The sequence below is a fragment of the Meriones unguiculatus genome, chromosome X (genome assembly GCF_030254825.1).
Source record: "Meriones unguiculatus strain TT.TT164.6M chromosome X, Bangor_MerUng_6.1, whole genome shotgun sequence".
Classification (NCBI taxonomy): Eukaryota; Metazoa; Chordata; class Mammalia; order Rodentia; family Muridae; genus Meriones; species Meriones unguiculatus.
The window spans coordinates 23,130,025-23,202,113 of NC_083369.1; positions in this window are offsets into that span (position 1 = coordinate 23,130,025).

The following is a 72,089-nucleotide window of genomic DNA, read 5'->3' on the forward strand; positions in this document are numbered from 1 at the left end:
TGTCTCAATATGAGTTTTGGGAAGAACAAACCATATTCAGAGCTTAAAAGTCTGTACAAGTGACAGCGCTTTAATTCTGAAAATAAATGTTAAGAAATACTTTTGTGGCCAGGCAGTGGTGGCACATGCCTTTAATCCCAGCACTGGGGAGGCAGAGGCAGGAAAATTTCTGTATCAGGCCAGCCTGATCTACAGAGTGAGTTCCAGGACTTCCAAGGCTACACAAAAAAACTTTGTCTCAAAACCAAACAAACAAACAAAACCAAAAGGAAAAAAAAAAAGACAAGAAAAAAACAAAAACAAGTTTACTGTGTACATTTTCACCACTGTAGCCAATCAAAGAAACCCTAGCTAAGCAGCACCTCAGCTGATTTTCAGACTTACATGGCATTGAAATTGTGTGGTTCTTCTCATTCTTATCTGTTCTACTTACTTAGTTAAAATGCTCTAAGTAGTCTCTCAGTTTCTAGCACTACTATCTTTTAGCCAGTCCAACACTATAAATAACTATATAAATATATGATATGTAAGTATATCAATATAAATAACTTAAAACAAACAACAAAATATGTTTACACTACTCTCCTATTTTAAACTATCAAGTGATTCTCTGTCATTCTCACTTAAAAGTTAAATGTCTAACATCTGGCCTACTTTCCATGCCCATCTTACCTATGCATTCACATCTCAGTTCTTTCTGGTATGCTCTAATCACAAGGCTATGATGTGTTCTGTGATTTTAGGTCCCTGGCCTTTTAATTTTTCTTTTCCTTTCTTTATTTTGTTCCTTTGGATAAAATCATTTTCACCTTTCTGGAAATGTATCCAATACATGCTCTTCTCTGCCTTCTTCCCTGATTGTCTCAATATCCTCCAAGCTCTACCACTTTATGCCTTTCTTTTTGCTGTAAGCTGTTTAGCCCATTTTTTTCAGCATTGTGATAAAATTAGTTCCATAAGAAAAGGTCTGTAGAGTAAGACAGCTCACAACTACCGGTAACTCCATCTTCAGAGGATGCAAGGCCCTTTCTGGACTCCATGGGAACCTGCACTTGCATACACACACACACACACACACACACACACACACACACAGAGAGAGAGAGAGAGAGAGAGAGAGAGAGAGAGAGAGAGAGAGAGAGAGAGAGAGGTGGTTGTTTTCTCAAGACAGGTTTTCTCTGTGTAGCTTTGGCTGTCCTGGATTTGGTTTGTAGATCAGGCTCACCTTGAACTCACAGTGATCCACCTGCCTCTGCCTCCGTGAATGCTGGGATTAAAGTCGTGTACCATGCCCAGCTGAGACAGAGATATTTTACAAAGAACTTATACACTCTACTCCCTGTAAACTTCCTGGTACAATTTTTCTAGCCCCTTCTCATGTTCATGCTTGCCCCATACTTAACAAAGAACCTGGAACAAAGTAGATGCTCATTAAAATGTTGCATTAAAAGAATTCAAGCATCACATTCTGAATGACAAACTTGATAGGTGTCATATCAGGGGCAGTTGTATCTTCCAAATTACCTCATTTTCTCCTACTTCACATTTATAACCCTCATCCTCCATCAATTAAAAAGTAACTGAAGTTAATGATTTCTCTCTTTAACAGAGATTTAATACCAGTAGGAAGGGAGCATAACTTTTATGTTGTCTATGCAACCCTTCAAGACAAGATAATAATTATTTTGAATAAGGGTAGAACAGAAATGTTGTGTTGTGGCATACAAGGTGCACAATACAGCTTTAACAGGTGGCACTGAGCCAGGCTGAATATAGACACATTTAACATCACCAGATTGGGCAACACACACACACTCACACACACACACACACACACACACACACACACACACACTCACAGCCTAAAGATATTGTGATGATGTGTGGCACTGTTCCTAAGAGATAGAAACAAACTCATACTTAGCTCAGATAGGGACTCAAAAAGGACCAAAGCAATGATACCACTAAAGTCCAATTTGGTGAGTCAAAAGTTTTATTGGGATTTCTTACACAAATATTGGAAGGAGGTTACTAATGGGAGCAAAAAAGACTTAAAATCAGCCCTCTGAACCCACAAAAGCTGGAATCTGAAAGCTCACTGAATGACTTTAAGGCAAATTGACAGGTTTTCTCTTCCAAGTAGATCTGAGCCTTTTCTAGGTTGCTCAACCTGATATGAGCCTCTTCCAAGAAACTCAGCTGCTCTGAAAGTGTCTTAACTGATATTAGAGGATCTTTCAGCAGTCCTTACTGTTTATATAAGTTTTAAGAGGAAGGGGCCTGATACATCCAGTCCATTTCAGGGATTTCCCTAGGCTTCTGAATTGGTTACCTCCTTAGTCCTAAGGAGCATCCCTTCAGAACATCCTTAGTCATAATGAATTTCCCTTCCGGATTGAACGTTTCACCTTGTTTTAGAACATCCTATGTTCTTAATATATTATTTTATTTACATATTGCCTATGTATACATGTGCCTGTTTGTGTATGTGTATACCACATGCATGCAGAGCCTATGGAGGTCAGAAGGGAAAATCAAATCCCTTTTGATCTGGAGTTACAGGCAGTTGTGAAATGCACACAATGGGTAGTGGAAGCTGAAAACAGGTATTCTGCAAGAGCAACACGTTCTCTTAAGTACTGAGCCATTCATATAGTCTCAAAATCCTGGGTCATTTTTTTTTCCTTTTCATTTTGTTGAAAATAGTTTTTCTCATATAATACATTCTGGTTATGGTTTCTCCTCCCTCTACTTCTTCTGATTCCTCCTTCCCTCCCTTCACCTCCTCTTCCACCTCTAAATCCACCCTCTTTCTCTCTTTCATGAGAAACAAAAAGACTTCTAAGGGATAATATATAAAACACCACATAAAATTATAAAACAGAAACTAATACTTCTGAGTATGCCCAAGCAAGCAAACCAAAAGAAAGCCCAAGAAAAATCATGAGAAACAGGTAGATGCAGAGACCCACTCATTTGGATACCCTGGAATCACATACAAACATTAAACTGGAAGTCATAATATATGACCTGTAAGGTAAAAAAAGAGAAAAAAAATTAAAATGTAAATAAAATAAAACAAAAATAAGGCAAAACAAGCAAAAACAACAACAACAACAAAAAGAAAACAAAACAAAACCCAGGAAAAGCCCTGACACAATGTTATGAGACAAAGAACATCTAAAGATGCCATTTATGAGTTCATTTCTGTTGGCCATCTACTGCTGGTGTTGAAGCCTGCCCTTAAGAGTAGTTTGTTGGCTAACAGTACTGCTCCTCCCTTGGGAGGTGGGGAGGTCAAAGAGCCAGTTATTGAGTTCATGTTAGAAATAGTCCTTGTTCCCCTTACTATGGGAAACCAATTGATTACTGAGCTATCACGGGTCACATCCGAGCAGAGGTTCTAGGTTTTATCCTCTCATGGACTTTGGTTGAGTGTCCATCTCAGAAAAGACCCTGTGCCCAGATACGTTTGGTCCTTGTGGAGATCCTATCCTTTCCACTTCAAACTCCCCTTCTTTCATATGATTCCCTGCACTCTGCCGAAGGACTGCCGGAGGACTTTGCAGCCAGTCCGGAAAATACTTGACAAAAGCGAGTCATATGAAAGGGGAGGAGGTCCTCCCCTATTAGTGGACTTGGAACGGGGCAGGGAGGAAATGAGGGAGGGCGGGTGGGATTGGGGAGGGAATGAGGGATACAGCTGGGATACAGAATTAACAAAATGTAACTAATGAGAAAAATAAAATTATGGAAAAAAAAAAGAGTAGTTTTTTTCCCCAGTGAGACTCCTTTGGAGAAAACTAAAGTTTTTCTCTATTCTCTTTTTGTTTAATTTGTTTTGCTTTTTTTTTTTTTTTTTTTTTTTTTTTTTTTTTTTTTTTTAGTTTTTCTCTGTAGCCTTGGCTGTCCTGGACACTCACTTTGTAGACCAGGCTGGCCTCAAGCTCACAGAAATTTGCCTGCCTCTGCCTCCCCCAAGTGTGGGGACTATAGGCACGCACCACTGAGCCCAGCTTTGGGAATTATCTTTTATCATTCTCAGGGTCTCTCAATAAAGTCCATAGAAGAGCATCAATATGACTTCTCTTCTTAGCCCACTTGCTCTGGTGTACCTTGTCTTCACCTTTCTAGGCTTGAGCTATAGACAAGCCATCATTCCACTCAGGTATTTATGACAGTTCTGGGAATCAGGCCTCCACTGTTCAAAGTTTCCCAGCAAGCATTTTAACCACTAAAATACCTTTTCATTCTATATTTTTAAAGTAATGTTTTTATTTATTCTTTGAAATTGCCATACATATATATTTTTTTTGTTCATATTCATGCCCACTGCCTCTTTCCAACACCCTGCAGTGGTTCCTAATCCTTTCCTATATAACATCAGCTCCTCCTTTGTTGTTGTTGGTAATAATATCTGAGTCCAGTTAGCACTGTCCATATGTTCATTGGTAAGGAAAGACATCCATCTGGGCATGAGCAACCTACCAGTGGCCACTGCCCCAAAAGAGAGTGACTTTGCTTTCTCATCAGCTATCAAGTACCAATACATCTATTCTAAATGTGAGGTTTTAAGGGCCTCTTGTTCCACCCACTCTGGAATTTTAGCTGGCCTGGTGTTTGAGTTAATGTGTCCAGCAACCATGCCATGATTTTCATCCTCATCTGCCAGATCTTACATTCTTTTTTATTAATTATTATTATTTATTACAATTTACTCACCTTAGATCCCAGCTGTGGCTCCTTCTCTTACTTCCTCCAAATCCCACTCTCCCTCCCGCTTCTCTTCTTATGCTCCTCCCTTAGTCCATTAATAGGGCAGGACCTCCTCCCCTTCTATCTGACCCTAGCCTATTAGGTCTCATGAGGTCTGGTTGGATTATTAGACATATAATATAGGATAAACATACTAAAATCTATACCCTTATAAAAGCTAAACAACAAGAAAGACCCGAGGGAAGATGCTCAGTCTTCATTCAGAAGGGCAAACGAGATAGACACAGGAAGCAGGAGAGACAGGGAACAGGACAGGAGTCTAAAACAGAGGGCTTCTGAAAGACTTCACTGATCAATGTATTAAAGCAGAGGCTGAGGCCCATAGTCAAACGTTGGGCAGAGTGCATGGAATTTTATGAAAGAAGGGAGAGATAGTAAGACCTAGAGGGGACAAGAGCTCCAAACGGATACCAAAAGAGCTAAACAAACAAACAAACAAACAAACCTGGGCCCTAGGGACCCTGCAGAGACTGATACCCCAACCAATGACCATGCATGGAGAGAACTTAAAACCTCTGTTGAGATAGAGCCCATAGACTCAGTCTCCAAGATTCTCCAAGTGGGTTTCCTAGTAAGGGGAACAGGGGCTGTCTCTGACATGAACTCAGTGGCAGGCTCTCTGATCCTGGGTGCAGCCTTGCCAGGCCACAGAGGAAGACAATGCAGCCAGTCCTGATGAGACCTGATAGGCTAGGATCAGAAAACTAAATTTTTATTTGCAAGTATTCATCTATTTGAAATGGTTTCTGAATCAGAGATTGGGTCACCAGTCCACTTCTCTTTTTAGCTCTAGAATTCCATCAGTGAACACCCATGCAAGTCCTGTGCATGCTGTCTCAGTCTCTGTGAGTTCATATGTGTGTTGATCATGTTCATTTATAGGACCTTGTTTTCTTTGTGTCCTTCATCCCTCTAGTTATTACACCCTGCCTCCTCTTTTAAGGGTCCCTTATATCCCGAGGAGAGGGATTTCATGAAGACTTGCCATTTAGAACGGACTGTTTCAGGGTCTTTTACTCTCTGCCATCTGCTGCAGAGGAACCCATATTTTACACTGCTTGTGTAACCAATAACCTGATACTAGATAGCCCAAGGATGTAAGATAAAACCAAATGCTACTGATACCAAAACAAAACAAAATGTAGCAATAAAATGTCTCTTAATGACATTCTGCTATACTCATAGATCAGTGCCTTGCTCAGCCAACATCCTGAGTCTTAATTGTCTTCCATTCCAGATGGATGCATCAACATGAAGGAAATTGCTACACAACTAGTTGTTCTAAAACATAAAGTATAGGACAAAAAGCAACTAGAGGTGGTACCAAGGAAGTCAAGAAAGTTCAGTAAAAGTTAAGAGAAATCTTAAAAGTTATCAGGGGACTTAGAGAGGGGCAGGGAGGAAATGATGGAGGGAGGGTGGGATTGGTAAGGAATGAGGGAGGGGCTACAGCTGGGATACAAAGTAAATAAACTGTAATTAATATAAAAAATAAAAAATAATCAAAAAGAAGTTAAAAGCAAAAAATCAAGTAATCCAATTAAAAATGAAGGCAGAATTTTTAAAAAGACAAAAAAAAAAATCCAAGGGCAGAAGCTATAAAAAATATTAGCCTTCATTTTGTAGCCATGTTAATTTAAATAGAGTACAATATGGGACAGAGTTGCCTCAGAGAGAGGAAATGCGTACTTCATGGATAGAGTACCTGCTAAGCCTCAAGTGTTGTTTCCTTAGCCTTTACTTTCATCTCCAACTTCATTCATCAGTGAGTTTCCAAATACCTATTGCTCTACATCTTAGTTCTCTGTATGATCCTTGGTTAAAACGTCCTCTTCATCTGTACTATAGGTATTTCACAACTGCTAAAATATTTTACAATAGACTAGATCTATGATTCTGCATGTTACTCTTCCATCATTGCAACCTTAGTTCGAATATGAGTATGTGAACCTGAATATATCGCTCCCTTTCAGGCTTAAGTTTATTCTTGTATATACAATGTTAATGCTTGAGTCATGTGGTTTTTAAAGGCTTTTCCTAGTATTTAAATCACACAAATCCATAACCTATAATATAATTGCTTCCAACTTTTCTCCCGTGGTTATATGTTCCAAGACCCTTTCTTGAATCATTATGTTTCTTTATTATCATCGTATCCACTTATCTATAGCTCAAAGATTCTTACCCCCCTTTAACGCCTAGAAAGAAACATGAATATTCTCAGGCCCTGCTCCAAAGGTAAGGAGCCATGTTCCCCCTGGTCACATTATTCTCAGCTACAAAATGCTATAAAAATGCCAGCTGCTTGGAACAGTCTTCCACTGGTAATAGCTATTTTTTACAGTTGTCTTAATAAACTGAATTATTCTCCAAGTAAACCCCATTTAAGTTTATGACAAATGTGATTAAAGTGAGAAATTATCACCCTCTTGGGCCAGGAAAAGACTCCAAACTCTCTAGGGAAAAATGCCTTCTTTAGCCAGGGTCTCTTGTAGACTTGTCAAGCTCAGGGCTTCGCCTTTGGGGGTGGCACATAGAGAAATATAAAGGTAACAGGTTTAGTGATATCACAATTTGTATAATCTCTCCTGAGTGTCACAAATACTCAAGGATCATTTTGCTGCCATGGGAATCATCCTAGACAGCCCCTTGCCCTCACACTGGGCAGCTTCTATTTCACGCAGACACATGAGAACTCTTCTGGTCACAGAGGTCTTTGGATGTCTCATCCTGCTATTTATGGCAAAATTGATAGAGCTATAAGAGTTCATAGAAATCAAAAGGTCTAGATGCTTTGATGAAAATGTAAGGAGACTGACATCTACAAAAGAAAAAGCTTACCAAAGGTGACATGGTGAATCAGTAGCAAATTCAGAATCTTAAAATTCAGAAAATCAACAACCACATTGAGGTTTGATTTTGCAAATTCTTCATATCTTTTCTTTCACCCTTTGACACCCAGTTTTTATCCTTTCACTGAATTTGAAGACCAAGTTTTAGATATAGTATCACTATCAGAAAAAGAAGCCTACCGTTTCCTTCAATGTGGTTCAAAACACTTGATAGTTATTCCAGATTCTTCTTAAAAGCTTGCTAATCTCACAGCATAGTTTTATTATCAGCCTCTGGTATTTACTGATGAGTTCTTAGGTATTTTCTCCTTCACTAGGTGTAGGCATCATCACTCTTTCCTCAGAAAATAACTGCTATGAGTCATGAAATTGGTACATTTACTCCAAGAAAAAGTACTTAGGGAATATGTCCCATTTGCAAAGAATGTCTTGGTGGCTTACCCTTCCTATATATAATTCATGTCTTCTCTAAGACATACCCTTTCTTATTGGATACATCTGTTGATGTTCAATGCATTCTAACATCTTTAAGTATTCCTAAATGAAACATGGGTTATAATGATACATTCTAGGACATGATCCAAAAGTTTTACATTAACTGATAGGTATATGGAAGAACTTGTGTTTTCACTGGGAAATCTAGAGTAAGAAGAATATGATGATCTATTTTGTGTTGTGCATTCATTCATCATTTCATCATTACAGAAAACAAGTTTCTACTATGAGTCATATCTTCTGCAAGATGATTAGGAAAAAAAAAAAACACAGTCAATGACTCTCAAGGAGTTCCCAGAATAGTACAAACAGCAGATATGGTAAAGTATATAATGATCATGGTTAGATCAGAACTATGTACAATGTCTTGAGTAAATAAAAGGAGATGTTTTAAATTTCTTCAGGCACTCAAGCAACTCTTCACAAGGAAGATAATTTGGAGTGGTTTATGTAAGCAAATGAATATCGTCAATCGATTTAGTAAGGGTGTTATAACTAACAGGATTATAAACTAGCACATCAAAACCAATGGCTAAATTATAATGGCTAACATTTTATTGAGAACTTACTCAAGCCAGATACTGTATGAGTTAACATATTGAATCTTACAACAATCAGTAAGAAGATGGCATTTTTACTTCATTGGAAAGTTAAGTAACTAAAAACCAGAAGAGTCAAAGGTTGCCGAACTTCAGACCTGGAAATTTTCAACATCACATTAGTATTATTACTTCCATATACCAATGAGAAATACTGTGATTGGTTTGTGGGTTACAAAGGATAAGAATGCTGAGGGTTAGCATGGGAAAAAGCAGATTAGAGATGTCAGGATTAAAGGATTATGCAATAGAACATGGAGGAGCTATACAAACAAGGAAGACATTTCCATTAGGTATAACTTTCAGACACAAATTCATCTCTACAGAGAATGATCCATTTTCTCACTTACAGGTAATCCATGTACCACCTCCCAAGTAGGCATCAGAATCCAGGAAGCTAATGCAGTATCAAAGGCAATGGAGGAAGCATCTTTGATCCTCCAGTTTCTATACCTACTACTGATGTCTTTGTTAACTGGACTCAGACAATAAACTATGAATGAGGCCAGCTGGAAATTCTAACCAGGTAGGTAGGATCATAGGCATCCTTTGTCTTTGTCTTTGTCTTGGAAAGTGCTGTAAGATGAGTGGTACTGACAATCTGGAAGAAAGCCGGGAATTCAGAGGTAGGTATTGTGTCTTCATTTGTGCTATAATTGGGGCATGAGTGAACTGATGGGGGTACCTGGGTAGTTGTCTTCCGACTTAAAAAGTCCACTTTTTAAATATAACTCCTGCAACTTGTCCTATGACCTTCATAGTCCTCTGTCACAGATGAGTGCACATACAGATATACATACCATAAACAAAAATAAATATAACAAAATGCTTATTAATATGTTTAAAATACTTCCTTAATAAAAGATAAGGGGTATTCTTGCCTCATTTGTTCTATTTTAATATTCAATGAAAGTATGTGTGAGATTCTGATCACTTTCAGCTGTGCTGAAGATACAGAAAAATGTATATGACAAGCACTTCTTTATAATCCACCATTCTTTCTTCTTTTTGTTTTGGGTTTTTTTGTTGTTTGTTTGTTGTTGTTGTTTTTTGTTTGTTTGTTTGTTTGTTTTTTTACTTGGTTAGTTTGGTTTAACTGCTTTTGAGAGAGTGTGTCACTATGTAGCTCAGGATAGCCTTGAACCTGTGACCCTGTTGCTTTCATCTTTAAGTGCTAAAATTATAGGCATGCACCACCATTCCTAGCTTCCATTTTCCATTCTCCCCTTCTTTCTCCCAGAAGTTTGTGGATGAAGTGAACCCAACCAGAGAAATAACTCCTTGTTCTGGAGAAGTAGACAGTGCTGACCCATGAAATGGAAGCAGAAGTAATTGTGTAAGGATTCCAAAAAAGGTAATTTTTAAGGGAGGAGACAAGATGGGTGCTCCTTTGCCTCTTTTTTCTCATTCTTATTTGTGTACACATGATGCCTGGAACTGCAATATGTGTATTGCAGAGACATACCCCTTACATGTCTGTACAGTGGTAACGAAGGTATAGCACAGACACCTGAGGGAATGGATTTCCAATGAGCCCTAGAATCCTTAAACCTAGACTTCCTGTCTAGTAAGAAACACAAGCTGCTTATTCAAACCTGTGGAATTTTTGTTTGTTAGCTTCCACTATTTGCAGCCAAATGGAAAGTCAATTTGATACAGTTTGCATACCTACTTGAACCAGTTTAAAGAGCAGTGCTGTCAGACTACATGGAGAAAGAGTTGATCCCCAGCGGGTGAGTTGAGGGCAACCTTGCCTTCTCTTCAGCAGACCTTTCTCCCTAAACTCCTCTTTATCCAAACCTGGGAATTTCTGTGTGCTGATTAAATCGGGAAGGCTTTTCCTTACAAGGGTGGCAGTGAGAAGCACAGCCTTCAAGGGAAAGTGAAACACAGAAGATAAAATATGGGCATTTGATACAAGATGTACCTTCCCTCCCACACCCTACTCTTTTAGAACTCTTCTCTGGCAAAATCTAAAATGTTCCCAGTTCTGTTTTTAAATATGCAAATGTAGTGATTTAATGATGATAAGCAAGATAGAGTGAAAGAATCATGTTTCTTTTACAGCTGGGAGCAATAAGATGTTTAGCTACATATTTCTTTTAAAAATTTGAAACAATGCATGAAATAAACACCCTCATGTATAACTACTGGGTAATAAACATATAAAAAGTTTACTTAAACAAAACATTAAAAATTGATGGAGTTTTTAATATTTTAACTTCATAATTTGGGTTATTAGAAGTTAATTAATAACATTTGTCTGTCAGAGACTACACTGATTTATTCCATTGTTCATCATAATAGTCAAATAAGAAAATAATGGTATACCACATATTATTTTTTAATTAATATTTTATTTAAATGTTTTCATACAATATATTTTGACCATATCCCTTTGTCTCCAGCACTTCCTCGCAGATCCTCTCCATTATTTTACCCACCCAACTTCATGTTCTTCCCCCCCCAAAAAAAAAGAAAAAGGTAAGACAAAAGGCAAAAAAGGCATTTATAAAGGCATCCCTATTTAGGGCTGAGTATTTTAATGTATCTCATTGTCTGCACATGGGCCATTTGTGGGTATGTGTGTAAATTACCATCTTCTGCCAAAAGAAGGTTCTCTTATGACTGGAGAGACATATTGATCCATAGGTATAGCAGTATGCTCTAAGGAGTCATTTTATTTCTATATAGCTTTAGCAAAATAATATTAGTATATGTTACCCACTCCCCAGAGACCTTGACCTATCTGGTCTTCCATGAGCTGTAACCCATACTTGACACTGTATGGGTTATAGCTCATGGAATGAGCCTTAAATCTGGTAAAACATTTTTTGGTACTAATGTAACATTCGTGCCACTATTGCACCAGTATATCCTGTAAGCAGGTCACTGATATAGGTTGGAGGGTTTGTAGCTGGATGATCTGATTATTACATTTCTCTTCTGGTATTGTGCAGAGTACCATGAACTCTAGTTAAGTACCAGCTCAACTTCTCCATGTTCAGTGATATCTCCAGCAATAGTGCCTTATCATCACATTGTGGGGAATAACCAATAGCTTTGCTAGTAGACTATAATGCTTGGAGAAGGGATCTATTGGTACCCTTTGGGCAAGTAATCAACAAGATACAACCCATTCCTGGCACTGGAGGCTTTACTTGATGGCATAAACTGGGGCACTCCCCCTTACATGGAGCCTCTATTTATTTATTTAGTTTTATATTTGTATCTATTTTAGAAAACTACAACAGTAGTATATTTCCATATGGCTTTTCAAAAGGCCTTTAGTGTTAGTTATCCCTCCCAATATTCTCCTGCACACTACCCTTCAATACTTATCTCCATTGAATCCTCCCATTCTAATTTCTTGTCTCTTTATAACACTACCTCTAATACCCATTCCTTGGAAGAGTTGCCCTCCCCAACCTAAAGTACCCTTTTAGCTACCTAACAGTTGTCCTTATTCTAATTGAACTATACATATCTAAAGCTTAAAAACTAATATCCACATATTACAGAAAACAGATTATTTTTCTTTGGGGGCCTGAGATCTCGAGATGATTGCTTCTGATGCCATCCATTTACCTGTAAATTTCATAAGTTCATTTTTCTTACCAGCTGAGTAATGTTCCATTGTGTAACTGCATCACATTTGCCTTACCTAATTATCAGCTGATGGACAAATAGATAGTTTCTACTTTCTGACTATTATTAACAGATCAGCAATAGACATGGATAAGGAAGTTTCTTTCTTGTAAGATGGAGAGTCCTCTGGATATATGCCCAAGAATGAATAGCTAGATCTTGTGGTAGCTCAATTATCATCTTTTTGAGGGACCTTCCATCGATTTTCTATAGTAGCTTTACCAATTTCCACTCCCATCAGCAATGAATATGTTCCCCATGTCCTTTCTACCACGTGATATCATTTGTTTTGTTGATTTTGCCTATTCTGACTTGGGGTATGATGGCACAAGACAGTTTTAAGTAGCATTATAGTGATAACTAAGGATGTTGAAATTTTTTGTGTTTCTTTTTTTTTAGAGCTCTGTTTTGTTCTGTATATCCCATTTTAAGAGTTATGTGTTTTCTCAATGTTCATGTTTTTTTTAGTTCTTTTTTAGTTAACTACTAGCCCTATCAGATGCTATCCCTCTTTCAAATGTACAATTTAATAAAGACATTTGTCCCATTCTGTAGGCTGCCAATTTGCCTAAATGATAATGTTCTTTCCAGACCCAGAAGCTCTTTTACTTTTTGAGGCCCCATTTTTTAATTGTTAATCTTACTGACTGTGCTATCAGTGTCCATTTCAGAAAGTCCTTTCCTATGACAGAGAGTCTAAGCTTATTTGCTCTTTTCTCTTCTATTCAATTCACTGTATCTGGTTTTATCTCGATCCATTCAGAGTTGAGTTTTGAGCAAGGTGCTCAATGTGGATATATTTTCATTCTTCTACAGTTTGGCCAGCACTATTTTTCCATTTGTTGAAGATGCTGTCTCTTCATCAGTGTATATCTTTCAATTCTTTTTAAAAAATAAGGTGACTGTAGGTGTGTGGAATTATGTCTAGGTCTTCAATTCTATTCCATTCACCAGTTTGTCTGGTTTTATTCCAATGCCATATTGATTTATCTCAGTAATTCAGTTTGAAATAATGGGAGATGATGTCTCCAAAAGCTTTTTTATTGTTGAGGATTATTTTAGGTGTCCTGAGTTCTTTGTGTTTCTATGTAAATTTAAAGATTTCTTTCCCAATTTTTGTGAAGAACTGTGTTGTAATTTTGACGGATATTGCATTGAATTTATTATTTCCTTTGGAAGAATAACCATTTTCATAATTACTATATTTCATAATACTAATCCTACTGATCCATGTCTAGAGTTATCCAAGATATATTCCTGAGGACACTGTGAAAGGTATTAGTTTTCTGATTTATTTATCAGTATGTTTGTGATTTTTATTTTATAGGAAGACTACTCTCTTTTGTATCCCATTATTTTACTGAAGATATTCATCAGTTCTAGAAGTTTCCTGGTGGAATCTTTAGGGTCTTTTATGCTTAAAATCATATCATCTGCCAATAAGCATACTTTGACTTCTTCTTTTCCTAATTGTATCCTTTTGATCTCCTTCAGTTGTCTTATTGCTCTGGGTAAGGCCTCAAGTACTTTATTGAGTAAGTATCTTATTCCTGATTTTAGTGGAAATGCTATGAATTTCTCTCCATTTATGTTGTTTATGGACTTGGTGTAAACTGCCTTTATTATGTTGGGGATATGTAATGGAAGTTTTGGTTTCTTTTAAAAAAAACTCAATTATGTTATGTAAATATGTTTTTCTTTTAATCCCAAGTATGGGATTTTAGTTTGTCCACAGCTGATAATTGCTTCCTGCATGACATGGTCTTTGTCAGCTGGTAACAGCCTACCTCCAACAGCAAGGAGAAAGGTGTGGTCTAGGACTCTGAGGGATATAACTACAAGAGCACAGAAGAGAAAGGGTGGCAGTTTAGAGAGAACAGCGATGGTGTGGCAACTTGGAGGAGACAGAGAGAAATGTTTCAACGCAGTGGCCTGGAGGAGATTGCTTGCTGCATTTGTTGTTGACAGAGAACTCATTGAATAAATAGCCAGGAGAAGTAAAGGGGCCTGTGTCCCCTCTCCCCACTAACCTTCTCTCTCTTACCTAAGGGCTATTGGAAGGGAACTAGAGGCTTAAAACCCCCAAATAAAATAAAGTTTACAAACCAGTGCAACAGAGGTATGCCCCATTTTAAATTTTTACAAAGGTTTCTTCAGCATCTAAAGAGATGATGATTTGTTTTTTTGTTTGTTTGTTTGTTTTTGTCTTTCAGTCTCTTCATGTGGTGGTTTATGTTTATTAATTTACATATGTTGAACTAACCCTGGATTTCTGGGATAGTTAACTTTTTCATGGTGATTACTTTTTTTGATGTATTCTGGGATTCGGTTTGCAATTATTTTATTGAGGATTTTTGTATTAATGTTCCTAAAGTAAATTGGTCTGTGATTCTCTTTCTTTGTTGAGTCTTTGTGTTGTTTAAGTATCAGGGTAATTGTGGTCCCATAAAATGTTAGGAAAGTCTTTCAGTTTCAGCTTTCGGTGTTACTTTTTCTTGTTGTTCTAGAGCTTTCAGTTTTTCATTTTCATTCAGTTGTAATATGTTTTTAATTTCCTCATTGGTTGTTGGCTTGACTTAATTTTGATTCACTAGTGATGAATGAATTTGTACGCTTTTAACAGTTTCTATTTTTTTTTTTAATATCTAGCTTTATTCCATAGTGGTCAAATAGAATGCAAGTTGTAATTATAAGTTTTCTGGCATATGTTGAAACTTGTTTTGTTTTCGAATGTGTGATCCATTTTGGAAAGAATTCTATTGGCTTTTGAGAACAAAAAAGTATATCTTTTAGTGTTTGGTTAGATTGTTCTGTAGATACCTGTTAAAGTCCATCAAATTTGTGACATTTTTTTAATTATATCACTTACCTTTTTAGTTATGTCTAGAAGACTTGTTAATTGGAGAAAGTGGTCTGTCACTATCACTGTGTGAGGTCCAATATATGATTTTAGGTGTAGTGATTTTTTTTTATTATTTTGTTTTGTTTTGTTTTACTGTTTTTGTGGAACTGGGTGCGCTTGTGTTTGGTACAAAAGTGTTTAGAATCACAATATCCTCTTGATGTGTGTGTTTTTTTTTTTTTTCATTAATAGCATGTAGTGTCCTGCTTTATCTCTTCTGGCTAGTTTTGGTTTAGAGTCTATTTTTTTCAGATATTAACATCTGCTTGTTTTTTGATCCATTTACTTGGAATAATTTTTTCTTTTTTTTAATAATACATCCTTTTTTCCTAAAGCAATGCATGTCCCTGATAGTGAGGTACATTTCTTAGATATAGCAGAAAGATGGATCCTGTTCTCAAATCCAGTCTGACAGTCTGTTTTTTATTGGGGAATTGAAACCATCAACATTGAGAGTTCTTAATGATGAGTCTTTGTTAACTTCAGTTATTTTGTTTCTGTATTGTGGGTGTTTCCTCCCTCTTTTGATTATTTATCATCAAATAATGTGGGATTATTTATTCCCTATGTCCTCTGAGGCATAGTTAACTTTTTCTTCAGAATGGAGTTTTCCCTCTAGTGTTTTCTGAGGAGCTGGTAGACAGGAATTGCTTAAGTTTGGCTTTATTGTAGAGTATTTTTCTTTCTTTGTCAATTGCGGTTGATAGTTTTGCAGGGCATAGTATTTCTGGGCTGGCATCTGTGGTTTATAGAACATCTGTCCAGACCCTTCTGACTGTCACAGTCTCCAGTGAAAGTTCAGGAGTTATTCTAATGGGCCTACCTTTAAATTTGCCTTAGGCCCTTTTCTTTTCAGATCCTGATAACTTTTGCTCTGTACATTTAGTGTTTTAGTTATTTTTAAATTATATTTTTAATATTAATTGCAGTTTATTTACCTCATATCCCAGCTGTAGCCCTCTCTCTCATTCCCTCCCAATTCTTTCCTTCCTCCCTCCCTCCCTCCCTCCCTCCCTCCCTCCCTCCCTCCCTCCCTCCCTCCCTCCCTCCCTCCCTCTCTCCCTCATCTCCTCCTGCCCCTCTAAGTTATTATGTATTGTGGAGAATTTTACGATCCTGTGTATTTGGTGCTTCTTATGCCTTGGTAGGCACCCTCTTCTTTAGATTGGGTAAATTTTCTTCTATGATTTTGTTAAAAATATTTTCTACACCATTGACTAGACATGTTTTTTCTTGCTCTGCTCCTGTTATTCATGTTTGTTCTTTTCATTGTGTCCTGGATTCTTGGCTGTTTTGTGTATGGATATTTTTAGACTTGACATTTTCCTTGATTGAGTTATCTATTTCTTCTAATCTGTCTTCAAGGCCTGAAATTCTTTCTTCTATTCATGAGACTTACCTCTGAGCTTTTTATTTAAGATCCTGAGTTTTTCATTTCCAGTTTTGTTTCATTTGGGGTTTTTATTTAGTGATTCTGCCTTTTTTTTAATTCCACTTTCATGTCTTGAAATGTTTTCAAAATTTCATTCAAATTTTTGTGCTTTCATAGTCTTCAATAAGGTCCTTTGAACATATACATTAAAGGTTCTTGAACATAATAATTAGGATTTTGAAGTGCTTGTCTTGTGTTTCATTTAAATTTCTTTGTTTGTGGCCATTTCAATAGTGTTCCTAGTTTCTGGAAAAGGCACATTGTCTTGTTTATTCATGTTTGTGTTTTTCTATATGGATCTTAGCATCTGAATTTATAATGTTTGAAGTGTTTCCTGATAAAGATATTTGCTTTTCTTTGTTGGGTCAGTGTTCTATTCTTGATTGCTATTACCTATTCTGGATCCTAGCCAACTGTGGCAACTATGGCTCTCTGTTAAAGAACATTTCTGCAGGTTTTATGTCCTTTGTTATAATTCTAAAGAAAACAAAATGTTTGCTGGAGTATTTAAAAATTCACTCATTTTACATTGGAAATTCCCATTGAGCTGTAGTTATTCATGTACATTTAAAAATCTTCTAATTTTGTCATAACCAACAGTTAAAATTTAGGAAAATAGACATAATTTTCATATTCTTAAGATAGCAGTTTTCTGCAATATGTAAGTTAAATTTAAAAATATATACATGGAAAAATTCAAAGACACACATGGTACATACTCACTTATAAGTGGATATTAGCCATATAATATAGGATAAACATATTAAAATCTATAGTTCTTTTTTTTTCCAAAGTCACTCTATTTGCCGTTTATGAAGTGACCAGTTAGGTAATGGAGACCACACAGCAGATCAGTACAGGTCAGGAAGTGGAGTGAGCAATTGGTGTGACTGCTGTTAAGAAAAAACTTTCTTCTGATAGTAAAGCAAATAGTCTACTATGAGACTGTATCAGTGGCTGGAAATACACTTAAAATATCCCAAAAACACTTTAAAGGGGAAATGGTAAAGTATGTGAATTATATGTAGAAAAGCACTGATACGCTATTACAGTTTCAAACAGGAAGAAGCTGACTTCAATAATGTATTTAGAATATTTACATTAATCATTTTACATTTTATCAAATAGACAAGGTTTAAAATATCCTTGGTAAACTATTATTTGATGTATTATGCTTTAGTCTTACTTTTTTATTATGATCTCAGGTCTTCTTCATTGCATTTGGTTGATGTGGACCATGCAATGATATTTTTCTGAAAGACAATGAAAATAATGGCCATTCAGTTTTTAATCTGTATTTTTTTTTTAAAGGAGACTAGGAAGAAGTATTTGTCTTCATTACTGTCCTTGGACAAGTTATAATTTCTTTCTCTTTTTTTAATTTTTTTTATTTAACTTTTATTAATTACACTTTATTCATTTTGTATCCCCCCCATAAGCCCCTTCCTCCTCCCCTCCCGGTCCCATCCACCCCCCCTTTCTTCATGCATGCCCCTCCCCAAGTCCACTGATAGGGGAGGTCCTCCTCTCCTTCTTTCTGATTTTAGTCTATCAGTTCTCATCAGAAGTGGCTGCATTGTAGGGTTCTAGGTTATCTCCATGAATAGTCCTTGGTTGGAGTATGAGTCTCTGGGAAGTTCCCTGTGTTCAAATTTTCTTGTTCTGTTGCTCTCCTTGTAGAGTTCCTGTCCTCTCCAGCTCTTACTATTTCCCACTTTTTACATAAAATTCCATTCACTCTGCCCATCAGTTGGCCATCAGGCTCAGCATCTGCTTTCACAGTCTGCATGGCAGAGGCTTTCAGAAGCCCTCTGTAGCAGGTTCCTAGGTTGTTTCCTGTTTTCTTCTTCTTCTGATGTCCATCCTCTTTGCCTTTCAGGATGGGGATTGAACATAAAATCTATAGTTCTAAAGAAGTTAAAAAAGAAGGAAGACCCTAGGGAAGTTGCTCAATCCTCACTCAGCAAGCAAATGAGATAGACATCAGAAGTGGGAGAAAACAGGGAAAAGAATGGGAGCCTACTACAGAGGGACTCTGAAAGACTCTACCCAGCAAGGTATTAATGCTGAGACTCATAATCAAACTTTGGGCAGAGTGCAGGGAATCTTATGAAAGAAGGGGGAGACAGAAACACCTGGAGGGAATAGGAGCTCCACAAGGAGAGCAACAGGACCAAGATATCTGGGCACAGGGGTCAATCAAGAACCGTGCATGGAGATAACCTAGAACCCCTGCACACCTGTAGGCCAGGGCACCTCAGTTTCTAAGTGGGTTCCCTAGTAATAGGAACAGGGACTGTCTCTGACATGAACTCAGTGGCTGGCTCTTTAATCACCTCTTCCTGGGGGAAGTACAGCTGTACCAGGCTATACAGGAAGACAATGCAGCCAGTACTGATAAGTCCTGATAGGCTAGGGTCAGATAGAAGGGGAGGAGGACCTCCGGTATTAGTGGACTGAGGGTGGGGCATGGGAGGAGAAGAGAGAAGGAGGTTGGGATTGGTAGGGGACAAGGGAGGAGGTTACAGATGGGATACAAAGTTAATAAATTGTAAAAATCCAATTTTTTTTTAAATTCAGGAGCATAATGATTTTTTTCAGTATGCTCAAGTAGAATAGAATTTAGAATTACAAATCAACATTGAAAATATTGCATCATAATAAGTAAAATTTAAATGTGAGAAGATGAAACCAAGTTGGAAAATTGTAACATGTATTTTTAAGAGCACTAACAATATTCTATTATAATATTTAGGAGTATATCATACATTATTTTTGTATCATATTGCATTGTACATAAAGTATAACATCTAATTTTTAAGAGAGACTCATTAACAAGTTAGTACAATAGTCACTTTAAGCATATAAACTGTTAAACTTCCATTTATAATCTTATCATTGGCTTTATCTATGCAATGATAAGCAAAATGATATAAAAATTAACATGACTTAATATATAAATGATCATCCTTTCACAGTAGAAACAACACAAATTTTATGCACTTTTATTTTTAATTTTAAAATAAAATATTTTTGTTTTTTTAGTGGTTCACAAAATGGCATAATAACAAGAACAATCCTAAAGTACATAATATTAGGTGTTATTTGATACTAAAAAACCACTATAAAGTGCTTGCATACATTGTAGATTATTTTAAAATCCAAAAATTGGTAAAGGAAATAGTTCTCTCACAAAAATATACCATACCATCTGGATCCTCAAGGAATAATTTCTAAATTAATAGGCAGGCAGGTCAATCAGGACATAGAGGGAGGATAAGTGAAGATAAAAGGAAGGAATATAACAAATTAAATTTATATATGTATGAAAATGGCATAATGAAATTCATTATTTTGTATGCTAACAAAAATTTAATTAAAATACTTTCTTCAAAGAACATTTTTTCATTAACACACATTAAATTATCACACTTTCCATCTTTAAATTTTTCAATTATTTATGTAACATGTGTACATATATGTGTACATATGTGTTGATACATGTATTAGTGTACATGTGTGTATGTTAAGGCGTGTGTGGAGGTCAAAGAACAGCTTGGAAATCACTTCTAAACCTTCCACTATGTGGGTTTCAGGGTTCATTAGGATTGTTAGCGAGCACCTTTACTTACTTTGGTAGTTCACTGGTCAATAATCCATATTTTAAAGCCAAATTCAATGTTATTATAAAAGAACACAAAAAGGTGTAGCCACACACATTAATGTTTATAAAATCTATAAAGCATGAACATATTTGCAAATATCCACAGTTTATATTTTGTTTTCCTTAGTAGTATTTATTATCAAACCTATGAAGTAGATGATGAGGAAGTTACTGATCATTTTGAAGTCTATTGTCAAAAATTGTTAATAATTACTAACAGGACTATTACTAGCTCCTCTGATAATAATGAATATGACCAAAGTGAAGATGGAGAGGCTGAATTGGAGTAGCGGAGCTAGAGACTAAAAAGACCCAGGTACCCCGATTTTTTGGTTCTGATGCTCTCCTTGTGGAGCTTCTGTCCTCTCCAGGTCTTACTATCTCCCCCTTCTTTCATAAGAGTCCCTGCACTCTAATATGATCTGGAGAAGACAGGAGCTCCACAGGGACCAAATATATCTGGGCACAGGGGTCTTTTATGAGACTCTTTCTCCAACCAAGGACAATGCAAAGACATAACCCAGAACCTCTGCTCAGATGTAGCCCATGGTAGCTCAGTATCCAAGTGGGTACCCTATTAAAGGGAACATGAACTCAGTGGCGGGCTCTTTGACCTCCCCCCCACACACTGAGGGAGGAGTAGCCTTGCCAGGTCACAGAGTAGGACTTTGCAGCCAGTCCTGAAGATACCTTCTAAACCAGGATCAGATGAAAGGGAAGGAGGTCCTCCCCTATCAAAGGACTTGAAAAGGGGCAGGAAGGAGATGAGAGAGGGAGGGTAGGATTGGGAGGGAATGAGGGAGAGGGATACAGCAGGGCTACAAAGTTAATAAACTGTAACTAATATTAAAGAAATTTAAAAAAAAAATTCCTTGCACTCTGCCCAAAGTTTGGTTATGAGTCTCAGCATCTGCTTTGATACCCTGGTGGATAGAGTCTTTCAAAGGCCCTCTGTGGTAGGCTCCTGTCCTGTTTCCTATTCTCTCCTTCTTCCAATGTCTATCCCATTTGTCTTTCTGAGTGAGGACTGAGCATCTTAACCAGAGTCCTCCTTCTTGCTTAGCTTCTTTAGGTGTACAGATTTTGTTATGTTTAAGACCATTCATGGATATAACCTAGAACTCCTGCACAGATGTAGCCCATGGCAGCTCAGTATCCAAGTGGGTTCCCTATTAAGGGGAACAGGGACTGTCTCTGACATAAACTCAGTGGCTGGCTCTTTGATAACCTCCCCAGAGGGGGGGAGCAGCCTTACCAGGCCACAGAGGAAGACAATGCAGCCACTCCTAATGAGACCTGATAGGCTAGGATCAGATAGAAGGGGAGGAGGACCTCCCCTATCAGTGGACTAGGGGAGGAGCATAGTAGAAGAGGGAGGTAATGGGAGGAGATGAGGGAAGGAGCTACAGCTGTGATAAAAAGTAAATAAACAGTAATTAATATAAAAAATAAAAGTTTAATAAAAACGAATAGAGACTGAGTAACTTATTCTGAACAATTTACCTTATTACTTCTAGAGTCATATTCCAGTTCAACAGCATTTGCCAGTAGATTTCTCTGATGACTAATCTTCATCCTTTTACATATAAGTGAAACAATATTTTGTTTTTTTGAAATATTTATTTTTATTATTTTGAATTATATGTGCGTGTGTGTGTGTGTGCGCATGCACACACACGCGAAATCTTCATTGCCGTACAGCTGGTCCACAACCAATTGTTCAACATATACTCTTGTGCCTTTTTGTCAACACAATATGAATTCCATAGATACAAAAATTTGAATTTTGAGTTTCCATCTTTTTCTAGCCTGGGCAATAACTGCTCTAATGCATTCAAGGTGTAAGAAGAGATAATACTAATAGTTGTAGAATCTAACTTTCCTCACAAAGGAAAGCTACTTCCACTCTGTTGTTTGTTGTATTGATATACTAGGACACTTAATGATGAGTATGTTACATTTTTCTAACCTATTTTCAGTTTATAATGCATTTATTAGGATACAATCCAATGTTACTTGAGAACTATTATATATTCATGATGTTAAGGATTCATCATCATACCATGGCATCAATCTGGAAAAGACTAAATATTTTTTAATTTTTAATTTATTATTTATTAAAATTTATTCATTTTGTATCCCATCTGTGGGCCCCTCTTTGTATCCTTCCAATCACTTCCTACCTCCCTCTTCTCCTGCTATGCTCCTCCCCTAGTCTACTGATAGGGTGGTCCTCCTCCCCTTCTATATGACCCTAGCCTATCAAGTCTCATCAGGACTGGGTGCATTGTCTTTCTCTGGGTCTACCAAGGCTACAACCTGGCAGGGGGAGGTAATCAGAGATCCTCACACTGAGTTCATTCCAGAGACAGTTCCTGCTCCCCTTACTAGGAAACCCACTTGGAGACTGAGACATCTGAGGAGCAGTTTTAGGTCCTCTCCATGCATTGTCCTTGGTTGGAGAATCAGTCTCTGCAGGGACCAGTTTTTAGGCCCTGTTGGTCTACTTTAAGAGTTCTGATCCCCTCCAGGTCTCTTTATCTCCCCCTTCTTTCAAAAAATTCCATGCCCTCTGCCCAAAGTTTGACTATGAGTCTCAGCATCTGCTTCAATACCTCGATCAGAAGAGTCTAAGGCCCTCTGTGGTAGGCTCCTGTCTTGTTCCCTGTCTTTTCCTGCTTCTGTTAACTATCATATTTGCCCTTCTGAATGAGGATGAACATCTTCCCTAGGGTCTTCCTTGTTTAGCTTATTTAGGACTATAGATTTTAGTATGTTTAACCTATAATATGTGTCTAATACCCACTTATGAGTGAATATACACCATATGTGTCTCTGCTTCAAGGTTATCTCACTCAAGATGATCAATTCTAATTTCAACTATTTGCCTGCAAATTGCATCATTTCCTTGTTTTTAATAGTTTAGTAGTATTTCATTGAGTAAATGTACCATGATTTCTGTATCCATTCCTCCATTGAGGGACATCTAGGTTGTTTCCAGATTCTGGCTACTATGAATAAAGCTGCTACAAATACGGTTAAACTAATGTCCTTATTGTATAGTTGAGCATATTTTGGATATATGCCTAGGAGTGGTATAGCTGGATCTTGAGGTAGCTCTATTCCTAATTGTCTGAAGAAAGCCAGATTGATTTCCAAAGTGATTGTACAAGTTTACATTCCACCAGCAATGGAGGAGGGTTCCCCTATTTCCACATCCTCTCCAGCATGTGTTGTCACTTAATGTTTTGATCTTAGCCATTCTAATGGGTGTAAGGTGAAATCTTAGGGTTGTTTTCTCCTGTACCAATGAGTTCTAGGGTATTTCCCATTTTTTTTTCTAGCCGATTTAATGTGTCTGGTTTTATATTGAGGTCTTTGATCCGCTTGGACTTCAGTTTTGTGCAGGGTGATAAGTATGGATCTATTTTCATTTTTCTACATGTAGACATCCAGTTGGACCAGCACCATTTGTTGAAGATGCTATCTTTTTTCCATTGTATGGTTTTGGCATCTTTGTCAAAAATCAGGTGTCTATAAGTGTGTGGGATTATTTCTGCGTCTTCTATTCAGTTCTATTGATCCACCATTCTGTTTCTATGCCAGTACCATGCAGTTTTCATTACTGTGGATCTATAGTACAGCTTGAGATCAGGGATTGAGATTCCTCCAGAAGATCTGTTATTGTACAGTATTGTTTTAGCAAATCTGGGTTTTTTGGTTTTTTTTTTTTTTTTTGCTTTTCCATATGAAATTGAATATTGTTCTTTCAAGTTCTATAAAGAATTGTGTTGCTATTTTGATAGAAATTGCATTGAATCGTAGATTGCTTTTGGTAAGATAGCCATTTTCACTATGCTAATCCTACAGATCCAGGAGCATGGGAGACCTTTCCGCCTTCTGATATCTTCTTCAATTTCTTTCTTCAGAGACTTGAAGTTTTTTTCAAACAGGTCTTTAACTTGCTTGGTTTAGTCACACCAAGGTACTTTATGTTGTTATTGGCTATTGGGAAGGGTATAGTGATTTGAGCTTCAATAACGTTTAATTTATAAATGCAGGGCTGTTGTATTTGGGGCATAGATGTTTCAGGATTGTGATGTCCTCATGATGGATTTTTCCTTTGATGAGAATGAAGTGTCCCTCCTCATCTTTTTTGATTAATTTTGGTTAAATGTCTAGTTTGTTAGATATTAGCATAGCCACTCCAGCTTGTTTTCTGGGTCCATTTGTTTGAAAAACCTTTTTCTACCCCTTTACTCTGAGGTAGTGTCCGTCTTTGTTGCAGAAGTGTGCTTCTTAGACACAGCAGAATATTGGATCCTTTTCTACAACCATTCTGATAGTCTGTATCTCTTTATTGGAGAGTTGAGTCTATTGATGTTGACAGATAATAACGACCAAGAATGTTAGTTACTTTTATTGTGACATTGGTGGTGAGAGTTTGTTTGTGTGCTTGTTTTCTATTGATTTGTTGTTGATGCGGAGTTATCTATTTCCTATATTTTCTTGGATGTAGTTGATTTCGTTAGATTGGAGTTTTCCTTCTAATATCTTCTGTAGGACTGTGATGCTGTTTAGATATTGTTTAAGTTTAGTTTTGTCATGGAATATTTTTGTTTTTTTTTTTCATCTCTGTTGATTGGAAGTTTTCTGGGTATAGTAGTCTGTTTTGGCATCTGTGATATCTTAGAGTCTGCATGACATCTTACCAGGCCCTTTTGACTTTTATAGTTTTTGTTAAGAAGTCTGGTATGATTCTGATAGGTCTACCTTTGTATGTTACTTGGCCATTTTTGCTTGCTGCTTTTAATATTTTTTCTTTGTTCTACAGATTTAATGTTTTGACTATGATGTGACCTGAGGAGTTTCTTTTCTGGTCTAGTCTCTTCAGTGTTCTGTAGGCTTCTTTTATGTTTACGGACATCTCTTTCTTTTAGTTTGGAAATTTTTTTCTATGATTTTCTTGAAAATATTTTTTGCACCTTGGAGCCTGGAATCTTCTTTTTTGTCTATTCCTATTATTCTTAGATTTCGTCCTTTCATGGCATCCTTGATTTCTTGGATGTTTTGTGTTTGAACCTTTTCCATTTGTTTTTTCTTTGAGAGTTGTATCAATTTCATCAAGTGTATCTTCAGCACATGAGATTCTCTCCTCCATCTCTAGTATTCTGTTGGTGATGTTTACCTTTGTAGTTCCTGATCTCTTCTCTAAGTTTCCCATCTCCAGGATTTTCTGTTTGTGTTTTCTTTATTGATTCTAATTCTGTTTTCATGTCTTGCATCATTCCCTTCAGATGTCTGAATGTGGATTCCTGTCTTTCCATGATGACTTCTATTTTTTGTTCATTTCTTCTTTATGTACCTCTATATGTGCCTCCATTTTTTGTTTATTTCCTGTTTATGTGCCTCAAAAAACTGCATAATTAAAGAGTTAAGATCATTTTCCTGTGTTTAAGCTGCAATAGATTATTCATTGAGTTTTGGAGATTCTGGTGAAGCCATGATGTCCTGGTGTTTGTTGCCTGTATTCTTAAGACAGCATCTAGCCATCTGATGGTCCCTAGCCTTTGCTGTTTGTTCTTGGAGCCTGTACTACAGACTGGGTCTGTATGTCTTTGGAGTCTGGAGTATTCTTCAGGAAGATGAGAAAGGCCACAGTTTTGAGAGTGGTTGTTACTGTTTCAGATGTAGCTAAGGGAGGAAAGTTGCAAGTGCAGTAGTGTGCATGGAAGTGTGCCTGCCTAGAAGGGTGGAGTGTGAGGGAGGAGGACAAGCACAGGTTGTGGTGCAGGGGAGGTTCCTGGGCACAGTACATGTGTGCATATACCCTGAATGGCTCAGTAGCCCACAGGCCTGTCTCTGTATTGTGCTCCATGTCTTCAGATGTGTCTGGGCTGTACCATCTTGGCTTCAGGAATTGCTTCCAGTAACTTTTTGGCTGGACTTCACTGGGAGACCCACAGAACAGGGGCTTCAATATTGAGAATGATGTCCCAGTGATCCTTATGTTTCCCACAGTGGGGATGTCGGTGGGAGGGATCTGCGGTCTGGTGGCTTGTGTAGAGGGAATTGGGATCTGGGGCTCTGTATGCACCCTCTAACAGAAGTACTCACTTGCAGGATTGTGTGGAAAGTGCAGAGGGCTCAGGAACTCACTCACAGGCAGTTGTATGCAGTAAGCTCAAAGGGCCCATAGTTTTCTACTTTTAGATTTGAGGCCCCTGTTTGTCCTTCAGAGTAAGGAGGCCCCATACCTGGAGTTATGCACTCTCTGCAGCTGCTACAACCACCACGAGGGAATGTGAAGTTGAGAGTGCAGGGGATCCACGCTAGTTGGAGAAGGGGAAATTATAATCTAAATATATCACATCAAAAATCTATTTTAAAAATTCTAAACACAAATCACAAAATACGACAAAACTCCATATATTAAGTCTTTTCCTACTCATCTGGGCTAGTTTCTGTAACTTACTGTTTATCTTGCTATCTTGAGCTAAGGTGATATGTTTCCATTCAAATATCAACAAGTGACAAGGGGAGAGATAACTCTGTTCTATTAGCTGTTTGCATATTGATACCAACAAACTGGGCCATCAAATTTGCCCTAAAACTATGGGGCCAAATGACTTGTGACAAATTAGACTTGGAAAATATGCAGTATAGGGAAAGCACGAATTCTCTGTAAAGAGGCAAGCAGCCAGTTGGGTGTAAGGAATCCCCAAGAGAGATGTAGATTACTAGTGCCTTATCATTTTCCTTCAATTGAAGTTTCTGAGTTCTCCTATTATGTTTAAGTCAATTTGGGTCACACAGCCCCAATAACTTTTTCAGACTCGGTGCCTAACTCTGATCTTTGAACCACTGACAAAGCTTGGCATCATTCTTCCCATTATCATGATGGGAATTTCTTTTCAGTTAGCAAATAATGACTACAGTAGGAGTCAGGAGGCCTGGGTTCAATTTCTAACTCTGACACTTACTTGTTGGTAACATGAAAAATTAGAGTACACATTGCAAAGATGTACTTTCCAACCTCTAAATGGAAGATAAGAATCATTGCCTAGTCAGAGGACCATTGTAGGGATAAAAATCAGTAACTGAAGAAAAGTGTTTTGAAAATAAGCCTGGGCTAGTAAAATGGCTCAGCAGGTAAAGGTGCTTGCTTCCAATCCTTATGACCTGAACTTGATCCAAAGGACACACATGGTCAAAGGAGAGAACCAATTCCCACAAGTTCCCTTCTGACCACCCCACCATACTGTGGTATGTATACACACACACACACACACACACACACACACACACACGCCAAGTAAATAAAAATATTTAAAAATTAAAAGAAATAAATCCTATCTGTTGTAAAATGTAAAATATCATTTTCTAGATTTACCTTTTATTTATTCAATCATTCAAAAATATTTATTGAGATCACACTATTTGGGAGCCTCTGTTCTAAAATATTTTAGAAAAACAAAAACCCATTATTTTCTATTTCCTTAAAATTGCAATTCTGTGGCTAAGATAAACTCAAGTAAGAGCTGGAGAGGACAGGAACTCCACAAGGAGAACAACAGAACAAGAAAATTTGAACACAGGGAACTTCCCAGAGACTCATATTCCAACCAAGGACTATTCATGGAGATAACCTAGAACCCCTTCACAGATGTAGCCCATGGCACTTCAGTGTCCAAGTGGGTTACCTAGTAATGGGAAGAAGGACTGCCTCTGACATAATCTGATTGGCCTGCTCTTTGATCACCTCCCCCTGGGGGGGGGGGGGAGCAGCCTTACCAGGCCATAGTAGAGGACAATGCAGCCACTTTTGATGTGAACTGATAGACTAAGAGCAGAAAAGAGAGGAGAACCTCCCCTATCAGTGGACTTGGGGAGTGGCATGCATGCAGAAAGGGGAGAGAGGGTGGGATCGGGAGGGGAGGGGGGGCTTATGGGGGATACAAAATGAATAAAGTGTAATTAATAAAAAATTTAAAAAAAAGTTAAAAAAAACTCAAGTGACAATGCATGCTAGAGAGGATGTGGAGAAAGAGGAACCCTTCTCCATTGCCGGTGGGAATGTAAACTTGTACAACCACTTTGGAAATCTATCTGGTGCTTTCTCAGACAATTAGGAATAGTGCTACCTCAGGATCCAGCTATACCACTCCTAGGCATATATCAAAAGGTGCTCAAGTATTCAACAAGGACATTTGTTCAACCATGTTCATAGCAGCTGTATTTGTAATAGCCAGAAGCTGGAAACAGCCCAGATGTCCCTCAACAGAGGAATGGATACAGAAATTATGGTACATGTACACAATAGAATATTACTCAGCAATTAAAAACATGAAAATCATGAAATTTGCAGGCAAATGATGGGATGTAGAAAAGATCATCCTGAATGAGGTACCCCAGAAGCAGAAAGACACACATGGTATATAGTCACTTATAAGTGGATATTCGACATATAATATAGGTTAAACATACTCAAATCTGTACACTTAAGGAAGCTAATGAAGGAGGACCCTGGGTAAGACGCTCAGTCTTCATTCAGAAAGGCAAATGAGATGGACATAGGAAGAGGGAGAAAACAGGGAACAGGACAGGAGACTACCACAGAGGGCCTCTGAAAGACTCTACCCAGCAGCGTATCAAAACATATGCTGAGACTCATAGCCAAACTTTGGGCAGAGTGCAGGGAATCATATGAAAGAAGGGGGAGATAGAAAAACATGGAGGGAACAGTAGCTCCACGAGGATAGCAACAGAACAAAAAAATCTGGGCACAGGGGTCTTTTCTGAAACAGATACTCCAAACAAGGACCATGCATGGAGATAACTTAGAACCCCTGCACAGAAGTAGCCCATGGGAGTTCAGTGTCCAAGAGGGTTCCCCAATAATAGGAACAGGGACTGTCTCTGACATGAACTCAGTGGCTGGCTCTTTGATCATCTCCCCCTGAGGTGGGAGCAGCCTTACCAGTCCACAGAGGAAGACAATGAAGCAAGCCCTGATGAGACCTGATAGACTAGGATCAAATGGAAGAGGCAGAGACCTCCCCTATTATTGGACTGGGGGAGAGGCATAGGAGAAGAAGAAGGAGAGAAGGTGACATTGGGAGGGGATTGGGGAGAGGGCTAGGGCTGGGATACAAAGTGAATAAACTGTAATTAATAAAACTAAAATAAAAACTAAATAAAAATTCCAATTAAGTCATGTGAGCTAAAAGGTAACTATCAGCCAGTGGCATATGTACAGTGACATTAATGTTAAAGAGAAAATGTGATTTACAATGCCTCAAAGTATCAATTAGGAAGAGAAAGAGAAAAGGTACTGCATGAGTTGAAAATGTGATCAGAGGCATTATGGGGTTATCTAACTATTGTTTGGGATGAAGGAACAGAGTTTCATGCAATGATTTTGTTCTAAGTACAAATATGGGTAGTTTTCAAGAGTTCATAGGGAAGCTTTGAAAATTTTCTAAACTATCAAGGAAGTTCTCATCTAGAATACATCTTTAGGTAAAGTGAATATATATTAAGAGCTATGGGAAGGGTACAATAATCTCACATTGGCCTATGTGTTTGACTGCAACTGACTCCATCCCCCCCCCAAAAAAAAGTCCTTTCCCATGGCAGCTCAGTATCTAAGTGAGTTCCCTAGTAATGGGAACAGGGACTGTCTCTGACATGAACTCAGTGGATGGTTCTATGATCACCTCTCCCTGAGCAGGTAGCAGCCTTGCCAGGCCACACCACAGAGGAAGACAATGCAGCCAGTCCTGATGAGACCTGATAGACTAGGGTCAGGTGGAACAGGAGGAGGATCTCCCCTATCAGTGGACTGAGGAAGGCACATGGGAGGAGATAAGGGAGGGAGAGTGGGATTGGGAGGGGATGAGGGAGGGGGCTACAGCTGGGATACAAAGTGAATAAACTGTAATTAATATAAAAAATATCTTTCCCAAATTTCATGGAAATGCTTCCTGTTGACAAACTCTAACTCAAAACAATTGAGGGGAGGAAATTCTGACATATAGTTCTTTTTTTTTTTTTTTTCAATGCAGTTTATTCAGGAACCTTGAACAATCCTCGGACCCTGGGGAAAGCCAGCCCACAGCTTAAATAGCCTCTGGGTAGCCAACCCAGGCGTGCCACGTGGGCAATGCAGATAGGTCCACATACATGGAAGCAAGCCAGATCCTCAGCCTTAGCCAAATATGGAATTGTTCGTGACAGAGAGCACTCACCATCGGGAAGGTGGAAGGCAGAAACCAGCTCCATTTTTAAGGCATAGCATTCCGCAGCTCTCTACAGTTCCCCCTTTTTGTTTTAGACGCATCAGGCAAGAGTAGAGGTCTGATCTCTGATATTAGAAATAAATTGGGACTTTGTACCAATGTTCATTTAGGTGTCATCCACCCAAAGAGCATCAGACCCGTCCTATACCTTTTTCTCAGAGGCGGGACCTGGGGCATCAACCCGCATGCAACCAGACATGCTCTTCTCTGGGTCCAAAGCGGCTGACCCTGAGTGCAGTGCTTAGCTTCGCATCCTGAGCGTAACATTTTAGCTTTTTATGGTATCCAAACATGCTTGGGGAGAATGTCCTGCTTCAATGGCTGTAAAGGCCTGAATGATCATGGCTGCATCACACTGTTGTGAGACTCTAATCTTGCATATATACCACAGGCAAACCAAGGAGACCAACACCAGAAGGCCTGCTAACGCTCCCATGCCCGCCCATTCCTTCAGATGATTCATGGCTGCAGCAATCCATGATGATAATCCTGTGGCTAGTCCTGTGGACATATAGTTCTTAATCTGGAACTATTTTGTTGATAGAGATGATCTAGAATTATATACAAGGAACTTCTTGAGGCTGTGTCATGAAGACTTTCTGACAGGATATTCACAAGTGCTTGTGCTGGCTAGTCCTATGTCACCTCAACACAAGATGCAGTTATCTGAAAGGAGGGAACCTCAATTGAGAAAATGCCTCTAAAAAGATCTGGATATAGAACATTTTCTTAGTGGTTGATGTGGAAGCTTCCAGTTCACTGTGGGTAGTGTCATCCTTGAGTTCTATAGGAAAGAAGGCTGAGCAAGCCATGAGAAGCAAGCCAGTAAGCAGCATTCCTCCATGGCTTTTGCATCAGATACTGCCTCCAAGTTCCTGTTCTCTTTGAGACCCTGTCATGACTTCCCTCAGTGATGGACTAGAATGTGAAAGCATAAGACCATTAAACTCTTTTCTCCCCAACCTGATTTTTCGTCATGATATATATATATATATATATATATATATATATATGGTTATATAGTTATATAATAGTTATGTAGTTATATATAGTTATAGTTCTATAGCATATATATATATATATCAGCAATAAAAAAAACATAACTAAGACACTTGTCCATTGTATAATGTACAATTACAAACAAGGATAAAGGGCTGAAATTTAGCTTATGCTCTGATAACCAAGCCTTCCTTGGGTCTTAGTTGTGTCAGAAGTGCCTTTTCCCAATCAATTCTTGAGGTCATTCTTTCGTGTATAGTTCATCTTTCATGCAGCTATTCATCTGTTTTTCTTTTTGTAATTTACACCAAGTTTCAAGGTGTTCTGGTAATGCTCTGCTCTCTTAGAAGATAATAATCATTAGGTGAGATGTGACTTGAGCTTATTTCAGTTGTAAGTATATTACAGCAAAAAATAAATTTAAGTTCTTTAGTAGCTTTTTTCTGTGTTGTACTGGCTAGCTGCATGATTAACAGCTTTGGCTAATGAGGGTCACTGATTGGTTGAACAAGTGGTATACTAACTACATTTCTGATTGGCTGCCTTACAAATTGACAGAGTGAATGCCAAACTGACTTAAGTGACAGGATGACTTTGGATTTCCCAGTTGAATGATTAGATGACTGATTTCTTATTGGTCTATTAGACAAGCTTTTTGTCTGACTCTCTGATTAGCCATCTGGCAGCCTAGTTTGGTCCTTACCGGTTTTTATCCTATAAATGATTAATAGGCCACCAAATGAACTGTTTCACTGATGTACAAATTTTCTGATGGTTTGACTGACTGACCTACTCGTTGAAAGTCATACTGGCTGACAAATTTTCACCTCTTTCTAATTGATGAGTTCTCAGTCTGGCAGGCTGACTTACAAGCTCTTCAACTGGGTGTGGAAATGGCTGATTGGCCAGGTATTATTTTTTTTCTTAAAACAATTTCATCATGGGGTCATGTGCAGAGATAAGGTAAAGAAAAAAAGAACACCAACAATTTAAGAGCTCATCATGCCGATGAAAGAGGAAGGTAAGCTAATGACAAGTAGAAAGAGAGTGGACAGCTTTCTCTGGAGAGCTTGGGAAGAACATCTTGAGACAAAATCAATCCATTAATAATGATGCATGAAATTAATGCTAGCTCTAACTGTTTGAGATACAAAGCTCATTGCTTAGCTGGATCGTTAACAAGGAAAATAGCAGATGACACTTGGATAATAAAAAGACACAGTAAAATATCAAGAATAGCCATAAAGAAGTCACTTATTGAGCCAGAATGATAAGAGCTGAGAAGGCACAAATCCCAGGGCCTGTGGGTTAAGCCCCAAGCACTTATTCATCAAGGAGCCCAATAAGAAGATTCGAGAGCTTGTTTTCTAGGACATTATTTACTCCTTGTTCTCTGATGAATCTAAACTGCCAAGTCTTTGAAGTTTCCTTACCAAGTGGTAATTTATATATTCACTGCAAATTTTGCCAACACTGATGCCAGCTTATTCTTTCATACCCTACTAAAGGATCAAATGACTGTGATTTTGCATCATCATAGCTATTAAACAGGGGTGCCAATTAATGAAATGTTAGCTTAGTGTATACTGACAGTGGACTATGATGTTATCTGGCTCTGAGGAAACTCCAAGTCTTAGAATGTTAAACTAGAAGACACAGAGAAGGTGGTTATCATTATGATCAGAATCTGAAAAGTTACTAGGTAAAGAAAGATGAGGACACCTGTGACAAGCTATTTGAAACTGAATTCTATTCTGAAATAATTATGAGTAAGCATCTGTAACCTGCAAGAGTACCTGAAATTTTTAACCCATTCAATATTCTTTTTTTAACTGAATATCACATGATGTTATTTTTCAAGGCACATTTCTTTAAAACAGTCCCCCACGCCCTAAAGGAAACGAGAATTTCTTCTAAAATAAATATAAAATTTATGTAGAGAAACTCTTCATCTCTTTGTTTTCCATAAATTTCCTTAGGATCCAGTGATTCTCCTATCAAAACTTTCCCTTCTGCTCAACTGCTTCTATTTGTTTTCTTTTAAAACATTTTTTTTTCTGTATAGCCCACAATGATCCTCTTGCTAAGATTACAGATACATACAACCAAAGCTATCTTCTACTTATATATTTGTAAATTAACAAAAGCCTGGTCTATTTATATCACCATGAGTTTCTAAGAAAATATCAGAAGTCTTCAGTTTTGTTAACATTTATGTACTAGTAATACAGCCCGTTTGTACTCTTTTTCATTTTTGTTTTTGTTCTTTGTCCTGAGAAGTAATTATTGCAACTGTTACTATCTCAGTCTTTGAGATGAAGTAACAGAGATTTGGGAAAGGGAATCTTGAGTCCAGAGCCACACAGTAAACAAGTTAGGACGACACACATTCCTCCTGAATTGTAAACCTAGTTTTCTTCTTTGCTTTCTCAAATGCTTAAAGTGCCACTCTTTTTGCCTATCCCAAGGGAGGCACATGAAATATACTGTGACAAGTAATTTTCTCTGTTGATATCTGCTCCTGGGAAGATGGAGCAATTTTTCCTATTTGTTATAGTAATGATAACTCACAGCTCTGGCTGTTTTATTGTTGTTGCTGCTGTTTGGTTTGTTACCTGGTTTTTGATCATTATGAATGATAGGCAAGCATTCTAGAACTGAGTATCATTTCCAATACAATCCTAGTACTTTCACATAAACAAATAAAAATATGAAATATAGAGAGAATATAGTCTGTCAAGGAACATTGAAATCTGAGGTGAAACAGTGGTGATTCTTTCATGTTTCCTTGTGCTTGTTGATTTAAACACCTCATTGAAGATGAATCTTTTAATCCAGGAAGACCAATGGAAACAAATAGAAACTATATTGCAACAAAACCTCACTGCATCTAGGAAAACAAAAACAAATTCAATCAATCAATCAAACAAACAAACAAAAAAGCAAGAAGGCTTCTATGAAGACATCAACTTTTAGACAATAAATAATTCAACTATAATAAAAAAAATTAAAAAATCAATTTACATTGACCAATTTATTGAGTATTAGTATGGGTTGGTTAGAAAAAGAAGGTTGTAGTGTCGGTGTAGATAGATCAATAAGAGATAATTTTAATTTTCATATTAAGGAAATGGCTTTTGTGTCCTTCAGGGCTGACAAGTCTAAAACTTGAAAACAGGCTTGTTGTATAGAGATGAAAAATTCTAGCAAGAGAATTAATATTATACATAGGTTCTAAAGGAAGGTTTTTTTGGCAGAATCTCCCCTTCAGAGAGAGTATTCATTTTTGCTTTTAAAGCCTTTGGTTGATTAGATGAAGTTCATCCATATAATGGGACATAATCTGTTTTATAAATAACGTACTTATTTAAAATGCTAATCACATCTTTTAAATGTCTTCACATTCATATCTTGATACATATTTGACCAAACAACTCAATATCATGACTAGCTATGTTCACTTAAAAAAGAGCTATCACCTGATAAGCTAGGGTCAGACAGAAGGGGAGGAAGACCTCCCCTATCACTGGACTAGTGGAGGAGCATAGGAGGAAAATAGAGAGTGAGGAAAGGGTTGGAAGGGGATAAGGGTGGGGGCCACCCTGAGATACAAAGTGAATAAATTATAATAAATAATAAATAAATAATTAAAAAGAATCATAATAGTCATCCTCATGTCAACTGGGAACCCATACAATAAGTAACCAATAAAATAATAATTTATATTTAGTATTCAAAACTGACAATAACTAGATTATATTTCACTTAATGTGTTTTGTATACAGTGAAAACTACACTATATATTTCTGAAAAAAACAAAAAAACAAAAAACGAAAACTGCAGACCTTAAGTGATGGTCAGGCTTCATCATATCTTATAATTTAAATACTATGGTATCAAACTAATTTATATTATATCATGTGAAAAAAAAGGAGACCGAATAAAAATACTGGGAACTCTGTGTTGGTGTCTGTGTTTGACAAGTTTTGTTTTTAGCTTTGGCTTTAGCCAAATCAGTCTTGGTAGATAGAAGACCATATTTTTATGTTTATGCCTAAGTACTTAACATTCCTACTACCACACATACTTGATTTATGAGCCTATAGGGCAACAATAGCAGTGGCATGACTGGATAAAAAAGCTTCTTAGTTGAAAAACTCAAGCGATAACACATGCTGGAGAGGTTGTGGAGAAAGGGGAACCCTCCTCCACTGCTGGTGGGAATGTAAACTGGTACAACCACTCTGGAAAGCTATCTGGCGCTTCCTAAGACAAATAGGAATAGTGCTTCCTCCAGACCCAGCTATACTACTGCTAGGTATATACCCAAAGTTTGTTCAAGTACACAAAAAGGACACTTGCTCAACCATGTTTATAGCAGCTCTATTTGTAATAGCCAGAACCTGGAAACAACCCAGATGTCCATCAACGGTGGAATGGGTACAGAAATTGTGGTATTTTTATACAATGGAATACTACTCAGCAATCAAAAAGGAGGAAATCATGAAATTTGCAGGCAAATGGTGGGATCTAGAAAAGATCATTCTGAGTGAAATATCCCAGAAGGAGAAAGACAAACATGGGATATACTCACTTATATAGACCTATAAGATATGATAAACATAATGAAATCTATACACCTAAAAAAGATAATCAATTGAGCGGACATGGGTTAAGATGATCAATCCTCGTTTAGAAAGACAGATGGAATGTGCATTGAACGTATGACAGGAGTCTACTGAGCGCATCTGAAAGACTCTAACTAGCAGTGTTTTCAAAGCAAAGACTCATGACCAAACCTTTGGCAGAGTACAGGGAATCATAAGAAAGAAGGGGAGTTAGTCTGATGGGGAAAGGATGGGAGCTCCACAAGGACCAAATATATCTGGGCACAGGGTCTTTTCTGAGACTGACATTCAACCAAGGACCATGTATGGATATAACCTAGAACCTCCACTCAGATGTAGCCTGTGGTAGCTCAGTAACCAATTGGTTTCCCAAAGTGAGGGGAACAGGGACTATTTCTAACAGGAACTCAATGACTGGCTCTTTGGTCTCCCCACCCCCGAAGGGAGGAGCAGTCCTGTTAGGCCACAGAGGAGGGCTTTGCAGCCAGTCCTGAAGATACCTGATAAAACAGGATCAGATGAATGGGGAGGAGGTCCCCCCATCAGTGGACTTGGAAAGGGGCACGGTGGAGATGAGGGAGGGAGGGAGGGACTGGGAGGGAATGAGGGATCGGGACACGGCTGGGATACAGAGTTAATAAAAGGTAACTGATAAAAAAAAAAAGCTTCTTAGTATATACAAAATAAGTGGTTCTAGTCACTTAATTATTCACGTTCTGCTCAGCTGTGTTTATTCTTTGGAATTACATACACAAAACACAAAAATCTTGACTCTTAACTACTCAAAGTGAGCTGTTCACATACCTCTTTCCTGGGCCTCCTTGTTATAAATTTTCCATACCAAAATCACCCAGACAACCCATTGGCTGCATTCCATAAACAATATGCAATCGTATGCCTGGCCGTTTCTATTTCAGTACAAAATGAACATGGGTATTGCTAACATGTCTTCTCAGTGAAATTTCCCATCACCATAGTTCTTCAAATATGGCAAAAATGACATGTAGCACTTCTCTTGACTTCTGTAGCCTTCTCCTGTACTGATACCTATTTATGGAATATACTTCAAAGAAGTCCACTGGGAATTGGGCCACTGTTTTAGTTATGGGAGAAACATGGTTTGATATCTTATTCTAAGGGGTATCTGATGAATTAGACATGTTCTAATTTTGAGATCTATTTCTCACTATCTGATATGCAAATCTCTTATCACTAAATCTGGACTAGCTGCCACATCTTGTTTATTAGACCTATAATTATATTATCTTCAGTGTAATGGATCAGTGTGATGCATAGCGACAACAAAATGGATAAAGCTTCTGAATCTTAATTTAGAGAATTGGAGAATCAGTAAATTCTTTGTAGGGGGGAAACTAGTATATTGCTGGCTAGACAACAGACAGCAATTTTCACTTGACAATAATTAACAGTAAAAATGAATAAAAATCACTGGCCAGATAAATAGCTGTATCCCAGATACCAGAGGATGTGTTAATTTATTCATACAGCAACAGTAGTTGCAATCGCCACCTGGCTAACTTTATGATAATCAAGTATAATATTAAATGATTCATTTGTCTTCTGAGCAGAACAAATATGAGAGTTAAGTTCAAATTGATTGGGAAGCCTAATCTTCACCAATATTATGAGGCTATAATGAGGTATTCCAAAGTAGAGCACTGTATAAAGGCTAAATCCAATGCCAAAATTTCACATATCTGGCTAGTACCATGTCTGCTTTCATAAGACTAAGAGTGGAAACTAGGATCCTAGACTTCTCTGCCACTTGTGAGCAATAAAATACCTCATGCGTTTTCGGTAGCAATGATATCAGAGTTGGACAAGTGAAAATTCTGGACTTCTACCTTCACCAAACAAGAAACTGATTTCCTCAAGCCCAGTTTCCTGAAGAACTTCATGAAGTCAAAACTCTCACCCCATCCCAGCAGTGACTTCCGTCAACATAGGCTGCAAACACAATCCAAAATTCTACCTATACAGTGATAAGGTTGCAACCCCTCTTTCTCTGCCGGAATAATATTTGTCAAAATAAATCATGTTATTTTTTTCATTCTATAAGATTTATTTTCTTTTGTTTGTAAGTATTTTGTTTGGATGTATGCATGTAAACCATATGTATACCATGTCTGGTGTCCATAGAGATCAGAACTGTATATCAGATGCCCTGGAACTAGTATTGAGCCACATTGTAGGTGCTTGGAATCAAACCAGAGTCCTCTGTAAGAGCAGCAAGTCTTCTTAAATGCTGATCCATGTCTCCAACCTCAACATTTGGAAGAAGGTTTGGTATCTCTAATATACAAAGGACTCAAAAAGCTAAGTATAAAGAAAAAATACCCAACTAAGAATTGCAACATGGAACTAAAATGGAAGTTATCAAATAAATACAAATGGCTGAGAAACATTTATTAAAATAGTCAACATCCATAATATCAGGGAAATGCAAATTAAAGTGGCTAAGTTCCAAAAAACAATTGATGACCAATGCTGGCATGGATGTGGGAAAAGAACTCTTATGAACTTCTGGTAAGAATGTAAATAAAAATCTTCATAGAAGTTTCTTGAAAAACTAGACTAAAGATTTGCCACATGTTTCAGCTCTACCACTCTTGTGTGTATGTCTAAAAGACTCTCTATCCTACTATAGAGATATCTGCTCATTTATACTCACGGTTGTTCTATCCACAATAGGCTGAAAATAGAAACAGCCTAAGTGCCCATCAGCTCATGAATGGGTGATGAAAATGTAATATATTTACACAACAAAGTATTCAGTTGTTAAGAAAAGTAACATTATAAAATTCTCAGATAAATGGATAGAGCTGGAAACAATCATTCTGAGTGAGATAACCCAGACACAGAAAGACAAATATCATTTATTTCTCATTTGAGAATCTTAGTCTTGAATTTGCACATATGTGTGCTTCTTTTAGAATACCCATAAAAGTCATGAAATTAGTAAGGGGCCATCAGAGGAGAAGTTTCAAAGAGGGAAATTAGAAAAAAGGTAATATAAAGAACTAAAGAAGCTGGGCATAGTGGCGTTTGCCTTTAATCCTAGCTCTCAGGAGCCATAGCAGGTAGATCTCTGAGTTTGCAGCCAGCCTAGTCTACAAAGCAAGTTCCAAAGTAGAATATGAAAATAACAACATATTCCAAAAATTCAAATAATCTCAAGGATGTAAAGAACAGGAATTCTTATGTAGTGTTATTACATGTACAAACTAATAAAATTGTTATTGAAAATAGCATGAAGGTTTCTCAAAAAATAAAAATTACCAGACCATCTTGTTACATACACCTAAGCACATACCTAAAAGAATCAACATCAACATATAGTAAAGATATTAACATACCAATATTTGTTGTATAACTACTAGCAATAGGAAAGGTGACGGACAAGTATATTTTCCCATCAAGAAGTAAATGATAAAGCAGGAATGATGGCTTACTGGTTAAGAGCACTGCCTGCTCTTCCAGAGGACTTGGGTCTGATCCCAGCACTTACATGGCACCTCACGACTATCTCTAACTCCATTTCCTGGAAATCTGATGCCCTTTTCTGGGCTCTGAGATATCATGTAGACATGTGGTACACAGACTTACATGCAGGCATAATACTCATACACATAAAAATATAAAATAAATTTTTTCAATAACCGATTTAAAAAATACATAAAGATAAATATAGTTTATCTACACAACGTAAGAGGAGTCTATCTTGAAGAAGACTGAAATAATCTCATTTTCAGGAAAATGAAGAAGACAAAAGGGTAATGAGGAATGTGTTAAGAGGGACTAAATGGAGTTAAAAATGGGGAGTAGGGGGGATATGATCTCTTTGATCACTTACCCCTGGTGATGTGGTCTTACCAGATCACAGAGGAAGAGTATCCAGGCAGTCCTGATGAGACTTGATAAACTCTGTGCAGATGTCAGAGGAGGAGAACTCCCCCATGCAGTGGGCTTGTGGAAGGGTATAGGGGAGAAGAGGGAGGGAAGGTAGACTGAGAGGAGTTGAGGAAGGGGGCTTCAACGGGGATATATAATGAATAAATTGTAAAAAAATAAATATTTCTGTTTTGTTTCTGTCTTTTGGTGAGAGTGGAGTGTTGAAGTCTCCTACTATTAATGTGTGGGGATCTATGTGAGGTTTAAGTGTTATTAATGTTTCCTTTACAAATGTGGGTGCCCTTGTATTTGGGGCATAGATTTTAGAATTGTGATGTCTTCTTGGTGGAATTTTCCTTTGATGAATACGAAGTGACCTTCCCCATCTCTTTTGATTAATTTTGGTTGAAAATCTATTTTATTAGATATTAGAATGGTTACTCTTGCTTGCTTCTTGGGTCCATTTGCTTGGAAAACCATCTTCCAGCCCTTTACTCTTAGGTAACATCTATCTTTATGACTTAGATGTGTTTCTTATATGCAACAGATTGTTGGGTCTTGTTTATGCATCCATTCTGTTAGCCTATGTCTTTTTTATTGGAGAGAGGAGTCAATTGATGTTGAGAGAGATTAATGACCAGTGGCTCTTTTTTTTTTTTTTTCAATGCAGTTTATTCAGGAACCTTGAACAATCATCGGACCCTGGGGAAAGCCAGCCCACAGCTTAAATAGCCTCTGGGTAGCCAACCCCAGCGTGCCACATGGGCAATGCAGATAGGTCCACATACATGGAAGCAAGCCAGATCCTCAGCCTTAGCCAAATGTGGAGTTGTTTGTGACAGAGAGCACTCACCATCAGGAAGGTGGAAGGCGGAAACCAGCTCCATCTTTAAGGCGCGGCATTACGCAGCTCTCTACAGTTCCCCCTTTTTGTTTTAGACGCATCAGGCAAGAGTAGAGGTCTGATCTCTGATATTAGAAATAAATTGGGACTTTGTACCGATGTTCATTTAGGTGTCATCCACCCAAAGAGCATCAGACCCGTCCTATACCTTTTTCTCAGAGGCAGGACCTGGGGCATCAACCCGCATGCAATCAGACATGCTCTTCTCTGGGTCTACAGCAGCTGACCCTGAGTGCAGTGCTTAGCCTCGCATCCTGAGCATAACATTTTAGCTTTTTATGGTAGCCAACCATGCTTGGGGAGAATGTCCTGCTTCAATGGCTGTAAGGCCTGAATGATCATGGCTGCATTACGCTGTTGTGAGACTCTAATCTTGCATATACACCACAGGCAAACCAAGGACACCAACACCAGAAGGCCTGCTAATGCTCCCATGCCCGCCCATTCCTTCAGATGATTCATGGCTGCAGCAATCCATGGTGATAATCCTGTGGCTAGTGCTGCGTCCACTCTGGTAGAATTTACTGTGATAATGGCCACTCTCAGCTGCTCCATCATAGTATCGAATTCTCCAGTCCAATTACCTAAAATATAGCTAGACAATTGTTTAGACAGATTTGCAGCACAGGAAAAATTCTCATGTTGTATGCTAGTGACACAAAGTCCAGCATACTTTCATTGACAGCCCGGTTGAGCCATGTGCCATAGGGTATCAATTTGCTCCTGCACGAGGTCAATCCTCTGATTGAACACCATCAAGCCTCCTTTTAGTTGAGCATTAATTCCTTTTTGTACATCTAAGGCATGAGCTACATTGGCTAAAAGATTATTCAGGGTCTGAGCAGTCTGCACAGTATGACTCATGGCTAATGCCACAGTGGTAACTCCAACAGCCGCCAATGAGATGGCAGTAACAGTGGCGGCTGTAGTTCCAAGATCTCTTTTCTATCTGAAGAGAGTCATAGCGTGAGGGGCATCAACGGGAACAGGCACCCAGCAAGGCATGCGAGTAACCAGGGCATACCTAAATTCACTAGCATTCCAGCACTGGGCAAAAAAGCAAGTATCATCAGCACAATTACTTGGCTCTATCTGGCTAATAATGAATAAAAATGGGGGATATAAACAAACAGGTGTGGGCTTATAGGAAATATTATGAAAAGCCTTAACCCCCTCGTTGGAACATCTTGCATCAGTTCTAGAACTAGCAGTGGTGGTGTCCGAGGTCTGAGTAGGTTCAGGAGACCATTGCCCCCAGGGGCGAGACATGCTCCAAGTAAATTGACTAACTCCATGTTTTGCTCCACTTTTGAAAGTTATTTAAGGTTCTTAAATTATTCCCCCCCTTTTTTTTAATTTTTCCTCAATTACACTTTATTCATTCTGCATCCCCCCATAAGCCCCTCCCTCCTCCTCTCCCAATCCCACCCTCCCTCCTCCCTCTGCATGCATGCCACTCCCCAAGTCCACTGATAGAGGAGGTTTCTCTTCTCCTTTCTGATCTTAGTCTATCAGTTCACATCAAAAGTGACTGCATTGTCCTCTACTATGGCCTGGTAAGGCTGCTCCCCCCCAGGGGGAGGTGATCAAAGAGCAGGCCAATCAGATTGTGTCAGAGGCAGTCCCTCTTCACATTACTATGTAACCCAATTGGACTCTGAACTGCCCTGGGTTACCTCTGTGCAGGGGTTCTGGGTTATCTCCATGAATAGTCAGTCCTTGGTTGGAGTATGAGTCTCTGGGAAGTTCCCTGTGTTCAAATTTTCTTGTTCTGTTGCTGTCCTTGTGGAGACCCTGTCCTCTCCAGCTCTTACTATTTCCCAGTTCTTACCTAAAATTCCATTCACTCTGCCCAACAGTTGCCCATCAGGCTCAGCATCTGCTTTGATAGTCTGTAGGGCAGAGGGTTTCAGAGGCCCTCTGTGGTAGGTTCCTAGGTTGTTTCCTGTTTTCTTCTTCTTCTGATGTCCATCCTCTTTGCCTTTCTGGATGGGGATTGGACGTTTTAGTTAGGGTCCTCTCTCTTGCTTAGTTTCTTTAGATGCACAGGTTTTAGTGGGTTTGTCCTATGTTGTATGTCTATATGAGTGAGTATATACCATGTGTGTCTTTTTGCTTCTGGGACAACTCACTCAGGATGATCCTTTCCAGATCCCACCATTTACCCGCAAATTTCATGATTTCCTTATTTTTCATTGCTGAGTAATATTCCATTGTGTAGATGTACCACAATTTCTGCATCCATTCTTCAGTTGAGGGGCATCTGGGTTGTTTCCAGCTTCTGGCTATTACAAATAAAGCTGCTACAAACATGGTTGAGCAAATGTCCTTTTTGTGTACTTGAGCCTCTTTTGGATATATGCCTACGAGTGGTATGGCTGGATCATGGGGAAGCACTATTCCTAGTTGTCTGAGAAAGCGCCAGATTGATTTCCAGAGTGGTTGTACAAGTTTACATTCCCACCAGCAGTGGAGAAGGGTTCCCCTTTCTCCACAACCTCTCCAGCATGTGTTGTCACTTGAGTTTTTGATCTTGGCCATTCTCATGGGTGTAAGGTGAAATCTCAGGGTTGTTTTGATTTGCATTTCCCTAATGGCTAGTGAGGTTGAGCATTTCTTTAAGTGCTTCTCTGCCATTCGGTATTCCTCTACAGAGAATTCTCTGTTTAGCTCTGTTCCCCATTTTTTAAGTGGATTACTTGGTTTGCTGCTTTTCAGATTCTTTAGTTCTTTATATATACTGGATATGAGTCCTCTGTCAGATAAAGGGTTGGTGAAGATTCTTTCCCAATCTGTAGGCAGTCGCTTTGTTTTGGTCATGGTCTCCTTTGCTTTGCAGAAGCTTTTCAGTTTCATGAGGTCCCATTTATTGATTGTTGCTCTTAGAGCCTGTGCTGTTGGTGTTCTGTTCAGGAAGTTTTCTCCTGTACCAATGAGTTCTAGGGTATTCCCCACTTTTTTTTCTAGCCGATTTACTGTGTTAAGTTTTATGTTGAGGTCTTTGTTCCACTTGGACTTCAGTTTTGTGCAGGGTGATAAGGATGGATCTATTTTCATTTTTCTACATGTAGACATCCAGTTGGACCAGCACCATTTGTTGAAGATGCTATCTTTTTTCCATTGTATGGTTTTGGCGCCGATCAGTGGCTCTTAGATCCTTTGATTTTTCTTTTGGCTGTGGTAGTGCCTTTGTGTGCTTGGCTACTTTTAGTTTTGCTGTAGTGAGGTTATTTGTTTCCTGTGTTTTCCTGACTGTAATTAGCTTTCCTGGGTTGTGTTTTCCTTGTAATATCTTCTGTAATGCTGGATTTGTAGGTAGGTATTTAAATTTGTTTTTGTCCTTGAATATCTTGTTTTCTCCATCTATGATGACTGAGAGTTTTGTTGGGTAGGGTAGCCTGGGCTGACATCTGTGCAGACCCTAATCTCTTAGGGTCTGAATGATATCCGTCCATGCCCTTCTGGCTTTCATAGTCTCTGTTGAGAAGTCAGATGTGATTCTGATGGGTTTGCCATTATATGTTACTTGGCCTTTTTCCCTTGCAGCTTTTAGTATTTTTTCTTTATTCTGTATACTTACAGTTTTGATTATTATGTGGCGGGAGGATTTTCTTTTCTGGTCTAATTTATTGGGTGTTCTGTAGGCCTCTTGTATTCTTATTGGCCTCTCCTTTAAGTTGGGGAAATTTTCTTCTATGATTTTGTTGAAAATATTTTCTGGGCCTTGGATATGGGAATCTTTTTTTCCTCTATTCCTATTATTCTTAGGTTTTGTCTTTTCATGTTGTCTTGGATTTCTTGGAAGGTCTATGTCAGGAATTTTTTAGATTAAATATTTTCTTTGATGGATACATCCATTTCTTCCATTGTGTCTTCCACACCTGAGACTCTTTCTTCCATCTCTTTTAGTCTGTTGGTTATGCTTACCTTTGTAGTTCCTGTTTTCTTCCTTAAGTTCGTCCTCTCCATGATTTCCTCTGTGTTTTCTTTAATGTTTCCATTTCTATCTTCAGATTCTCAACCATTTTGTTGATTTCCTTCACCTGTATCTTCCTACAATTCCTTTACCTCTTTGTTTGAATATTCCTCTTTCTTTTATTTCTGTCACTGACTTAATTATTTCCTCCCTGAAGACCTGGGTGGGGGGAAGCCTTATCTGGCCACAGAGGAAGACTATGAAAGACAGCCCCAATGAGACATGATAGGCTAGGGTCAGATGGAAAGAGAGGAGTTCCTCCCCTATCAGTGGACTGGGGAAGGAACATGGGAGGAGATGAGCGAAGGAGGGAGGCCAGGATTGGGAAGGGATGAGGGTGGTGCTACAGCTGGGATACAAAGTGAATAAATTTTAATAAATAAAAATATATTATTAATAAAAAGAGCATATTTTTTAAATAAATAAATGATAAACAGAAATATTTAAAAATGTGTAATAGGAAGTAAAGAAGACAGAAAGATTGTTATTGAATGTTTCCTGCCATATGCAGAAGTAAACAAAACAAGATGACCTGAAAGTAGAACAATTGGGTCAATGTTAAGAAACAAGATGGGTGAGGGGGAAATGGGAGTGTAAAAGAGAGGGTGAACATGATCAAAACTTCACATGCACTTTCATGGAAATATTATAGTGAAATCTTCTAATTTTTATTGATAATTATGTTTTTTAAAAAATCTAATATAACACACCTCAATAAAACAACGAACGGAGAAAACTACACTATTATTTCAATGAGTGCTTAAAATATTTAACAAAATTCAAGATCCTTTCAAGATAAACACACGAACTATACAAGGAATAAAATAATACCTCAACATGATAAAGTGTATACATGAAAAACCAATAGTTAACAACAACTTCAATGGTTAAAACAGAATGTACTTTCTCCAAGACAAGAACAAATTCAAGTGTTCTCCCATTCTATTATTTCTTTTTCAGAAAGCAGTAGAAGCCTTAAGGAGAGCAATTAGGCAATGGTGGGAGGCATTAAAATTATAAAGAAAGACTTAAATATCTTTATTTGAAAATTGTGTGTTTTATATAAAAAGAACTAAAGTTTCCTTTAAGATCTGTTCAAACTAGCAAATAACCTAAGGCACAGAATTCATCTACTCCACTCCCACTGATGCAGTATGGTCTTTCGATAACTAATACACACAGCTAGGCCAGGCATGAGAACTATTCCCCTAAGTTCCACTCCTTCAGGATCCCACAATCAGCCCAACCTTCCACCCAATGCACTGCCTTGATGCTCTGGCTGCCTACACAAACCCAGTAAAAGACTTGCTCCCCTAAGCATATCCCTTTGGTATTACCCCAAGTTACCTGGCTCAGTATTCTGCCTTGGGACTCTGTTTATTCACCCACAACACCATGGTAAAAGATCATCTTCCTTTGACATTCGTGCAAATAAACCATCCCATCATTTCACCTCAGAACTGGTGGGCTAAAAACTCATATATAAAGACGCAAGCAAATACTGAGCGCCAAATGCCCAGTTCTTTTTACCAAAATACAAACAATAAGAAAAACCAAGAGTGGGCAGAACATGGGTTCCCTCTGAATAGGGGTTCTAGTTTCTCTCCATGCATGGTCCTTGGTTGGAGTATCAGTCTCTACAGGCCTCCAAGTTCCCTAGTAAGGAGAACAGGGACTGTCTCTGACATGAACTCAGTGGCCTGCTCTTTGATAACCTCCCCCTGAGGGGAGAGCAGCCTTACCAGTCCACAGAGGAAGACAATGCAGCCAGTCCTGATGAGACCTGATAGGATAGTGTTACATAGAATGGGAGGAGGACCTCCCCTATTAGTGGACTAAGGGGGGAGCATAGGAAGAAAAGAGTGACGTGGGTGGTACTGGGAGAAGAAGAGAGAGGGGGCAGCAGCGGGGATGCAAAGTGAATAGATTGAAATAAATAAATAAATAAATAAACAAATAGAATAGTGGTGGGGATTAAATTGAAAAAATACGTTAAATAAATTTTTGTGTTTAAAATACAGGGAAAGAAAGAAAAACAATAAAAACAAAGAAAGGTAAAACCAAGGCACTGTATCTCTCCCAAAGTTTACCAGTCCCACAAATTTGGCTTCAGTGAGAACAACGAAGATAAAATTCAAGGCAGAAAATTCAAGACAGCATATAGAAACATATTAAAAGAATTCATGGAATTCAATGGGGATGCAAATAGGCATCTCAGTAAAATCACAGAAAACACAAACAAGTGTCTTAAATGAAATAATGGTGACAATTCAGCATCTAAAAATCTAACTCACTAAGCAGCCATGGCACATTCCTTTAATACAACACTTGGGAGGCAGAGGTAGGCAGATCTCTGAGTTAGAGGTCACCCTGGTCTACAGAGTGATTTCTATGACTGCCAAGACTATACAAAGAAACCCTGTTTAAAAATAAAGAAAAATATTAACTCAGTAAAGACATTAAATAGTAAAGAAAATTCAAACAGATATAAATCTTGATATTAAAATTAATTAAGCTACATTTTAAAAACCTCAGTCAAAAGCCTCAGCAGCCAAATGGATCAGGTAGAAGGAAAAATAATGGCACTTAAAGACAAGATGAAGAAATTGTATCATTCAATCAAAAATGGCAATTTTTAAAATGTACAAATAAATATACAAGAACACCATGGCACCATAAAAATAAAATCTATAAATTTTGAGCATAGAATAAGTCCATGTTGAAGGCATAAAACATATCTTAAATAAAACCATACAAGGAGATTTTGAAAATCTAAGGAAAGAGAGGCCTTTGCAGGCATAAGATGCATACAGAAACAGATTGACAGGATCAGAAAAGAAATTCCACACACCATATTATAATTAAAACACTAATTATTCACAGTAGAAAAAAAAAAAAACGGTATTAGAAGATGAAAGCAAGGAATGCAAGTAAGATATAAAGACAGGCCTATTATAATGACAACTATTTTTTCTTTTTTTAACATATTATTTTTGTTTATTATTTGGGAATTTCACATAATGCATTCCAATAACACTTATTTCCAAGTCCTCACAGGTCCACCCCTACTCTTGTGGACCCCCAAAAAGATTTAAAAAAGTCAATTTGTGTGGTCAAGGTAGTCACTGGAGCATGGTCAAACTCCCAGTGGCCAGCCCCTTAATGAAAAGTGAACCCTTCCCCACTCCTACCCTAACTAGTAACCCTCTATTAAAAGGTCCTTCTCATTATTAAAATCCATCAATACAATCTACCATATAAACAAACTGAACAGGAAAAAGAAAACTCATGATCATCTCATAAGATGCTGACAAAGCCTTTAATAAATTCCAACAGATCTTCATGTTAAAAGTCTTAGAAGGATCAGGGATACAAGGAACATACCAAACACAATAAAGGCAATAAACATCAAGCCAATAGCCAACATCAAATTAAACAGAGAAATTTAAAGCAGTTCTACTAAATCAGGGATAAGACAAGGTTGACAACCCTCTCCCTATCTACTCAATGTAGTCCTTGAAGTTCTAGCTGGATCAATAAAACAACTAAAGAAGATCAAGGGGATACAAAGTGGAAAGGGGGAAGTCAAAGTATCACTATTCTCAGATGATATGATAGTATATATAAGTAGCCCCAAAAATTCTACCAGAGAACTCCTACAGCTGATAAACACCTTCAACAAAGTGGTTGTATATAAAATTAACTAAAAAAATCAGTAAACCTTCTTTATACAAGTGATAAACATACTAAGAAAAAAATTAGATAAACAACACCTTTACAATAGCCACAAATAATATAAAATACCCTGGTGAACTCTAACCAAGCAAGTGAAAGACCTGTATAACAACAACTTCAAGTCTCTGAAGAAAGAAACTGAAGATGATATCAGAAGATGGAAAGATCTTCCATGCTCATGAATCAGTAAGATTAACAGTGAAAAATGGCTATCATCAAAATTTCAACACAATTGTTTAAAGACGTTGAAAGAGCAGATAAACACTTCAAATAGACATATAATCCCTCTAGAAATAGAAGCAGTCATTAAAGTCTCTCAACAACAATAAAAAAAAAGCAGCACATGACCATATGGTTTTAGTGGAGAATTTTACTAGACTTTCCAAGAAGAGCTAATACCAATCCTCAAATTTTTTCACGAAATAAAAACAAAATGAACGTTGCCAAATTCATTTTATAAAGCCACAGTCACCCTAATACCTAAACCACACAAAAAGTCAGCAAAGAAAAAGAATTACAGACCAATTTCCCTCATGAACATTGGTGCAAAAGTACTCAATACAATACTCATTACCTGAATTCAAGAACACATGAAAAATATCATCCACCATGATCAAATAGGAATGCAGGGATGGTTCGACATATGAAAATCTGTCAGTGTAATCCACCACATAAATAAACTGAAAGAAAAAAAAACCATATGATCATCTCACTGGATGAAAAAAAAAGGGGGCCTTTGACAAAATCCAATACCCTTCATTATAAAAGTCTTAAACAGATCAGGGGTACAAGGGTCATACTTAAAGATAAAAAAGGCAATATATTGCAAGCCATTAGCCAACATCAAATTAAATGGAGAGAAAAATCAAAGCAATTCCACTAAAATAAAAGTCGATTCACTCTCTCCATAAATATTCAATAAAGTACTTGAAGTTCTAGCTTCAGGAATAGGACAACTGAATAAGCTCAAGGGGACAAAAACTGGAAAGGAATAAGTTAAAGTATCATTATTTGCAGATGATATGATGCTATACATAAACAACCACAAAAATTCTACCAGCGAAATCCTATAACAAATAAACACCTTTAGTAAAGTGGGCAGACCCAAGACTAATTAAAAAAATAATCAGTAGCCCTCCTATGTACAAATGATAAATGGAGAAAGAAATCAGAGAAATAACACCCTTCACAATAGCCACAAATAATAGAAAATATCTCCGTGTAGCTCTAATGAAGAAAGTGAAAAACTATGACTTTAAGTCTTTGAAAAATAAATTGAGGAAGATGTCAGAAGATGGAAAGATCTCCCATCACCATGGATCGGAAGGATTAACATTGTAAAAATGGCCATTTTACAGACTCAGTGCAATTCCTAGCAAAATTCCAGCACAATGCTTCACAGACCTTGAAAGAGCAATTCTCAACTTCATATGGAAAAATTTTAAAAAACAAGGATTGTTGTTGAAGTAAATTAAAAATGAGTGTTGGGCTACATGTTATTATTATTTGCCCTATGATTATTGTGGTGGTATTATTTAACCCACTATCACAAATAATAAGACACAGATACCTGTTAGATTTTATAATTGTCTTATTTACCTTGGGCCAGGGAGATAGTTCTACCTACGCTGTCTCAATAACCTCACCATTCACCTCCCAGCCCACATCCAATGCCATACACCTTAACGATCCTCATCTGGTCTACCTTCCATCCATAATGCCAAGATCCTTGCTTATATTTTTCAGCTTTGTGTTTTCTCCACCCACGCCATTCCTTAAAGTTCTTCCTCCCAGCCCACATGGATCTTTGTCCATGCTAACCCATCTTGGCATCTTCCTTACTCCTCTTTTACCACCACTTTGTTTCCAATGATTTTCCTGTTCTGAAAGCCTGGGAACCTTAGCCCATGCCTATTCCATTCTGCCCTGCCCAGGTATAGGCCTTTAATCAACAAATCGGATAAAATGTCTTAGGCAGGTTTACAAAATAAGGATAGGTGTAATCAGATCTTAAGAGCCAGTAATTAGCATCAAAATAAAGCAGCAGAGCAACCCCTAACAGATAGCTAAAACAATCCTAGTACAACAAAAGATCTCCTAGAGATAACAGCATCACTGATTTCACATTCTACTACAGAGCTATTGTAATAAAAATTGCATGGTATTGGCATAATTACAGACTGTTCAATGGAATCTATCAAAAACTCAGACTTATATCTACGCACCAAGGACACCTGATTTTTGACAAGAAGCCAAAATTATACAAATGAGATAGAGAAAGCATCCACAAATGGCACTGGTCTAACTGAATGTCAGCATGTAGAAGAATGCAAATAGATTCATACCTATTACCCTACACAAAAATCAAGTCCAAGTAGATCAAAGACCTTAACATAAAGCCAGACACACTAAACCTGATAGAACAGGAAGTGAGGAATAGCCTTGAATGCATTGCCATAGGAGACAACTCTCTGAAGAGAACATCAATAGTACAGGCACTAAGATTGACAATTAATTAATGGGACTTGGGAAACTGAAAAGCTTCTGTTAGGCAAGGGACATCATCCATCAGACAAAATGACTGCTTACAGAATGGGAAAAGATATACACCAACCCCATATCTGATAGAGGCCTAATTTCCAAAATCTCTGAACAACTCAAGAAACTAGATATCAACAAACCAAATAATCCAGTTTAAAAATAACTCCTACAGCTGATAAACACCTTCAGCAAAGTGGCCGGATACAAAATTAACTCAAAAAATCAGTAGCCCTCCTGTATACAAAAGACAAAAGGGCTGAGAAAGAAATTAGGGAAACAACACCCTTCACAATAGACACAAATGACATAAGGTACCTTGGAGTAACCCTAACCAAGGAAGTCAAAGACTTGTATGAAAAAAATTTCAAATCTCTGAAGAAAGAATTAGAAGAAGATATGAGAAGATGGAAAGATCTCCCATGCTCATGGCTTGGCAAGATCAACATAGTAAAAATGGCCATCTTACCAAAAGCAATCTACAGATTCAATGCAATTCCCATCAAATTACCAACACAATTCTTTACAGACCTGGAAAGAAAAATTCTCAACTTCATATGGAATAACAAGAAACCCAGAATTGCTAAAACAATCCTCTACAATAAAAGATCTTCTGGAGGTATCTCCATCCCTGATCTTAAGTTGTACTATCGAGCAACAGTTTTAAAAACTGCATAGTACTGGCATAGAAACAGAATGGTGGATCAATGGAATCAAACAGAGGACCCAGAAATAAACCCACATACTTATGGACACCTGATCTTTGACAAAGACGCCGAAACCATACAATGGAAAAAAGATAGCATCTTCAACAAATGGTGCTGGTCCAACTGGATGTCTACATGTAGAAAAATGAAAATAGATCCATACTTATCACCCTGCACAAAACTGAAGTCCAAGTGGATCAAAGACCTCAACATAAAACTTAACACAGTAAATCGGCTAGAAAAAAAAGTGGGGAATACCCTAGAACTCATTGGTACAGGAGAAAACTTCCTGAACAGAACACCAACAGCACAGGCTCTAAGAGCAACAATCAATAAATGGGACCTCATGAAACTGAAAAGCTTCTGCAAAGCAAAGGAGACCATGACCAAAACAAAGCAACTGCCTACAGATTGGGAAAGAATCTTCACCAACCCTTTATCTGACAGAGGACTCATATCCAGTATATATAAAGAACTAAAGAAGCTGAAAAGCAGCAAACCAAGTAATCCACTTAAAAAATGGGGAACAGAGCTAAACAGAGAATTCTCTGTAGAGGAATACCGAATGGCAGAGAAGCACTTAAAGAAATGCTCAACCTCACTAGACGTTAGGGAAATGCAAATCAAAACAACCCTGAGATTTCACCTTACACCCATGAGAATGGCCAAGATCAAAAACTCAAGTGACAACACATGCTGGAGAGGTTGTGGAGAAAGGGGAACCCTTCTCCACTGCTGGTGGGAATGTAAACTTGTACAACCACTCTGGAAATCAATCTGGCGCTTTCTCAGACAACTAGGAATAGTGCTTCCCCATGATCCAGCCATACCACTCGTAGGCATATATCCAAAAGAGGCTCAAGTACACAAAAAGGACATTTGCTCAACCATGTTTGTAGCAGCTTTATTTGTAATAGCCAGAAGCTGGAAACAACCCAGATGCCCCTCAACTGAAGAATGGATGCAGAAATTGTGGTACATCTACACAATGGAATATTACTCAGCAATGAAAAATAAGGAAATCATGAAATTTGCGGGTAAATGGTGGGATCTGGAAAGGATCATCCTGAGTGAGTTGTCCCAGAAGCAAAAAGACACACATGGTATATACTCACTCATATAGACATACAACATAGGACAAACCCACTAAAACCTGTGCATCTAAAGAAACTAAGCAAGAGAGAGGACCCTAACTAAAACATCCAATCCCCATCCAGAAAGGCAAAGAGGATGGACATCAGAAGAAGAAGAAAACAGGAAACAACCTAGGAACCTACCACAGAGGGCCTCTGAAAGCCTCTGCCCTACAGACTATCAAAGCAGATGCTGAGCCTGATGGGCAACTGTTGGGCAGAGTGATTGGAATTTTAGGTAAGAACTGGGAAATAGTAAGAGCTGGAGAGGACAGGGTCTCCACAAGGACAGCAACAGAACAAGAAAATTTGAACACAGGGAACTTCCCAGAGACTCATACTCCAACCAAGGACTATTCATGGAGATAACCCAGAACCCCTGCACAGATGTAGCCCAGGGCAGTTCAGAGTCCAATTGGGTTACATAGTAATGTGAAGAGGGACTGCCTCTGACACAATCTGATTGGCCTGCTCTTTGATCACCTCCCCCTGGGGGGGAGCAGCCTTACCAGGCCATAGTAGAGGACAATGCAGTCACTTTTGATGTGAACTGATAGACTAAGATCAGAAAGGAGAGGAGAACCTCCTCTATCAGTGGACTTGGGGAGTGGCATGCATGCAGAGGGAGGAGGGAGGGTGGGATCGGGAGGGGAGGAGGGAGGGACTTATGGGGAGATGCAGAATGAATAAAGTGTAATTGAGGAAAAATTAAAAAAAATAAAAAAAATGGGGTACAAATCTTAACAGAGAATTCTCAACAGAGGAATCTGAAATAGATGAGAAGAACTTAAAGAAATGGTTACTGTCCTCAACTATTAGGGAAATTAAAGTCAAAATGATCTGAAATTCCATCTTACTCCTGTCAGAATGGCTAAGATCAAAACCTCAAGTGACAGCTCATACTGGTGAAGATGTGGAGCAAGGGGGACACTCCTCCATTCCTGGTGAGTGTGATAACTTGTATAGCCACTTTTGAAATCAATACGGTGGTTTCTCAGAAAATTTGGAATCAATCTACCTCAAAACCAGCTATACTGAACCTGAGTATATACCCAAAGGATTCTGTAACCTATAAGGACATTTGCTCCACTATGCTCATAGCAGCTTTTATTCGTAATAGCCAGAAACTGGAAACAACCTAGAAGTCCCTCAACTGAAGAATGGATAAGGAAAATGGGGCACATTTGCCCAATGCAGTACTACTCAGCTGTTAAAAAAAAAAGTCATGAAATTTGCAGGCAAATGGATGGAATTAGAAAAAAAAAAACATACTAAGTGAGGCATCCCAGACCCACAAAACCAAAAATGGTATGTACTCATTTATAGGTGGATATTTGCATTAGAGGATAACCATGCTACAATCTACAGACTGTAACAAGCCAGACTCAAAGGGGGAATAGATGGATTTCCTTGGGAAGGGACAATAGATAGAAAATAGTTCACTGCAGGTGAACTTGGGGGCAGGTGGGGACAGAAACAGGAGGTATCAGGTAAGGGGCAGATGGAGTGAGGGAGTACTGGAAGAGACAAATGGAATTGGGGGGAATCTTGGGAATGAACTAGAAACCTAGCACAGTGTAAACTCCCAAGAATCTAAGAGGATGACCCTAGCTAATACTCCTAGCAATGGAGAATATGGAGCCTGAACCAGCTATCTCTTGTAAACAGGCAAGACTTCCAGTAGAAGAAAGAAGGTGGTTGTGGAAATTGTGGTCAGGATATACAATATGAGAGAAGAATAAAAAAAATTTCAAAAAATTAATTTCTTTGATCCATTTGGAATTGGCTTTTATACAAGATAAAAGATATAAATCTAATTTAATTATTCTGAAGGAAGAAATCCAGTTTTCCAGTGCTATTTGTTGAATAAGCACGAGAAGACTTCTTTTGGGTTGTTGGTCAAGGTTGTCCTAAAGACTCCAAAAACATTCCAGGCTATTGTTATTGCCCTTGGTTACCACCAGATATGAAAGGTAAGTCCCTATTACTGAAGATGCCATACACTTCAGAGGTCCCTGGGTGAAAACTGATCTGGACATCTCCCTGAAGACTAGCTTTCATGGTACCAGAAGGCATCATGTAAGCTTCTAAAGGATGGAAGTCATCATCAGTCCCATTCATCTATGGTACTGATAAACCACAACAATGACCACCATGGCATGACAACACTGAAAGTCCCATAGTTGGTGGTAACCAATAGCTCTCTAATTAGACTTATGATCCACTTAACAAGAAGGAAATCATGCCTGGTACCTGAAACCTAGATAACAACCTAGGGATAGTGAAGTCATGGATATTTAAGGAGAACTTATACACACTACTTTATCAAAACAGTGTAATCCCTGAATATATGTTAAATATTTTTACTAATACCTACAGATATGTGACGTTCTCACTCCTTATCTAGTCAATTTCTTTTGGCAATAGATGGAGATCATTACAGAAAGCCACAACCAATCAAAATGCAGAGTTGTGGCATACAGCCTCAATGGATATATATCCAAAGGAACTCTTGCACCTAAGGCTCAGGAAGCATTTCAGAAAAGGAGCAGAATAATTATAAGAGCCAGAGTCTGTACACTAGTAAGATCAGTAGCTACACCCTCAAAGTCTCACCAGCATGACTAAAGTATAAGCTGAACAAAACCAACAAAAACAGAAATGTTGATGTGAATGGGAAAACCCCATAAGCCCTCGACCCTAACACACACACACACACACACACACACACACACAAACTATAGGCAACTATGGAATGCTGAAAGAGGGTAAAATAATCTTTTCCAGAGAAAGGCATACCAGATCATAACAGATGGTCAGCATTGGAAACATACATACAAGTCACATTACACAGACTAAGCATGTTGTATTTACGTATTTAGGATTATATATGCATATACATGTACACATATGTATGGAACAACAATTAGTGAAAAAAAGAGGCTATGAATTTGAAAAAATCCAAGGAGATGTATATGGGAGGATATGGATGAAGGAAAGAGAATGAGAAAATGATTTAATTATATTATGAACTCAAACTATAGAAGAAATATTTTTAAATGACTTGCAAAATACGAAAGAAATATCTTTAAATGAGTTGGTTTGTGTCCTAATATGTGGTCAGTTTTGGAGAAAGTCTAATGAGTTGATGAGAAGAATGTACATTCTGAGAAGAATATTTTTGGGTAGAATGTTCTTTAGATATGTTAAGCCCCTTTTATTTATGATATCATTGCTTCCAGTGTTTCTCTGTTTACTTTCTGAATGAACTGTTGTATTATGTAATTTTCTATTACTGTGATAAAGCACCACTACTAAAGCAACTTAGAGGAGGAAGGGTTTATTTAGGCTTGAAGTTCCAGAGGATTAATAGTCCATCACCATCAGAGCAAGAAAGCATGGCAACAGGAAAGTATGGCAACTCAAGCAGCATGCTGAGAGCCCACATAAATAAGCTCCAACCAGGAAGAAGAGAGAAACAGGTCAAACGGGGAATTGCTCATGGCTTTTGAAATCTCAAAGCCAACCCTCAGTTACATTGTTCCTCCAGTACAGCCTCACCTCCTAAGCCTGTGAATACGGGGAACATCTTATTTAAACCACAACTGTATTTTGGCAAGATTGTGATATTACAGACACTTAACCTGTAGTTTTAGAAACTTTAGTTTTTTGAAACTGGGTGCAGTTGTGATTGGTGTGTATATGTGTAAGATTGTTAAACCCTGTTGATGAATTTTTTCCTCTAGTAAGTAGGAAATGGCTTTGCTTATTTCTTCTGACTAGTTTTGATTTGAAATCTATTTTGTCAAATATTAGAATAGGTATCCATGCTTGTTTCTTATTTTCATTTGCACAGAATATTGTTTGAGGAAGAATATAGTTTCCCATTCTTTTACACTAATGAGGTATCAATACTTATAGTGATTTTTTTGGAGGCAGAAAAGAATGGATCCTGTTTTCTAATACAAAAAGCTATAGGCCATGTCATTTTGTTAAAATGAGAAAATATTCAGTTATAATTGGAAGATGCCTATTTTACTTTGTTGTTTTTATGGCACTCTTGTAGATCTCTTTTAATTATTTTTCCTGACATTGTTTATTTTTCCGTAACCTCTTTAGTGAGATTTTTGTCTCTTCAGTTTGAAGTAGTCCTTCTAGTACTCTCCATAGAGCTGACTTTGAAGTCAGAATTTTTTTAAATCTATTCTTATCATAGAAAATATTATTTGCCCTTCCCTTTTAATAGATAGTTTTGCTGAGTATAATAGTCTAGTTTTAAAGTTATGTTCTTTGAGTACTTGGAGTAAATCATTCTAGGACTTTCATGTTTTAGGGATTTCTGTTACTTAATCCAGTATCACTCTGATAACCCTGAATTTATAAGTGACTTAACCTTTCTCCCTTGCAGAACTAATATCCCTTGTTTGTGCTATTTTTTAATTTTCTTTTTCTAATTTTTAATTTTTTATTTTTATTATTAGTTGCATTTTATTTACACTGTATCCCAGCTGTATCCCGCTCCTTCATTCCTTCCCAATCCCATCCTCCCTCCCTCATCTCCTCCCTGCCCCTTTCCAAGTCCACTGATTGAGGAGGACCTCCGCCCATTTCATCTGACCCTGTTTTATCAGGTCTCTTCAGGACTGGCTGCAAAGTCCTCCTCTAGCCTAGCAGGACTGCTCCTCCCTTAGGGGGTGGGGAGTCCCTGTTCCCCTTACTATGGGAAACCAACTGGTTACTGAACTACCATGGGCTACATCCAAGCGGAGGTTCTAGGTTATATCCACACATGAACCTTGGGGAAGTATCGTCTCAGAAAAGACCCCTGTTCCCATATATATTTGGTCCTACCATAATATGTAGTGGAATTTTTTTTCCTCTGGTCTTGTCTATTGGGTGTTTGACAGGCTTCCTGATTCTGGATGGGCATCTTTTTTGCTGCTTGTAAAATCATAGAAGCAAAATTTACTTCTATGATTTTACTGAACATATTTTCTATGCCTTTGCTATGGTTTCCTTTCCCTTCTATGTCCATAATTTGTAAGTTAGGTCTCTTTATGGTGCCCCAAAACTATCCCACATTCTGTTCAACTATTTTTATTTTTAATTTCTCATTAAGTGATCCAATTCCTCTATTTTATCTTTCACTCCTAACTCTGCATTTTTTGTTTGTTTGCTGTTGTTTCTTATGTCATCCATTCTGATTAAGAAGCCTTCCACTAAGTGTTTGAGTTGGTTTATTAAATTTTTCATTTTCAGAATCATTTAAGTTTGGGTTTTCTTTAAAAAAAATCAAACTATTTTCACGACTTGGATTGACTTCATTTAATTCATATCTTCGTCTTTACCCTCTCTGAAACTGTGTGTAAGTTGCTATGAAATTCATATTTTGATGATGACATTTGAATTTGGCTTGTCATGTTCCTTTAATTCTGCATTGGAATTTTCACAGCTGGAGTTAGTTGAGTTTTTCTTTGTAGTTCAGGTCACTTCTTTTCTCAGCAGAAATGCTTACAGTGTTCAAGTCAGGGATCATTCACATCATGGTTAGGTTCTCTATTTTCTCTGCTTGTCTGATATTAGAAGACAAAAGCTTCTACCTTTGGCTTCTGTTTCTCTAAAAAACGTTGCCTAAAGTGGTATGGTCCAGAAAATTAGAACAAGTTTCTCCTGACTGGTCCTGTGTCTCTGGGCTGGATGATGCAAATGCAGAGTTCCAGTCAGTCAGCTGGCAGTGCTCTGGGTTTCTAGGTCACTTGTGATGGCTGTATATTTCTGTTTATGAGGCTGGGGTCTGTTTAGCTATAGAGAGAGGGAAATGAACCAAGAAGCGTGTAGATACCCATGGAAAGTAGCTTCAAGACATGCATAACTTGGATGGGGGAGAGGAAGACCACTGGTAGTTACTTTTGTCTACACCATATATGGTGCTATGGGCTCACTAGTAACAAGTGATACTGGGATATGGTAAATCCTCTTATATGTGTCTTTGTTTTGGGAGTTGTACATGGGAAATTCAATTATTAAATATTTTTTAAAGTCACTTTTCTTTCCATGGGAATGTTTGTGATGTACTAGAGAGAATACTTTGTACTATGGTTGACATGTCATTTTCCTCCGGTGTTCAGGATTTCAAGTTCTGAGAGTAGATTTCCAATTGATAGTTGGTTTGCCTGTGTTCTCAATTAGGTACATATCCAAGGTCCTGTTTCACAGAATAATTTGAGAAACATTCCTTTAAGTTCTTTAAATGTCTAGTAGAATTCTGCAGTGAATCCACCAAGAAATTTTAGTCTCAAGATTATTTTAGGAAACCAATTGGTTACTGAGCTACCACAGGCTACATCTGAGTGGAGGTTCTAGGTTATATCCATACATGGTTCTTGGTTGAATGTCAGTCTCAGAAAAGACCCTGTGCCCAGATATATTTGGTCCTTGTGGAGCTCCTATCCTTTCCCCATCAGACTAACTCCCCTTCTTTCTTATGATTCCCTGTACTCTGCCAAAGGTTTGGTCATGAGTCTTTGCTTTGAAAACACTGCTAGTTAGAGTCTCCACTCAGATGTAGCCTGTGGTAGCTCAGTAACCAATTGGTTTCCCAAAGTGAGGGGAACAGGGACTATTTCTAACAGGAACTCAATGACTGGCTCTTTGGTCTCCCCACCCCCGAAGGGAGGAGCAGTCCTGTTAGGCCACAGAGGAGGGCTTTGCAGCCAGTCCTGAAGATACCTGATAAAACAGGATCAGATGAATGGGGAGGAGGTCCCCCCCATCAGTGGACTTGGAAAGGGGCACGGTGGAGATGAGGGAGGGAGGGAGGGAGGGACTGGGAGGGAATGAGGGATCGGGACACGGCTGGGATACAGAGTTAATAAAATGTAACTGATAAAAAAAATAAAATAAAATAAAGAAAAAAACAAACAAACAAACAAAAAAAAGATTATTTTACTCCTGCTTCACTTGTATTGCTTATTAAAAAGCCTATTGAAATAATTGATCTCATCTTTAATATTGCTTTAATATTGGTAGGTCATGGACATCTAAATAGTCATTCATTTCTTTTAGGTTTTCCAATTTAGTAAAGTATAAGGATTTATAGTATGTCCTTATAATTATTTATATTTCATTGGGATTTGTTGTAATATCTCCATTTTTATATCTGACTTTACCCATTTTAATATTATCTCTTTTTTCCTTTGACTAATTTGTCTAAGGGCTTGTAAATCTTTTCAGATAACCAACTCCTCATTTCATCAATTCTTTTTATTGCTTTTTCATTTTAATTTAAATAATCTGGGCCATGATTTTAATTGTTTTCATCTACTAATTTGGGGGTTGAGTTATTATTATTTTTCTAAAACTTTATTATGAATCATTAAGCTATTTATTTTACATTATTCATCCTGAAATATCAGCATTTATAGTTCTATACTTCAATTTTTTTTTGCACAGCCTACAATGAATTTAATACATTTTGTTGTATCAGTTCATTTTCATTCAATTCTAAGATCTTTTAATTTTCCTCTTGTTTTCATGACCCACTTACCATTTAATGGTGTGTTGTTTCATCTTTGAGTTTCTGCATTTTCTATAGTTTTCCATACTATTTATTTATCGCTTCATTCCATTTTGGTTAGATCAAATCCAAAATGTTAATTAAATTTTACTTTTTTTATTAATTACACTTTATTCACTTTGTATCCCCCCATAAGCCCCTTCCTCCTCCCCTCCGGATCCCACCCTCCCTCCCCTTTCTTCACACATGCCTCTCCCCAAGTCCACTGATAGGGGAGGTCCTCTTCTTCTTCCTTCTGATCTTAGTCTATCAGATCACATCAGGAGTGGCTGCATTGTCACCTTCTGTGGCCTGGTAAGGCTGCTCCCCCCTCAGGGGGAGATGATCAAAGAGCAGGCCAATCAGATTATGTCAGAGGCAGTCCCTCTTCCCATTACTATGTAACCCATGTGGACACTGAACTGTCATGTGCTACATAGGTGCAAGGGTTCAAGGTTATCACCATGCTTCGTACTTGGTTGGAGTATGAGTCTCTGGGAAGACCCCTGTGTTCAAATTCTCTAGTTCTGTTGCTCTCCTTGTGTGGTTCCTGTCCTCTCCAGCTCTTACTGTTTCCCACTTCTTACATAAGATTCCATGCACTCTGCCCAATAAATTTTACTTTTTATGTTGAGACTTGCTTCATGTCTTCTTTTGTAATTTATATTAATTACAGTTTATACACTTTGTATTCCCCCTGTAGCTCCCTCCCTCTCCCCTCCATCCCACATTTTTTCTTGATTTGTTGCTGTTTAACTTCTAGAGTTGTTTATATATTCTGGATATTAGCCCTCTGTCAGATATAGGGTTGGTGAAGATCCTTTCCCAATTGCTTCATGTCTTATGTTCAGATGTATGTTCTTCTAATACAGATGTATGTTCTTTAGTATTTAGACTAGAATGTTCTGGAAATGTCTGATAAATCTATTTAATCTATGATGTCATTTAAACAATGTTTCTCTAACTCAGTCTTTTTTATTGGGGAGATTCACCACTACTGCTGCATTGGGGTGAATCTGTAATATTTCATGTATTCTAGCATTTTTGTGAAATTTGGAGGATCTGAGTTTGGTGCATATATGTTTATGTTTTTAGTGTTCTCTTCATGGAGTGCTTCTTTTAGAAGTATGAAGCAGCCTTCTTTATATCCTCAACTATTTTAGTTTGTGGTCTATCTGGATAGATATTATAATAGAAAAAAACTTTTGTTTCACGGTTCCCTTTCCTTGGGATATATTTTCCAATATTTTTATCTTGAGTTCAGCTAAGTGAATTTTTCAGAAACAAAAAAGTGATCCTGATTTCTATTACAATATGATAGTCTGAATATTTTATAAGGGATTTGAAGTCATTAATATTAAGAATTATTATTGAAAGGTGTAGTATTTCAATAATTAGTTAATTTTGTAATGTTTATTATTTTCTTATTCAATTCTTTAGCAAATGTTTTAGAAACATTGGTGAGATTTTTTTTTCCTGTAGGTGCTTGTGTTTATTCTTTTCAGTTTTCAGAATTCCTTCCAGTGTCATCTGCACAGTTGTCTTAGTAGGGTAAGTGGTCACAAATACGTTAGCTTGCATATATGTTAGAAAGTTTTTTCCCTTTCCTCAATCCTGACAGATTGTTTTGTTGAATACATTAGTCTGAGTGCAAAGATGTAGTCTTTCAGAACTTGAAATAAATACTTGAAGATCTTCTTGATTTTAAAGTCTCTGTTGAACAGTTGTCTGTTTTTCTGATATGCCTGACTTCATATATAAATTCATGTTTCTCTCTAGCAGTTTTGCACATTTTTGTTCTGCATATTTAGTATTTAACTATGATATGATATATGATATGATATGATATGATATGATATGATATGATATGATGAAGCTCTTTACTGGTTTCTGCCTATTTGGTGGACTATTGGACTCTAATACATGGATGTACGTCTCTTTCTGTATATTTGAAAAATTTTGTTGCAATTGTATTGAGAATATTTTGTATACCTTTGTATTGAGTTATTCTTGTTTACTGATAATTTCTGTTTTGTCTTTTCATGATATCTCAAATATCTTACATGTTATTTTCATATTGCTTTAAATGTATTAATGTCCTTAACTAAATGTTGCAATTCTTCTGCCTTGACTTCCGCTCCTTATATTCTGCCCTCTCTGTGTTTCATTCTGTTGGTGAGAAATTCCATGATAAATTTTATGTGCTTTATTGAAGTTTTCAACTCCAGTCTTCAAAGTAGTTTTTATTTCATATATCTGATTTGGTTTTCATATCCTCTATTAACCTTCTTAGTTTATTCATATATTTATGAGTATCTTCACTTTTTGGAATATATTTATGATGATTTAAAAATTTTGTCTAGAATTTCACCTGGTTCTTTTTCATAGGGGGCATTATTTGTTTATAGGTAATTTTGGGGAAATGCAAGGTGTCTTAGTGATTCTTTGTACATTCCTTTTTGTCTTAAAGACAACAAAAATTCAATAATTTGATTTCTTTTGACTGAATTGAGGATCTATTTTATTCCACACATTTTATTTTATTTACTTATTTTTAATTACACTTTATTCACTTTGTATCCCCACATAAGCCCCTCCCTCCTTCCCTCCTAGTCCCACCTTCCCTCCCTCTTCTTCACTCATGCCCCTCCCCAAGTTCACTGATAGGGGAGGTCCTCTTCTCCTTTCTTCTGATCTTACTCTATCAGATCTCATCAGGAGTGGCTGCATTGTCACCTTCTGTGGCCTGGTAAGGCTGCTCCCCCGTCAGAGGGAGGTGATCAAAGAGCAGGCCAAGCAGATTATGTCAGAGACAGTCCCTCTTCCCATTACTATGTAACCCACTTGGACACTAAACTTCCATGGACTACATCTGTGCAGGGGTTGTAGGTTATTTCCATGCATGGTACTTGGTTGAACACAGGGGTGTTTCCAGAGACTCACACTCCAACCAAGTACAATAATTTGATTTTTAAATTGCCTTTCTTTCTGTGGGAATGCTTGCAATATTCTAAACAGAATATATCGTACAATGGTTGAGGTGTCATTTTCTACTGGTGTTCAAGGTCTCAAGCTCTGAGAATAGATTTCCAAATGATTGATGTCCTCTCTTTGTTCTCTCTTCTGTACCTATCCTATATGTCGTCTTCAAAGCTATGAGTTTCTGTGTGATAGAAAGTTACCTTTTGTTTTGAGGGCTATTCTGGGCCTGATTGTGACTGCCTCTAGTTCTTGTTCCAGCTCTGGATCTAAAAGTTGTTCTTGTTCTGGCTTCTACTTTAGATTTAGTTTTGTATATGGTTCTAGGTCGTGTTCTGTGTTTTACTTGGTATTGTTGTCTAGAAGTGCCTATGCTAGAGAGATCTTACCTTTCGTATTCATACATTAAGTAGGTTTTGGTTCAGTATTTCATTTCATTGGGCTTAGCTTGTTTGGCTTATCTAGGTAGTACATAAAATTCAGCCTTGAGGACATTAGATACTGATATATGGGTAGAGTAGATAAGATGATCTTGGCTTGGCTAAGGAACTTACAGAAAACTATCATGCTAGTTGTGGTGGAAGGATAAGGGTGGGCTATAGGTGGAAGTAGCAGATTTAGCCTCACACAAGTCTGGGGTTTTGTCAAGTTTGCAAATAGTGGTTCTAAAAATAATGAACACTAATTTATAACATTAAAACAAACAAAATGGGTTAGAGAGATGATTCAGTGTATAAGTGCATATACTGCTCTTGAGAAGAATCCACATTGTATTCCCAACACCCATATCAGCTCACAGCCCCATGAAACCCCTACTTCTAAGGAATTGATAACCTCTGATTTCCAAGGAGACCTGCATTCACATGCACATACCCAGCTACCCAACACACATACACACACACACACACACACACACACACACACACACACACATACATATGCAATTAAAAATTCTATGGTCAGAGTAAATATATGTCTAAATTCCCATACTCTAAAACTGGAGTATATGTTTATACATGAATAAATTATAATGCATGTAAGTAATATATCTTTATTATAAATAATAGATGCAAAACTATTTAAAATAACTGTAAGAAATCAACAAATAGTGCTTAGGCACTCAGAAATGTCAGATGGCAGGATTACTGTGCATGAAACAGTGAAAAGTACAGGCTCTCAGATGGCAATGTCAGCTTGTTTTATCTGTCTTTATTATTTTGTTCATTATTTTAGAATTTCATACATGTAGACAATATATTATTTTAGAATTTCATACATGTAGACAATATATTATGATCGTATTCACTCCAACTCTTCCAAGATTCCCCACCACTATGTCCTTTTCCAAACCTTTCTATAACTTATACAGAATAAATTCTTGCTCCACAGTCAGAGGGCTCACATCATCCATCATGTAGTAACCTAAGTCAGCTATTTTAGGACCCACATAGAGTCCTCGTATACTCCCCAAATCAAATGCCCTGCAATATACAAAATGCATCTTATCCTCTGGCACCTTTACTTGGGCAGATTAATGCACTTCCTAGTACACAACATATGGCTACTGATCTTGTAAGTGATATTTTTCCTTTAACCTCTGTTCATAAAGAAAGATAATCAGAAGCAATTTGCTTTAGGATGGCAAGGCTATTATTACAACCTTAGTAAGCTTCCTCAAGGGTAAATTAAATTTCTGTCTCTGTGTCATAAGTTAGTATGAAGGGACCTTGATCAATTTTCTCTATCTATGGTATCTAATCGTGGTTGTCAACTTGACTATATCTGGAATCAAGTTAGAGATGAGGTACTGAATAAATATGTAAGGAGTTTTCTTAATCAGGTTATTTGGAGTGGAAATACCCCAGATATGGGTGATACCTTTCAGTGGCAAGCAGATGAAAGAAGGCTCAGCAGAAAAAGGGTTTCTTTTTTCTTTTCTTTTCCTTTCTTTTTGCCAGCTTATCTTCACATCACCTTCCAAACATGCTGGCTAGTTCACCTTTCCTGTTTAGGTTCTGTTGTCAAGTCTATTTACCTTGTTGCTGCTGTTGCCATGCCATTGCTATTGCTTTTCTTCAATCATATCAGAACCCAGTTTCTTTTACCTTCCAACATGGACTGCAGGTCAGTAGCTCTCCAGGAACCTCCCAGACCATTAGTAATAGACTGAGAATGGTGTGTGGACTGATCAGCTACCATCTTCTCAGCCTTTCAGTGGAAATATGACCATTGTTATACAGTGAGGATCAAAACATGTGAGCCAAAACAAGAAGTCCTATTTTAATGTGTGTTTGTTCTATTAGTTCTTTTCCTTTAGAGAACTCTGACCAATAAACTTCCACAAAGTATCCTCGAGTTCCATTACATTGATTGTATCATGCTAATTGGACGAGGTAAGCAAGAGGAAGATGATCCTCTAGAGTTGTTAGTAAAGTTTATGCAAGTCAGATAAAGAGAAGCAACTCCAAATAAAATTAAAGGATCTTCTACCTCAGTAAAATTTGTAGGAGTAGAGTAGTTTGAAGTTTGTAGAGATATTCCTTCAAAGGTAAAGGGTAAATTGTTGTACCTGGTCTTCCCTACCTTCAAGAAAGAAGAGCAATGCATAGTGAGACTATTTGTATTTAGGAAGCATCACATTCCTCACATGAATGTGCTGCTCCATTTTCTATACTCATTGACTGGTAAAACTAATAGTTCTGAGTAGGGCCCCAAATAGAAGACTCATCAGGTCCTTTCTGTTGGGGAAGCTGATCTGTCACTGGCCATATGATCCAGGGGACATAATAAAGGTGAAGTTTGGAGCCTTTAGCAGAAACCAACAGATGAATCATCATAAAGTACCTTGGGATTTTGAACCAAAGTCCTGTCACCATCTGCAAACTTCACTCCCCCTTTGGCAGATAACTCTTGGCCTTCTCCTGGCCCTTAGTAGATTGAATGCTTGCCAATAGGCCTCCATGTTACCATATGATCTCAATTTTCCATCATGTTCTAGGTGTTTTCTGACCCAGCTCACAATAAAATTAGACATCCACAGAAACAATTCATCATCAAATGCAAGTGCTATATGCATGAGTAGGCCTAAGCAGGTCCTGAAGATACATGTAAGTTACACAAAGAAGTTGCCCAACTGCTCATGATTCTTATTAACATAGCAATGTCTCTGTCTATAAGAATGCACCTATGACTTCATGGGATGTGCTGTATGAGTGTTTGATTGAGAAAACATATGGCTTGATTTACAGATTGTTCTACATGCTTTGCTAGCACAACCCAGAAGTAGACAGCGGCAGCATTACAGAGCAACTCTAAGAACATCAGTGAAATGAATTCTTTGCAATGGTTAGAACTTTGAGCAATGCACATCGTTTTAAAATTTACTTGGATGGCAGTTCAGTCTCTACGAGCCCCTATGGGCCCAGGTTAGTTGATTCTGAGGTTTTCTTGTGGAGTCCTGACCTCTCTGGCTCCTCTTCAGTCCTTTCTCTCCCTTCTCCACAGGCTTCCCCAAAGCTCCACTTAATGTTTGGACAGCATTCATGGGACGGACCTAGGCCCCTTCATGCATGTAACAGTTGTTCATCTGGGACTCCTAAAGTAGAAGCAGGGGCTGTCTCTGACTACATTGCCTTTCTTTGGATTCCTTTCTCCCATCTAGGCTGCCTAGTCTAACCTCAATAGAAGAAGATGCTCATAGTCTTACTGCAATTTGATATGCCAAGGCTGCTTGATATCCATGGGTAGCCTCCCCTTTTCTGAGGATAAGGGGAGGAGGGGTGGGTGAGAGGAAGGAGGGTGAGTGGGAGGGGAGGAGAGAGGAGAATCTGCAATCAGGAGGTAAAGTAAATAAATAACTCAGTTATTAAAAAATAATAAAAAAGTCAAATCCCATGTTTTAGAGTTGCTGGCATGGTACCAATATCAAGTAACTTTTAGAAATCTCGAAGTAATTCCGTGGTATATAAATTGGTAGGATATTTGTGGGGGGGAGGGGTGTCTAGGGATGTCTTTGCCTGTGTATGTGTCTGTTTGTCCAAAAATTGTATTCTGTAAAAATAAATATCACTTATATAAAGTGATCATAAAAAAAAAGAAATTTACTTGGAAAGTATAAAAGTCAGGTATGGGATTATATGCCAATTCATGGACTATAGCCAGTTATTTGGCTTGGTAGTCAGGGACTTTGTAGGAGCACAGTTGAAATTTTTTAAGAAAGACATTTCTTAGTAGAAGAGTATTTGGGCAAAGGATGTAACTATACTTGTATTTCTCACAAATGCTCATGAAAATAATGTGACTTCGGCAGAGGTAAACTTTAATTATCAAATAGACAGGATGACCTGTTATATGGTCATCCTGGCCAACTTTATCGCTGTCTAATGGGCTCATAAACAATGTGTTCATCCTGGCAAGACGAAGGTTATGCATAAGTTCAACAAAATGGACATCTGCTCATCAAGTCACTCAGGTTGACTTGATATATATGCTTCTGAGTAACAAATCAACCAGCAGCAAAACCAATGCTGAGCACCACACCCCAGAATAACCAGCCAGAAACATGGTAGCAAGTTAAATACTCTGGACCACTTCCATGCTGTTATGAGTAATACTTTGTCATTACCGGGTATGGATTTTCCTTTTGTCTTGAATTTTTTTATTGCTGTGGTAAAATGCCCTTACAAAAGAAATTTAAAACAGAAAGGGTTTATTTGGTCCACAGTTCTAGGTTCCAGTCTGCCACAGCGGGGAAGGCACAGAAGCAGTAGCTTGAAAGGAATAATCCCATTGCATCCATAGTCAGAAACAGAAAGCATGAATTATTTCACGCATCTTAGTGCTCTGCTTGCTTTCTCTGTTTTATACAGTACTGCATCCGTGGCTCAGAAAGTGGTGTCACTCATAATGAAGACATTAAGATGTGTATTCCCACATCAGTTAGCTCAATCTAGACATTTTTGGAGGCTAATCTTTATCTAAACAAACCCTCAAAAGTATGTCCACTGGCCTGTTCCCTGTGTCAAATTGACAATGAGTGCTAATCGTCTTACTTTTCCTGTCACAATATTTCTGCCAAAGCTGCTATCTATGAACTTCCAGAATGCCTTATCTAGTGCCCTACTATTACACACAGCACTGTTTCTGAACAAGGAACTCACTTCACAGCCAAAGAAGTTCAGCAGAGTCCTCATGCTTTTGGAATTCACTGTGCTTAACATGTGCCTAACCATCCTGAAGCATCTGGCTTGATAAAACGGTGCAATGGCCTTTTAACACCACAGTTACCATGCCAACTACTTAGCACTGTTTTGTATCCTTAAGCTATTCTGAAACATTTTAAAATGATTAACTCCTATAATTGTGATTGTGAATGACTGACACTATGATTATTGTGAAAGGTATTTACCATCATTTTCTTCTCCCCTAGTAAGAGAAATCAGATTTTTTATAACAATTTCCCCATATATAAATACCCTCCCAGTTTTCTCTGTAATTAAAAGAGGACATGAGATACAATTTGAATCAATGAAGTAGATATTGAAATATCCAGAGGCGATTTGTAGAAATGTTCTCTAGTAACAGGGCATATGATTAAACACTGTGTGTCCATCTTACTATTTCAGAATGCATGACTGCTAAACCAAATTTCACCTTTGTTAGAAAAAGATATTATTTGTAATCACAAGGTCAATTTTAGATTGTATTTATTTTTAAATGGACACCAATGGACAATCACAATTGGCACAGTTACATGTAGTAGTCACTGTGCAGTAGGTGATCAGACATGTAGGCACACACACACATTCCTAATGAAACTACTGTTTCAGGTTTTCTGTCAATAAAATATAATGCTTCATTAGTACAACTGTGGTCAGAATTTTTCATGGTGAGACATCACCGCCATGACGAGTAGTCTATTATCTTTTGTTTCACACTTAGAAACGTTTTGCTGAGAAATGTGAAGCGTCTAGTTAAAAACTAAAGAGAGCATTTGTCAGGTTTAAATACAGAAAAATAAAATGCAGTTTCTTTCCCTCAAGAGTTTACATCTCTTAAGGATTACTAGCAAGAAAAAAGTGTTGTTAGAATGAATTATTATAATGGAACAACAGACATTTGAGTCTAGGCATGTAAACTGAAAGTTTGTATAGGGCAGAAACTTTGTGTTCTTTTTTAATCTACCAGTCCTTTCAGGACACTGGGCTGGGAATATGAAAACAAAACAAACCAAAACACTGGTTTCTGGTTTTAGCTTGCCTGAACTTGGAGCCTTGAACCTTCTCTCTACTCTCCCAACATCTGCCTTCTAGACACAAGCTCAAGAACATTGTTCATAGAATCTTTACAGCTTACCCTGAATTAAAAAACAGCTTCCTAAAAGGCTGTCTGTATAGAAATGGGTAAAAATGAGAGCTGGGATTAATATTACAAATACACTGAAATCAAAGGCATGAGTATTCTGAGTCTATTCATCCGAAGAAACTGGTCCAAGTCAATAAATATACAGTCCGTATACTGCCACTCAAGTCAATCAATCCCTCCCACTCACATTCTAATAGAATGGAGTCATGAATAGTGGTATGCAATGATAGTATTCTCTTCCAATGATTTCTGTTAGAGACACATGAAATACCAAGTAATCACAGGTAATTAATTTGTCAGTGCATGATGTGGCTATATATCACTTTGAGGCTTGCTAGAAAAAGAGAATGTAAGAATCTGGATATGAAGCACTTAGAAGGAAAAAGAGATAAGAAAAAAGAAAAAGAGAGCTGATTTAATGGGATCACCATTAAATAATAATAATTTAGTCACCATTTAATTAACTAAATATATTGCAACTTATTTGCACACATACAGTCTTCTAGAGGCAAAAAATGAAGTAGAGTCCCAGTTTTATGATTCAGGTAACCATAGTCTCTTCCCAACTTTGCCAAAAGACTGTCTGGCTGCTTTGTGGACAGATTTTTGTCCCCTTCAAGAGTCTCCCTTCCTCTTCTGTAAACATAAACATCCTTTAAGAGAAAAAAAATTAAAATAAAAATAATTAGGAATGAAATTCAAGGGAAAAGCTAGAAGCTATTGAATCAAAGAAAATCAACAAAGAAGCTTGATGGAAGGTGAGCTTCAAGATGATGGCGAAGGTATTGGGGTGCTGTCTTATGTAGTTTAATTTCGTGGTAACATTCTGTAGACAGAGTCCCTGAAAAATGTAATGAAAAAGGTCAAAACAAGGATCTGTGCTGTTGGGGCTATGAAGAAGGAAGGATTTGGGGTTTGCAACCTGTGTACAGTGTAGTTTCTTGGGGTTTAAATATCCTCAACCCTTGTTTCTAGTTTGAATTTACTGAACTCTGATCTATGCCATATTTTTACAATCTCAAGCCTTTACTATGGAGCTCTTCTTTTAATATCCCTTTCCCCCCCACAGCTTCCTTAGAGACCATTGGAGGGTATGTGTTTTTCTCTCTATTTGCAAGTTCAGAGACCCACTTTGAAATATCTCTCCTCAAAGTGACTTCAGTTCTCAAGTCCACCCTTCAAGCAGCCCCTGTTAATGGCAGTGCAGCTATTTGTAGCTCCCCAAGAGCAATCAACTTAATATCCTTTCAAAGACACTCCTTGAAGACAGATCACTGTCCAGCATCTCTCACAGATGAATAAGCTGTATCTCTAATATTGAGTACATGTTTTTTTATTTCTACTTCACAGGATGAAAACTCTATTCCGCTGGAGCAATTATTGCCCTCTTGTCTAAACTGGCTCATTTGTTGTATTACTTTGGTTCCAGAGCCTGCCATTTATCATTAGTTACAAAGTTGCCTTCACTGTGTTACCCAGAGGGTTGGACACTAGTTTAACAAATTGTCATGGTCTTAGACTCTATCAACTCAAACTTTTAGAGGTGGATATGTATATTAATCCCAGTGCAATAATAAGAACACATTTGTAAACAGGGCAGTGAAGCTTATAAGGCACACATGCTCATGATTAATTTTAATCCTGCCCTATAAAGTAGTGGATCTAAAGTTATTAGCCCCTTTTCAAAAAGAAAATCCTGTGTTCCAGAAAGGAGTTGTGTCTTGTGCAAGTCTCCATTGCACAACTATGTAATTCCTTGTCTAATGCTTTTTCTATTCTCCCATGGGCCTCTGGTTCAGTGTAGTTTATGCCCACAGTAAGACCAGCCGTCTGGCAAGTCCCCTTTTCCTGGGCCAAGGATCTAGCAGCCTTAGATCCCATCTGTTCTCCAGTAGAGGAAGCTTTCAGTGACTGGCAGTAAGCCCCACCCTCCAGTCCACTCCATTAAGAGTGTTCTGTCTGAACTGCTGGAGGCACGCAAAGCACTAGGA